This window comes from Eublepharis macularius, chromosome 12, assembly GCF_028583425.1.
Source record: "Eublepharis macularius isolate TG4126 chromosome 12, MPM_Emac_v1.0, whole genome shotgun sequence".
In the NCBI taxonomy this organism is placed as follows: Eukaryota; Metazoa; Chordata; class Lepidosauria; order Squamata; family Eublepharidae; genus Eublepharis; species Eublepharis macularius.
The window spans coordinates 72,501,088-72,572,081 of NC_072801.1; the positions used below are offsets into that span (position 1 = coordinate 72,501,088).

The 70,994-nt window shown below is 46.4% G+C and overlaps 3 protein-coding genes across 3 annotated transcripts in view; all 3 read right to left on the bottom strand.

The window, feature by feature from the left end:
• Positions 1-55,794: 55,794 nt before the first annotated feature.
• LOC129338971 (olfactory receptor 49-like) lies at positions 55,795-56,742 on the bottom strand. Its single transcript, XM_054993545.1, has one exon. The coding sequence runs from the start codon at positions 56,737-56,739 to the stop codon at positions 55,795-55,797; it is 945 nt and encodes a 314-aa protein (XP_054849520.1). The 5' UTR covers positions 56,740-56,742.
• Positions 56,743-59,543: 2,801 nt separating this feature from the next.
• On the bottom strand, positions 59,544-60,389 carry LOC129339811 (olfactory receptor 6C4-like). The gene has a single exon (XM_054994390.1). It carries the CDS (start codon positions 60,387-60,389, stop codon positions 59,544-59,546), a length of 846 nt encoding a protein of 281 aa, XP_054850365.1.
• A 10,337-nt stretch (positions 60,390-70,726) lies between these two features.
• The window catches only part of LOC129339812 (olfactory receptor 6C4-like), a 975-nt gene continuing 707 nt past the window's right edge, over positions 70,727-70,994 (bottom strand). The window contains exon 1 of the mRNA XM_054994391.1: positions 70,727-70,994. This exon is cut by the window's right edge and continues 707 nt beyond it. Within this exon, the coding sequence (XP_054850366.1) occupies positions 70,727-70,994 (268 nt within the window).

Consider the following 70,994-nt stretch of genomic DNA (forward strand, 5'->3'; position numbering starts at 1 on the left):
AGGGATCAGTCCCTCACAAATGATCTTTGGATCACCACTAATTACACAGACCTGAACTCCAGAGACTATCCCCTACAAGAGGACATGTGCTGATGCTGATCCAGTCTCTGGTTCCGGAGGTGAGGCCTCCTATTTCATCTTTCTTCCAGAACCTTCTATTAGTGCATTAAATAACGGGCTGGGAAACAGAAGAGCCCTCTGCACGACCAAATAATCTTTGGATCACCACAAATCACACAGACCCAAAGTCCAGAGACTGTCCCCTACAAGAGGACGTGTTCTGGTTCTGATCCAGTCTCTACTTCTGGAGCTGAGGCCTCCTATTTCACCTTTCTCCCAGAATGTGGGTCTAGCACACTTCATAGGACACATACAGGGCAGAACGAGGAGAGAATACATTTCGGAAGGCTGTGGAGGGCAGGCTTTGTGGTAGGCCCTCAGGCCTAGGCAGCAGTAGCTGCAAGGGAGAAGCTGCGACTCCCTGGTTGCTGCCTTCAAACCCCAGGATTGGAGCCAGCCTCAGTGGTTTGGCAGAGATTTTTCTCATGTATTTACATTTGGGGCTGGTAGTAAATTAGTTGGGAGGGCTGCAGCAGGGTTAGATTCAGCCCCTAGCTGGACACTGCCCCCAAAGTCCTCAGGCCCATCCAGGCTTCCCCTCCACCCACCCACCCCACTCCCGCACAATTTCACTTTAGTGGGGAGAGTACTTCCAGCGGAAACGCAAAAGCCGACCTAGAGGCCACTTGCAACCATTCTGAAGAGTGGATTGCTTCACGTTAGTGATACTGGTATAGCAAAGGTTAGGGTTGCCATCTCCAAATTGGAAAATTCCTGGAGATTGGCGGGGGGGGGGGTGAAACCTGGGGAGGCGAAGGACCTCATCATGGAGTAATTCCATAGAGTCCACTCCCCCAAGGTAGCCATTTTCTACAGGTGAACTTACTGTGACCTGGAGATCAGTTGTAATTCCAGGAGATCTCCAGTTACCACGTGGAGGCTGGCAACCCTAGAGAGGTCTACATTCTGCTGAATCTGAGCTGGTTGTGGGGTTTTTTTAGGGATCTTTTTTAACAGAATCCCCGAAATCCCACATCAAATCACATATCACAGCTTGCTTCCGGATCTGGTCCCCAGAGAAAGCTCAGGGCAATCCCGAGTACTAGAGAAAGGCGGGTGCATCTTAACAGAAGGAGGGGGAAGAGCACGGCCAGAAAGAAAAACTCCATTCCCATGGCTATCCAGGGATGGCCGCCGCTGTGCAAACGGAAATGCTGTAAGGGTAGTAGGCATTTAGCCAGTCGTGGGGCCCCTGGCAAAGATCCTTTAGTATTAATGCCAGTATTAGCTTATCCTCGAAGATAGAAGAGGGGGCAAGTATCATATAATTTCCAATGCAAATAAGTCACTCTCTCTCTTTCCTGCACTTCCAAAATGACTCCAATGCTAATTAAAATAAAAATGAGATGGCACACCCCTGTGCTTTCTCCTGCACTTATGGAGGGAAGCTTCACCGCCTGGATTTCTGCCTCCTCTGACTGCACAGGCCCAGGCAAGGAAGGAGGGAAAGGACAGAGCAGCAGAAGGGAACTTCCAAAGACCAGACGGGTTATGGCTAATCAGCAGGGAACAGCCTGCCTCCTTCACGTGCTCAGAGGAAACGGCTGCCTAGGTTTCTGAAAATGTATGAGGAGGATCCTTGTTGCAATTTAAGGTTGCCATCTCCAGGTTGAGAAATTCCTAGAGATTTGGTGGTGTGGTGGGGGGCGGAGTGAAGCCTGCAGAGGGCAGTTTTGAGGATGGGGGAGGACTTCACCAGGGTCCCATTCCACAAGGTCTATCCTCCAAAGCAGCTGTTTTCTCCAGAGGGCTGTATTTCTGTGGCCTGGAGATCTTTTGTAATACTGGAAGAGCTCCATCCACCCCCTGGAGGTTGGCAACCCTTTTGCAACAGGAGCCGAGTCTTTTGCCCCATGGTGACTCCCCTCCCGTGCAGGTCCCAAACAAGAGCAGGTGGGGGGGAAGAAGATAGCAACGTGGAGGGGGCAACTAGAATCCTGCTGAACTTGAGCTGGTCTTGGTTTTCTGGGTTTTTTAAACGGAACCCCCCAAATCGAACATCAAATCACAGATTGTAGCCTGGTCCTCAGTGTCCGGCCTGCTATCCACAGTGACTCCATGTTGTTTTCAAATGCTTCCAAATGTTTTTCTCATGTTGTGGGTTTCCAGTGTTTTCTGTCCACAGGTTCCCAGCGAGTGTTCCCAGCAGTGTTCCCAGGACGGCAGGAGGGCCTTGTCAGGTTGTGATCATATTAGAACCAAGAGACTCCATTTTAAACCTTGTCAGTATATTAAGTGTGCTTTTTGCAGGTGCGAAGCCTGGAGGAGGGAGCGAGAGATTGTTTACATCTGCATGTCGTCTATGCCTTCCTGACGTCCTTGGGAACTTTCCCTTTCTCAGCAACGGGCCGTTGGTTTTGAGAACCGGGGGGGACCTGGGGCCTGAGGGAATCTGCTTACTGTGTACCTATTCTTTTGCTTGTCGTTTGTAACAATACTTTGGGTCAGCTAAGATCCTTGTATCTTGGAATGTGTACTCCTTGGTTGAAAATCTTCAGTAAAGCCTTTTGAAATCAATGGACTTTTGTCTTATTGCAAGAGGTGGTTGAAGTTGCCACTTTTGGCAAGCCACAGTCTGACAGGCCTTATCTACTCGGTCTGGACATTGACCTTGGAGGATCGGCCCTCTCCTTCCCGGGCCTCAACCGTAGCTGGGCAGTGGGGGGGGAATAGAGGGAGGTTTTGATATGTTGCTGTTTGTAACTAACACGTCATTCTCAACAAACCTTCATGGTCAGCCAGAAGCTTTCATGCCTTTGGATTAATTATGGACACCTGTACTTTGAATATAATCTTTCCATAAAGAACCTTTTGACCCAAGAAGACCTTGGACTTCTTGCAGCAAGGGGTGGGAGATGAAATCAGAGTAACTTGAATACCATAAACTGACACGCAGACTGAACCATGAAAATCAGGCATCCACCTCTTCGTGGCACTTCCATGGCACAAAAACGGGGTTCCAAAGCACAGGTCCTCCAGGACCCTCAGGGATTTTACATGAGTTCTACATGTGGCATTTGGGGGTGTTCTGCTCTAAACAACCGAGTATCCTTGAGCATCTTTGTAGACCTGCCTTTTACTGCCCCCCTTTTGATTGATTATTCTAGAGTATTACTGGGGGTGGGCAGATACAGCACCACCTCCTGGCCTGGACCTGGGGGGAACTTGAGCTCCAGTGGAATCCCTGCACGGAATGCTTGAGGCGAGTCAGAATGGCCTGTTGTGAGATCATCGCGGAGATGTCCCTTGACGGAATCCCTGTGTCCTCTGATGGTCTCTAGCCATGGCGAAGGTAGGAACCCCTGACTGAAGCTCCCGCAAGGACAAGAACATGCTGGGGGGTAGACTGAGTCCCCACAGCCCCAGAAATGGTCTGGAGAGTAAATGGAGGCAGGAAACATGGGGTGGAGTGGAGAGTCGAAAGGAAGGGTCACAAAGCAGGCATCCCGCCTGGGGGACCCCAGCAGCCTCCTTTTCATTAGGGACAGCCACTGCCCAGATCGCTCATCCTGACCCCCCCCCCCTTCCTGGGGTTTTGCCTCAGCCAGAGCATTGCAGCAGGTGGCTCTGCCTCTTTTCATGCTGTGCTGATCCCAGGAAACACTTTCACTGGGGAGGGTAAGCAATTGGGCCCCTCTTCTCAGCTGGTGGACCCTGCTCACTTTGGGGCTGCTGTGGAGACAACATGGGGCTAAACCTGGCCCCATCTTGGCTCCGGATAAACCTGGCCACATCATTTCTCAGGGTGGCTCAGAGAACAAAATGTTGGGATGGGGTGCCCCAGAGTTGCAGGGGAAAGGGGAAAGATTCCGAGATCTGCCTCCACCCCCCCACCCCGAGAAATCTCAGGGCAATCCAGAGTACAAGGAAGAGGCAGGTGCATCTTAACAAAAGGGGGGGGGGTGCATGGTTGGAAAGAAAGACACCTATTCAGGGACGGATTCTGCTGTGCAAAGGAAAATGCTGGAGGTATGGTGGCCATTTGCCAGTAGGGGAGGCTCTGGTAAAGAGTCTTTAAATTGCCCCATCTTTTCCCCAATGGCCGATGGCAATGCTGTAATGCTCTCAAAGCAATGCTGAGACCCTGCTCTGAACTTCCACAGGGAAAGAGACCATCGCTTTGGAGGAGGTTCCTCAAATTGTTATTTTGCTGTACCACGATGAATCGTGTGGAGGAAGGTATGTCTGTTGGCACACACTGGGCTTGCCTCCTGCCACTTGTCATCAGCAGTGAAAATGAGCAGCGATACCATATGTATTTCTTTCTGTTTGTGGCCCAACTTGCTGCTCCAAATGGGCAAAAAGCTTCCGGGCTTCCTCACTGGCTGAAATAATTCATTTTTTAGACTTCTAGCATTGGCATGCTTGGCTTGGAGTCCTGTAACCCTGGAATACAGAAACCTGAAACATGTTTCCTGCTACAAAAAACCACAGCCCCTTTGGATCCACACATGGACCTCCACTGTTATTCTCCTCTCCCTCCCAAGTTCTGTTTTACTCCAACCAATATTGCCTCATGAGTGTTTATGCACTCGTCCCTTTGAATTGCCTTGTCCCAACCGGAAACTACCCAACTCAGGTCAGCTTTCTCTTTGGAATTAGTTGAAAAGTTGCCACACCTCTCTTTTGATCTTCAGTGGTAGCACTGAGGTTCCTTTTTGGTTCCAATGAAGCCGGTCTCTTTTGCACCTTTTTTGCAGCTTCAGTTGGGAGGTGGGGGGGGGGGGAATGCCGCGCTCCTGTTCTGTGGAGGCAAAATGTTCTTAGTCCAGACCGAGTGTTACAAACGTGGCTCAGAGCATCCCCCTCTACCATCCCAAGCTGTCTGCCACTGCAAGGCTGCTGCGGAGACTGAAGGCTGGACTCTTGCCTCCTGTCACACATCGACTGGGGTCTCTCCCACCCCTCTAATTTTTCCCAGTGTGTCATGAGCCTCCTCCCTTTGCACCAGTTTGGTGTAATGGTTAAGAATGACAGTACTCTTCTCTAGTTAGGAAGAGGACTCCTCCCCTTGAAGCCAACTGGTTGGCCTTGGGTCAGTCACAGCTCTTCCAGAGCTCTCTCACCTCCACCCCCCTCACAGATTGTTTGTTGTGGAAATAATAATGACATGCTCTGCAAACTGTTCTGAGAGGGTGTTCAGTTGTCCTGAAGGGCACTGTATGAATTGAATGTTGTTGTTTCATTATTAAAAACGTAGGACATAGCCCATAGACTTTCATTCCATTAGCTTTCGGCACAACTGGTGTGCTTGTGATGACTCCGTAGTGAGGGGAAGACCCTTGTGTTTGTGATCTGAAGAGCCTTACTCTTGAGTAGTGGCACATGTCCTTCAGCACTAGGGTTGTTTATTTTAGATTAGTTCATTAGATTCCAGTCCGCTTCCCCACAGGTGGTCTCAGAGTGGAGCACAAAACAATAATATGCTTTAAAAATAAAAACCAATGATAGCAATTACATTATGTTAAAAATATCAGTAACAGAGTGCACACAATGCTTCCCTATTCTCTAAATATCAGGGCCTGTGGGGGCAGGGTGGCCATCCATCTAATGAAAACCTAAATCAAGAAGGCACATGCCCCCCCCCACTGGTATTTGGGCCGGGTGCCAGGTTTGCTGAATGCATGAAGGGAGGCAACCGCTTCTTTCCCAAGAATACGAGGATTTGCCTTTGGGGGTGGGGGGAGCCAATGGGCATATATGCCTGTTCTGCCCCCTAGCCACACAGCCTTCTCCGTTGCTTGGCGAAGAGCAAGTGCTGCTCCGGGAATTAGAGCGATGAGAGAAAAGACAATTAGGAAGTTGAAGGGGCTCCCCCTTCAGGCATGGAAGTTTGGTTGCGGCAGGAGTGGTGGTGGCGGAGACTAGGCTCACTAGGTGGTATGGGTTTGTTACAACTCTCAGCCCCAGCTCCCTGCCACTGTATCTTGGAGGCCATTTTGGAGGAGAGAGGCAGTGATTTTCCGACAGTGGGCGGGGTGGAATTTCCATTTGGGAAATTTTGGTTTGTACTGATCATGCATAAGGGCAGGCCCAGCGGTCACACTGAAAAAATGAATGAATGAATGAATGAATGAATGAATGAATGAATGAATGAATGAATGAATGAATGAATGAATGAATGAATGAATGCAAACAGCCCAAGAAAAGGCCAGCCCGTAAGGAGGTTATTTTCTGGCAGTGCGCGGGGGGTAATTTCTGATTGGGGAATTTTGGTTTGTGCTTATCATGGCAAGGCCAGCAGGCCCTCTAAGGAAAACAGCCCACAAAAATGCCAGCCCCTAAGTGGACTGCACCCACTGTATCTTCCTCTGATGAAGAGTAGGATGTCCTGGGCGGGCAGGACATATTGAAGTGACTTGCAGCCTTGGAGAAACAAAGGAGGGTTGCACCTGTTGCTCAGGGCAGGGCAAAGAGAGCGAGGGCAGACAGGAGCACTTCCAAGGCAGCCTTTTAAAGAGAAATACTAAAGCATCTCTCTGCTCTCGAAGGGGGACCTTGTAGTCAAGTGGCTGCTTCTGATGGGGAAAGAAAGGAAGTGGGAGAAGAACAAGCCCAACCCATGACCCAGGAACTGGCTGACGATGGACCTGTGGCTGTCAAAGAACCTGATGGACCTGTGGAAGTCAAAGAACCTGATGGACCTGTGGAAGTCAAAGAAACTGATGGACCTGTGGCTGTCAAAGAACCTGATGGACCTGTGGAAGTCAAAGAACCTGATGGACCTGTGGCTGTCAAAGAACCTGATGGACCTGTGGAAGTCAAAGAACCTGATGGACCTGTGGAAGTCAAAGAACCTGATGGACCTGTGGCTGTCAAAGAACCTGATGGACCTGTGGAAGTCAAAGAACCTGATGGACCTGTGGAAGTCAAAGAACCTGATGGACCTGTGGCTGTCAAAGAACCTGATGGACCTGTGGAAATCAAAGAACCTGATGGACCTGTGGCTGTCAAAGAAGCTGAAGGACCTGTGGAAGTCAAAGAAGCTGAAGGAGATGGTAAGCCTACTCAGCCAGAATACACGAGTTTTTGGCTTTGGGGGTGTTGCTGCTTCACTCTTCTCAGTCCCAGCTCCTTGCTGCTGTATCTTGGCAGCCATTTTTGTGGAGTGGGGTGGTTATTTCCTGGCAGTGGGTGGGTTATAATTTCTGTTTGGGGAATTTTGGTTTGTGCCTATCATGGCAAGGCCAGCAGGCCCTCTAAGGGAAAACAGCCCACAAAAACGCCAGCCCCTAAGCGGATTGCACCCACTGGATCTTCCTCTGATGAAGAGGAGGATGTCCTAGACAAGCGGGACATATTGAAGCACCTTGCAGCCTTTTTGCAAGGGGATGTACGTGCTGCTCAGGGCAGGGGAAAGAGAGCGACGACAGTCAGGAGTGCTTCCAAGGCAACCTTTTAAAGCAAAGTACTAAACCGTCTCTCTGCTCTTGGAGGGGGAATTTTGGTTTGTGCCTCTCATATCTAAGGGAAAGGCCAGCGGGCCCTCTAAGAGCCCTCTTCTACATCTTTTTCTGTTTGTGTGGAACTAAATTTTGGGTTAATTTAAGATCTCTATCACGTAGTACTACAGGAGATGGTGCAGTGAAGAGGCAGAAAGAGTGTTAGATGTGGTGTTGATTGACAGGGGAGACTGGACTGCTGGCCCAGATAAAGTGGGAAGGTACACAGGTCCAAGTCTCCGCCAATGGCAGATGAAACCAGACCAAAATTTAGAACCGCCCTCTCTCTGCTCCACTCTATTGCCAGCTCTGCCCTCAAGGAGCATACGTTCCGACATATCTGGCTCTTATCCAAGAAGATCCTTGGCTTGTACTCCTCCATAATCTTGTGATTACCCCAGTATCTAGAGCAGTAATTTGGGGTAATGCCCGTACCCTATGTTGAACTTCCCTAGCGAAAACTAGCTCATGTTATTCACATTGACTCTTCAGCAGCAATAGAGTCCTTTAAGTTTTTAAAGAACTTCACTGAGAAGCTCCTGAAATCTTTACAATGACACTGATAGTCGATGTCTCCTTATACTTATTGTACTTTTGTCACTCAAAACAGCTGAAGAAGATTCTGACGATGACGACATGGATATCGTGGCCTGGTACAGACAGTTTAGGCCTTTAGAAGGTAATCTCTCCTTCTTCCCCCAGGCATGGACTTCATTAGTTGTACACCACCCACTCTCAACCAGCTTCCCCCACCTCTCCAACCTCTGACACAGGAAAGAAACCCCTTCGCTTTCTCCATGGTTTTGGTTTAAAAGTTGCTGTACCTCCCTTCTGATATTCACTTGCAACTTGGAGGGTCCCTTTTTGTTTCAGTAAAGCCATTGGAGATATGATTAGCTGTACAAGTTTCTTAAAACATTGATTCAGCAGAAGCTGCTTCCACATAACAAGGATCTTAATTGTATGACTGAAAGAAAACTTGAGTAATAATTTTGTGGCTGGCTCTTCCTTCTGAAGCAGCCAGTTTGCTCTGAGTTAGAGATCCAAAGGCGCTCACTGGTTTAAAAAGGTTAATTTAAAATCTGTACTGCATAGTACTATGGGAGACGGTACAGTGACGAGGCAGACAGAGTGTTAGATGTAGTGGGGATTTACAGGGAAGATTGGACTTCTGGTCCAAATTGCGTGGGAGGGTTCAGGTTCTGGATCTCCACCAATGGTAGATAACACCGGACCAAAATCAGGAACCGCTATCTCTCGGATCCAGTATACTTCCAACTCGGCACACAAGGAGCACATGCTCTGAAATATCTGGATTTTGTCCAATAAGATCTTTGGCTTATACTCTTCCATATTCATGTGATTGCCCCAGTATCTAGGACAGCAATTTGTGGTAATGCCCGTACCTGAAATTGAACTCCCATAGAGAAAAATAGCTCAAGTGATTCACATTGACTCATCATCAGCAGTAGAGTCCTTTAAGTTTTAAAAGAACTTCACTGAAATGTTCCTGAAATCTTTACATTGACACAGATAGTCGATATCTGCTTAGATTTACTGTACTTTTTCATTCAAAGTAATCTTTGAAGAGAACGAAGATGAAGAGACTGTCGACCAAAGGCATATGGATTCTCTTGAAGGTAATCAGCCTTTCTTCAAAGCATGTGTCTCATTCTCCCAGGCATGGAAGTCATTTGTTGTCTTCCACAATCCAATCTCAACTAGCTTGCCCCATGTTTCCAACCTCTGAATCAGGAAACCCCTAAGCCTTCTCCTTGGGATTAGTTTAAAACTTGTCATACCTCCATTCTGATATTCAGTTGTCAGTTTGAGGGTCCCTTTCAGTTCCAATAAAGCCATTGGAGGTTTGATTTGCTGTACAAGTTTCCAAAAACATGGATTTGGCAGAATCTGTTTCCACCTTAAATTGAACTCTCCTAGTGGTATTAGAAATCACAACACTCAAAACCAATGGGAGAACATTTCAATCTTCTCAGATATTCCAGGACAGAGAGTGATACAAACTCCCTGTCTGTGCTGCCTTTCTCCCCAATGAGGATTCAAAATCCTCTCGCCTCCACTTTATCCCTAGAATGACAACTCTGTGAGGTGTACACTCAGCTGAGAGGGGGTGGCTGCCCCAAGGTCTCCCAGCAAGTTTCCATGACCATGGACCTGGGTCTCATGTATCTGGCCAGATCCACCAGATGGGTGATCTTGGGCCAGTCACCCACCCTTGGCAGCTCTTCATCCAGCACTCTCATTGTTACGCCCTGCTGGTTTATGATTGGAAAATGGGGTAAAATAACCGAATCTCACTCCAATCTTCCTCTTCAGAAAAGAGGAATGGATTTGAAACCAACTCCGATTTCTTAAAGGAGGGATAGAAATGGGTTCCTGGCTTTTGGACAGGAGGAATTAAGAGAATTCCATTTAAGGATCCTCCTGTGGGTTCATTCCAATGCGGAGTGCTTGAGGCCTGGCTTATAGCCCCCCCCCATTCCTATCTCTGCTCCCCTCCCAAGCCGCTGTGCTGATTGAAGGAAAGAATCTTGCTTCCCGTCACCCATGAAGTGACATCTCTCCCACCCTTCTGAATTTCCCCCAGTGCATAATGATCCTCCTTCCTTGGCAACATGGAAGGTGGCCCATGATCCTTCCCCCATTCCCCGCTTAGCCTTCAGTCCAAATGGGGCACTCCCACTCATTCTGTAGTGAGTGGAAGACCTTCTGTACGTGTTTTGAAGATCCCTCCTCTTGAGTAGTGCCACATGTCCTCCTGCATGAGGGTTGCCAAGTCTCAAATGGAAAATCCCTGGAGATTTGGGGCTGGGAATCGAGCAGGGCAGGGTTTGAGAAGGGGAAGGCTCTCTGTGGAGAATAATGCCATAGAGTCCACTCTCCAAATCAGTCCTTGCCTCTAGGGGAACTGCTCTCCATCGCCTAGAGATCAGCTGTAATTCCAGGAGTCTCCAGGTCCCACTGGACGTTGGCAGCCCTCTCTTGCAACTCCCAGGAGGAATGATCTCTACGTAATCTTTTTTTCTTCTCAATTCATCTTCTTCCTCCTTTGTTTCCATTTCAGATTAAGATCATCTTCATACCAACAAAAACATCTCTGAATCCCTGATGATTTGCAAGAAACTATACATCTCTAAACATGATAAGAAAACAGTCCCATATCACAAAGTATACCTACTTTTATACTAACATACTTATGTACTAATATTTAGATACTTATATACTTACATACTAACTTACTGACATTCCATACTTTGTGATATGGGACTGTTTATTATCATGTTTAGATGAGGAATCTTTTCCGTATAGTTTCTTGCAAATCATCAGGGATTCAGTGACCATCGATACCAACGAACCTCCCTTCACCGGACCACCCTCCACCATTGGACTACCACGTGGCACATGACCTAGATGCATCATAAGAAACAGTCCCACATCACAAAGTATATATAGTTATAGACTTATACTAATCTACTGATCTACTGACATATGTATTTATATACTAACATAATAACATACTTATATTCCGTATTTTGTGATGTGGGACTGCTTTTTATGATCGCATCCAGGTCATGTGTCTTACTGCAAACAGTTAAAGAGAAGGAAGGGGAGCAAAACAAAATGGCGGGCGGAATTTCTTCTGCCCCAATTATGCCTGAATCAACATTGGCCCCTCAGCTTAAGGAGCTGGAACGCAGCATGATCAGTCACCTTGCCTTTATGCTTCAACCTATTAATAACCAACTCATGGAAAGACGAGCAGAATTAAATGAAACGAAGAAAAAAGCAAACGCTGCCCTTGACTCAAGTGATGCAGCTCATGCTGGCATTGAGGACTTTCGAGCTAAAAATGCAATTCTCTAAGAGAGAGTTTTACAACTGGAAATAACTTGCCATCAGAGGAACCTAAAATTTAGAGGGGTAGATGAAGATCTGACAAACGCCCCCCTGAGATCTGACAAACTGACTCTGGAATACTTTATTACAAAACATCAACCTGGAAACTCCAATGGATCTGGACAAGCTTCCTCGGAAGTGGAAAATGCTTCGAGAGCTGTCTCCATGCAAGGGAAGCAAAATCCCAGTGCTCTTTTCCTAAAGAAGTTGTAATGGACCCTGTCCTTTAAGGGAAGAGTGATAAACTCTTCCTACGTTCTTTAATCCCTCAGGGGTTTTGATTGGGGAAGAGAGAGTGATCTCCAAGATTTGCCCACTGTTTTAGTTGTTAAGGTTATTATTGTTACTTTTTGTTAGTTAAATTGTTTACTATTCATTGTTTCTTAATTAGTTATTTAAAAAAGAAAGACAAATATCTAGTCAGGTAAAGGTATAACATTTAGTGTAAATTCATCTTTTAATATGTTAAAATAATAATTAAAAATGAAATTAATAGTTAAATAAAACAAATAAAAACAAAATATTCATTTATATTTTTCTCTTGATAGAAGTTATTTGAAAATTGTTCTGGTAGTTTAATGTTATATATCACTAGAAACATTGCCAGTTGTGTGAACCAATACAACAGGCTCTAGAAAATACCCCACTGAGCCCCTCCCTCCCAAACTCCACTCCCTCCAGGCTCCATTTCCAAAATCTCCAGGAATATACCTACCTGGAGCTGATAACCCTGGATTTAGGAGAAACCCTATTTCCAGGATCAGTCATTCTACATTGAAACCCAGCATTCCAGTCCAAGAACACTTCTGCTGCTGCTACCAGTCCCAGAGTAGTCTATCTGGGCTCAGAGACCTTTTATTGCATTCTGGGCTCCAATTTTCTCCAAAGGGTCTCTGTGTGCCTCTTTTGGAAGCTGTGCCAGTTCTGCCCCAGCCCCCAGCTTTAGCGAGGCTGTCCTGGGAACCACCGAGATGCCTGCAGGGAAGGAGGAGGGCTGGGAGGGGCTCTATGAAATTGAGTACTGCTATCCAAGGGGGCGTCTGTCTGGACTCTGAGACCGTTATGGAAAATCCATTCCACATTTTCTTTGCCACCAGTTTTGTGCTGCAATACATTTCAATGGAGCCTATGCATTTAAACTGGCATTGTGGCCGAGCATCTCCTTTTTCGAACCACTGGGATGCCTGGAGTGACAGAGGAGAGCTGGGAGGGGCAGGGCTTCACCGGACTCTCCGCAGGTGAGTGCAGCTGTCCAGAAGTAGGAAGAGGGTTTATTAGGAGTAAGAGACCTTTAAGGAAAATGCAAGTTTTGATACTAAGAACTTTCATTAAGCACAAAGATACACCCATTGTCAAAGCCAACAACCAAAGTGTCACCTATGCTCTCCTCTCTCCTGTTTTTTATTGCCTTTACCTGGTGCCTCTTTTTCTCGGACATCTGCTTTCCCATAATTAGTGCATTTCTTTTCGTTGTGATGATTTTAAAAGGGGAATTGGAGGGGGGGGGGGACGGAGCTCTTGCACTAAGCGTCTTTCCTCCTCTCCGTCGACACCACGCCCTCCTCTTTCCTGGTTTGTGTCCTGTGTTCTTTCCTGTTCCTTGGAAAGCCAAGCAAGTGGACCTGTTTTTTCCGACAATCTGCTTTTGGCATAATTTTCTTTGTCTGTTTTTTGTGTCTTGGCCAAAACTCTCACTGTGGTTGTAGCTTTTATGGCCACCAAGCCAGGGTCCACCATGAGGAAGTGGGTGGGGAAAAGACTGACCACCTCCATTGTCTTTTCTTGCTCCATTATCCAAATATGCATTTGTATGGTGTGGCTAGGCACCACTTCTCCATTCCCAGATTTGGACACAAAGTAACTGAAGAGGTCGCAGCAGAATGTCATGAAGGCTCTGTGGTTATGTTCTATATTGTTCTAAGCTATATGGGATTTCTGTCCTCCATAAGCTTCATTGTGGCTTTCTTTGCCCAGAAGTTGCCAGACCGTTTTAATGAAGCCAAGTTTGTCACCTTCAGCATGCTGGTCTTTTGCAGTGTTTAGCTGTGTTTTGTTCCAACGTACCTGAGCACTAAAGGGAAATCTGTGGTAGTTGTAGAGATTTTCTCTATCTTGGCCTCCAATGCTGGGTTACTGGTTTGTATCTTCATCCCCAAATGCTATATTATACTTCTGAGGCCTGAGCTGAACAGAAGAGAACAAGTAATAACAAGAAAGCATTAAAGTTATTCCCCATGAAACAAATATATTTTTCCTTGCTTCATCTACCTTTGGAAGAATCCAACTTTCTACACATGTATTCCAGTATGTGACCACTCGTTTGATTTTGTAATTAAGAGTTTTATTATGTTGTGAAATACGTGATGCTTTCTTTCATGAACAGACTGTACAGAGATGTTTTTAAACAATAAAGAAGTAAGAAGTAGTTTTAATCAGGGCTCATTTCGAGGGGAACACACAGGAATGCAGTTCCAGCAGTTCCCCAAAGAGGTCACATGTCATGTAGTCCCGCCCACCTGACTTAGCCATTTTGGGCCTGTTTGGGCCTAAATTGGGGCCGAAACGGCCCAGATTGGGCCTCTGACGGGTGGTGAATCACTCTCCCGCTCATCAGCGGCCTGATCCTGACCATTTTGTGCCCCTTTTCAGCCCTTTTGCCATTTTGGGCCCAATTTCGGCCCTGAATGGCCAGGATTAGGTCCAAAACAGCCAGGATAGGTGATGTCAGGGGGTATGGCATATGCAAATCAGTTATACTAATAACACACTTCCGGTGATGGCAAGAGGCATGGCATATGCTAATGAGTTATGCTAATGAGTTATTGTTAATGCGTTCCTCCAGCTCTTTTTCTATGAAATGACCCCTGGTTTTAATCAAGCACAAAATGGAAAACAGGACCCCATGACTAATGCAACTTTAAATATGATTCCTAGGTCTTGAAGACCTTCTGGTTCTGTTTGCTTTTTTCACCAGTGAGATACAGAGAAATGATTTTTTTCAGACTGCCAGTTCAAGAGTCCATTGGTCATTAGGGTTGCTTCACTCCTTTCCAAAACTTGCATTTGGTGTTTTGTGGATGCATGTTCTCACACAGCCATCTGAGTTTCCTACCATCCATCCTTTCTGCATTGTTCCTCGGGGCAGCAGGCAGGCGTTTCAGTAGACTACTAGATCTCTCCTAAATCAGATTACTCCATTATAAACAGATGCTGTGTTTCAATAAAATCCTGCCACTTGGTGTTTGCCTCCGTTGTCCTTAGTCATGCTCAAGATGCTGACCAGCTTGAATAAGCAGCAGAGACTTTGCACATGTGCTTGTTTGGAAAAGAGCCATGCTCACATGCTCAGGAAGTATTTGCAGGTCCTTGGCATGAGCTAAAGAGATGGAGTGACTGGATCACTATTGCCCTGGCCTCCGTGGGACTTCTCTTCCTCATCAAGGGGAACCCAGGGGCAGGGCGAACAGCCGGTCACCATTTCTGTTGCCAGAATTGTTCAGGAGGGAAGCCTGAAGCCCCTCCCAAGCTGAATAGAGCAATGGAACCCTTGAATGCGAGTTCCCCCATCCAAGTCAGGCTGGGCACCCGATTTATCATACATTTTGTGCATTTTGCCCTCGAAGAATTCAATTCTACATGATGCAATGATAGCTGTTAGCTTATATGCACACACACACACACACACAATCATACATACATAGATACAGAGAGAGAGAGAGAGAGAGAGAGAGATGCTAGAAGCTGGAAGGTGCCTTCATTTTTGGTAGCACTGCCGACTTGCAAAAAGTCTTTAGTCTAAAATATTCGTATTACTTCATTAAACATTGCAAATAAAATCACTTCAAGACCCTTAAGTAGCATGGTTAAATATTATTTCAGAAGGAAGTCAAGCTGAATTTAAGAAGGGATTGTGCAACATGTGCGCTGCATAAAGGATGTTTTAACAAACTGGGATTTATTTTTAATGCTACCGGTGTTTTATCTTTCATGTATTGTAATTGTTGTGATCTGTTCAGAGCCTCCTTGCAGGGAGAGCAGCCTATAAATTTAATAAATAAATACATTACTTAATCATAAATGTATTTAAAGGAAGCTGAAACGTGGGAGGCAGGGCAAAGATCCAGAGACTTATATATGGCCTTGGAAAGTATGGCAAATAACAGTGGGAAATATATCCGCATAGAAGAAAGCTTGGGAAAGCAGTAGGTCTTCACAAGATCAACATGGCACCCTTTCAGAACAAAATTAAACCACGAGAATCTGCGGGAGAAGAAGAGATCTGCTGGATCGCATTTAAATTGTGGGTTCCTGGCTATCAGACAGGGGCAGACTTGCCAACCTCCAGGTTGCGAACCTCCAGTTCGGATCAGGCATCTGATGAAGAGAACTTGATTCTCGAAAGCTTATGCTACAATAAAATAAAATTGGTTAGTCTTAAAGGTGCTACTGGACTCTTTTTGATTTTGCTACTACAGACTAACACGGCTAACTCCTCTGGATCTATAACCTCCAGGTGGTAGCTGGAGACCTCCTGGAATTACAATTAATCTCCAGGCCAAACAGATCAGTTCCCCTGGAGAGAATGGCTAATTTGATGGGCAAACTCTATGGCATTACACCCCACAGAGGCCCCCCTCCTCAAACCCCACCCTCTTCAGGTTTCACTCTCCCCAAATCTCCAGGAATTTCCCAACCTGGACCTGGCAACCCCAGACAGGGGACCAGGTTGCCTCTGCCTACATGAGTCAAATGTGGCATGAGGCTTGATGAGTGGGCTCAGGAGGCTCAGCCAGTCCAAGTAGGGGAGCAGACAGGGTTGCCAGGTCCAGGTTGGGAAATTCCTGGAGATTTGGGGGGTGGAGCCTGGAAAGGGTGGGGTTTGGGGAGAGAATGGGCCTCAGTGGGGTATACTGCCATATAATCCACACTCCAAAGCAGCCATTTTCTTCAAAGGAACTGACCTTTGTCACCTGGAGACCACCAGCAATTCCAGGAGATCTCCAGCCACCACCGGAGAGCTGGAAAGACTAGCAGCAGAGGAAGTATCTGGCTGTCCTCTTTTCCCAACTGGCATTGACTGCAGAGATCTATAGAAATTGAAAGCCTTCCTGACAGCCTTAAGGAGCTACTTGTGGGTCTAGCACAGTTGAAAGGACTCATACAGGGCAGGACGAGGAGAGAATACATTTCGGAAGGCTGTGGAGGGCAGGCTTTGTGGTAGGCCCTCAGGCATAGGCAGCAGTAGCTGCAAGGGGGAAGCTGCAACTCCCTGGTTACTGCCTTCAAACCCCTGGATTGGAGCCAGCCTCAGTGGTTTGGCAGAGATTTTTCTCATGTATTTACATTTGGGGCTGGTAGTAAATTAATCGGGAGGGCTGCAGCAAGGTTAGATTCAGCCCTTGCTGGCTTCTAGCCTATCTACCCCCACCCCCCATGCAAACTTTTCACTTTATTTAAAGGGAGTTTTTTTGCAACAGTAAAAGCCTAGCTAGAGGCAGCCACAGCAGTCCTCAGGCCTATCCAGGCTTCCCCTCCCCTTTGCTTGCCAGCCTCCAGTTGATATCCGGAGATCTCCTGGAATGATGACTGATTTCCAGGCAAAAGAGATGAGTTTCCCTGGAGAAAATGGCTACTTTGAAGGGTGGACTCTATAGAACTATACCCCACTGAGGCCCCTCCCCTCCCCAAACCCCACCCTCTTCAGGCTCCACCCCTCAGATCTCCAGGAATTTCCCAATCTGGACCTGGCAACCCTACGCTCGACCCCCCCCCCCACACACACAATTTCACTTTATTGGGGAGAGCACTTCCAGCAAAACTGCAAAAGCCTAGCTAGAGGCCACTTGCAACCATTCTGAAGAGTAGATTGCTTCATGTTAGTGATACTGGTATAGCAGGGGTTAGGGTTGCCATCTCCTAGTTGGGAAATTCCTAGAGATTGGCGGGGGGGGGGTGAAACCTGGAGATGGTCGAGTTTGGGGAGGCGAAGGACCTCAGCATGGTGTAATTCCATAGAGTCCACCGCCCCAAAGTAGCCATTTTCTACAGGTGAACTTACTGTGACCTGGAGATCAGTTGTAATTCCAGGAGATCTCCAGTTACCACCTGGAGGCTGGCAACCCTAGAGAGGTCTACATTCTGCTGAATTTGAGCTGGTCGTGGGTTTTTTTTAGGGGTCTTTTTTAACAGAATCCCCGAAATCCCACATCAAATCACATATCACAGCTTGCCTCTGGATCTGGTCCCCAGAGAAAGCTCAGGGCAATCCCGAGTACTAGAGAAAGGCGGGTGCATCTTAACAGAAGGAGGGGGAAGAGCACGGCCAGAAAGAAAAACTCCATTCCCATGGCTATCCAGGGATGGCCGCCGCTGTGCAAACGGAAATGCTGTAAGGGTAGTAGGCATTTGCCAGTCGTGGGGCCCCTGGCAAAGATCCTTTAGTATTAATGTCAGTATTAGCTTATCGTCGAAGATAGAAGAGGGGGCAAGTATCATATAATTTCCAATGCAAATAAGTCACTCTCTCTCTTTCCTGCACTTCCAAAATGACTCCAGTGCTAATTAAAATAAAAATGAGATGGCACACCCCTGTGCTTTCTCCTGCACTTATGGAGGGAAGCTTCACCGCCTGGATTTCTGCCTCCTCTGACTGCACAGGCCCAGGCAAGGAAGGAGGGAAAGGACAGAGCAGCAGAAGGGAACTTCCAAAGACCAGACGGGTTATGGCTAATCAGCAGGGAACAGCCTGCCTCCTTCACGTGCTCAGAGGAAACGGCTGCCTAGGTTTCTGAAAATGTATGAGGAGGATCCTTGTTGCAATTTAAGGTTGCCATCTCCAGGTTGAGAAATTCCTAGAGATTTGGTGGTGTGGTGGGGGGCGGAGTGAAGCCTGCAGAGGGCAGTTTTGAGGATGGGGGAGGACTTCACCAGGGTCCCATTCCACAAGGTCTATCCTCCAAAGCAGCTGTTTTCTCCAGAGGGCTGTATTTCTGTGGCCTGGAGATCATTCGTAATACTGGAACAGCTCCATCCACCCCCTGGAGGTTGGCAACCCTACTGCAACAGGAGCCGAGTCTTTTGCCCCATGGTGACTCCCCTCCCGTGCAGGTCCCAAACAAGAGCAGGTGGGGGGGAAGAAGATAGCAACGTGGAGGGGGCAACTAGAATCCTGCTGAACTTGAGCTGGTCTTGGTTTTCTGGGTTTTTTAAACGGAACCCCCCAAATCGAACATCAAATCACAGATTGCAGCCTGGTCCTCAGTGTCCGGCCTGCTATCCACAGTGACTCCATGTTGTTTTCAAATGCTTCCAAATGTTTTTCTCATGTTGTGGGTTTCCAGTGTTTTCTGTCCACAGGTTCCCAGCGAGTGTTCCCAGCAGTGTTCCCAGGACGGCAGGAGGGCCTTGTCAGGTTGTGATCATATTAGAACCAAGAGACTCCATTTTAAACCTTGTCAGTATATTAAGTGTGCTTTTTGCAGGTGCGAAGCCTGGAGGAGGGAGCGAGAGATTGTTTACATCTGCATGTCGTCTCTTCCTTCCTGACGCCCTTGGGAACTTTCCCTTTCTCAGCAACGGGCCGTTGGTTTTGAGAACCGGGGGGGACCTGGGGCCTGAGGGAATCTGCTTACTGTGTACCTATTCTTTTGCTTGTCGTTTGTAACAATACTTTGGGTCAGCTAAGATCCTTGTATCTTGGAATGTGTACTCCTTGGTTGAAAATCTTCAGTAAAGCCTTTTGAAATCAATGGACTTTTGTCTTATTGCAAGAGGTTGTTGAAGTTGCCACTTTTGGCAAGCCACAGTCTGACAGGCCTTATCTACTCGGCCTGGACATTGACCTTGGAGGATCGGCCCTCTCCTTCCCGGGCCTCAACTGTAGCTGGGCAGTGGGGGGGGGGGAATAGAGGGAGGTTTTGATATGTTGCTGTTTGTAACTAACACGTCATTCTCAACAAAGCTTCATGGTCAGCCAGAAGCTTTCATGCCTTTGGATTAATTATGGACACCTGTACTTTGAATATAATCTTTCCATAAAGAACCTTTTGACCCAAGAAGACCTTGGACTTCTTGCAGCAAGAGGTGGGAGATGAAATCAGAGTAACTTGAATACCATAAACTGACACGCAGACTGAACCGTGAAAATCAGGCATCCACCTCTTCGTGGCACTTCCATGGCACAAAAACGGGGTTCCAAAGCACAGGTCCTCCAGGACCCTCAGGGATTTTACATGAGTTCTACATGTGGCATTTGGGGGTGTTCTGCTCTAAACAACCGAGTATCCGTGAGCATCTTTGTAGACCTGCCTTTTACTGCCCCCCTTTTGATAGCTTATTCTAGAGTATTACCGGGGGTGGGCAGATACAGCCCCACCTCCTGGCCTGGACCTGGGGGGAACTTGAGCTCCAGTGGAATCCCTGCACGGAATGCTTGAGGCGAGTCAGAATGGCCTGTTGTGAGATCATCGCGGAGATGTCCCTTGACGGAATCCCTGTGTCCTCTGATGGTCTCTAGCCATGGCGAAGGTAGGAACCCCTGACTGAAGCTCCCGCAAGGACAAGAACATGCTGGGGGGTAGACTGAGTCCCCACAGCCCCAGAAATGGTCTGGAGAGTAAATGGAGGCAGGAAACATGGGGTGGAGTGGAGAGTCGAAAGGAAGGGTCACAAAGCAGGCATCCCGCCTGGGGGACCCCAGCAGCCTCCTTTTCATTAGGGACAGCCACTGCCCAGATCGCTCATCCTGACCCCCCCCCTTCCTGGGGTTTTGCCTCAGCCAGAGCATTGCAGCAGGTGGCTCTGCCTCTTTTCATGCTGTGCTGATCCCAGGAAACCCTTTCTTTGGGGAGGGTAAGCAAATGGGCCCCTCTTCCCACCTGGCGGACCCTGCTCACTTTGGGGCTGCTGTGGAGACAACATGGGGCTAAACCTGGCCCTATCCTGGCTCCGGATAAACCTGGCCACATCATTTCCCAGGGTGACTCTCAGAACAAAATGTCGGAATGGGGTGCCCCAGAGTTGCAGGGGAAAGGAGAAAGATTCCTAGATCTGCCTCCACCCCCCCCCCGAGAAATCTCAGGGCAATCCAGAGTACAAGGAAGAGGCAGGTGCATCTTAACAAAGGGGGGGGCACATGGTTAGAAAGAAAAAGACCTATTCAGGGATGGATTCTGCTGTGCAAAGGAAAATGCTGGAGGTATGGTGGCCATTTGCCAGTAGGGGAGGGTTTGGTAAAGAGTCTTTAAATTGCCTCACCTTTTCCCCAATGGCCGATGGCAATGCTGTAATGCTCTCAAAGCAATGCTGAGACCCTGCTCTGAAATTCCACAGGGAAGGAGACCATCGCTTTGGAGGAGGTTCCTCAAATTGTTATTTTGCTGTACCACGATGAATCGTGTGGAGGAAGGTATGTCTGTTGGCACACACTGGGCTTGCCTCCTGCCACTTGTCATCAGCAGTGAAAATGAGCAGCGATACCATATGTATTTCTTTCTGTTTGTGGCCCAACTTGCTGCTCCAAATGGGCAAACAGCTTCCGGGCTTCCTCACTGGCTGAAATAATTCATTTTTTAGACTTCTAGCATTGGCATGCTTGGCTTGAAGTCCTGTAACCCTGGAATACAGACACCTGAAACATGTTTCCTGCTACAAAAAACCTCAGCCCCTTTGGATCCACACATGGCCCTCCACTGTTATTCTCCTCTCCCTCCCAAGTTCTGTTTTACTCCAACCAATATTGCCTCATGAGCGTTTATGCACTCGTCCCTTTGAATTGCCTTGTCCCAACCGGAAACTACCCAACTCAGGTCAGCTTTCTCTTTGGGATTAGTTGAAAAGTTGCCACACCTCTCTTTTGATCTTCAGTGGTAGCACTGAGGTTCCTTTTTGGTTCCAATGAAGCCGGTCTCTTTTGCACCTTTTTTGCAGCTTCAGTTGGGAGGTGGGGGGGGGGGAATGCCGCGCTCCTGTTCTCTGGAGGCAAAATGTTCTTTGTCCAGACCGAGTGTTACAAACGTGGCTCAGAGCATCCCCCTCTACCATCCCAAGCTGTCTGCCACTGCAAGGCTGCTGCGGAGACTGAAGGCTGGACTCTTGCCTCCTGTCACACATCGACTGGGGTCTCTCCCACCCCTCTAATTTTTCCCAGTGTGTCATGAGCCTCCTCCCTTTGCACCAGTTTGGTGTAATGGTTAAGAATGACAGTACTCTTCTCTAGTTAGGAAGAGGACTCCTCCCCTTGAAGCCAACTGGTTGGCCTTGGGTCAGTCACAGCTCTTCCAGAGCTCTCTCACCTCCACCCCCCTCACAGATTGTTTGTTGTGGAAATAATAATGACATGCTCTGCAAACTGTTCTGAGAGGGTGTTCAGTTGTCCTGAAGGGCACTGTATGAATTGAATGTTGTTGTTTCATTATTAAAAACGTAGGACATAGCCCATAGACTTTCATTCCATTAGCTTTCGGCACAACTGGTGTGCTTGTGATGACTCCGTAGTGAGGGGAAGACCCTTGTGTTTGTGATCTGAAGAGCCTTCCTCTTGAGTAGTGGCACATGTCCTTCAGCACTAGGGTTGTTTATTTTAGATTAGTTCATTAGATTCCAGTCCGCTTCCCCACAGGTGGTCTCAGAGTGGAGCACAAAACAATAATATGCTTTAAAGATAAAAACCAATGATAGCAATTACATTATGTTAAAAATATCAGTAACAGAGTGCACACAATGCTTCCCTATTCTCTAAATATCAGGGCCTGTGGGGGCAGGGTGGCCATCCATCTAATGAAAACCTAAATCAAGAAGGCACATGCCCCCCCCCACTGGTATTTGGGCCGGGTGCCAGGTTTGCTGAATGCATGAAGGGAGGCAACCGCTTCTTTCCCAAGAATACGAGGATTTGCCTTTGGGGGTGGGGGGAGCCAATGGGCATATATGCCTGTTCTGCCCCCTAGCCACACAGCCTTCTCCGTTGCTTGGCGAAGAGCAAGTGCTGCTCCGGGAATTAGAGCGATGAGAGAAAAGACAATTAGGAAGTTGAATGGGCTCCCCCTTCAGGCATGGAAGTTTGGTTGCGGCAGGAGTGGTGGTGGCGGAGACTAGGCTCACTAGGTGGTATGGGTTTGTTACAACTCTCAGCCCCAGCTCCCTGCCACTGTATCTTGGAGGCCATTTTGGAGGAGAGAGGCAGTGATTTTCCGACAGTGGGCGGGGTGGAATTTCCATTTGGGAAATTTTGGTTTGTACTGATCATGCATAAGGGCAGGCCCAGCGGTCACACTGAAAAAATGAATGAATGAATGAATGAATGAATGAATGAATGAATGAATGAATGAATGAATGAATGAATGAATGAATGAATGAATGAATGAATGAATGAATGAATGAATGAATGCAAACAGCCCAAGAAAAGGCCAGCCCGTAAGGAGGTTATTTTCTGGCAGTGCGCGGGGGGTAATTTCTGATTGGGGAATTTTGGTTTGTGCTTATCATGGCAAGGCCAGCAGGCCCTCTAAGGAAAACAGCCCACAAAAATGCCAGCCCCTAAGTGGACTGCACCCACTGTATCTTCCTCTGATGAAGAGTAGGATGTCCTGGGCGGGCAGGACATATTGAAGTGACTTGCAGCCTTGGAGAAACAAAGGAGGGTTGCACCTGTTGCTCAGGGCAGGGCAAAGAGAGCGAGGGCAGACAGGAGCACTTCCAAGGCAGCCTTTTAAAGAGAAATACTAAAGCATCTCTCTGCTCTCGAAGGGGGACCTTGTAGTCAAGTGGCTGCTTCTGATGGGGAAAGAAAGGAAGTGGGAGAAGAACAAGCCCAACCCATGACCCAGGAACTGGCTGACGATGGACCTGTGGCTGTCAAAGAACCTGATGGACCTGTGGAAGTCAAAGAACCTGATGGACCTGTGGAAGTCAAAGAAACTGATGGACCTGTGGCTGTCAAAGAACCTGATGGACCTGTGGAAGTCAAAGAACCTGATGGACCTGTGGCTGTCAAAGAACCTGATGGACCTGTGGAAGTCAAAGAACCTGATGGACCTGTGGCTGTCAAAGAACCTGATGGACCTGTGGAAGTCAAAGAAGCTGAAGGACCTGTGGAAGTCAAAGAAGCTGAAGGACCTGTGGAAGTCAAAGAAGCTGAAGGAGACGGTAAGCCTACTCAGCCAGAATACACGAGTTCTTGGCTTTGCGGATGTTGCTGCTTCACTCTTCTCAGCCCCAGCTCCTTGCTGCTGTATCTTGGCAGCCATTTTTGTGGAGTGGGGTGGTTATTTCCTGGCAGTGGGTGGGTTGTAATTTCTGTTTGGGGAATTTTGGTTTGTGCCTATCATGGCAAGGCCAGCAGGCCCTCTAAGGGAAAACAGCCCACAAAAACGCCAGCCCCTAAGCGGATTGCACCCACTGGATCTTCCTCTGATGAAGAGGAGGATGTCCTAGACAAGCGGGACATATTGAAGCACCTTGCGGCCTTTTTGCAAGGGGATGTACGTGCTGCTCAGGGCAGGGGAAAGAGAGCGACGACAGTCAGGAGTGCTTCCAAGGCAACCTTTTAAAGCAAAGTACTAAACCGTCTCTCTGCTCTTGGAGGGGGAATTTTGGTTTGTGCCTCTCATATCTAAGGGAAAGGCCAGCGGGCCCTCTAAGAGCCCTCTTCTATATCTTTTTCTGTTTGTGTGGAACTAAATTTTGGGTTAATTTAAGATCTCTATCACGTAGTACTACAGGAGATGGTGCAGTGAAGAGGCAGAAAGAGTGTTAGATGTGGTGTTGATTGACAGGGGAGACTGGACTGCTGGCCCAGATAAAGTGGGAAGGTACACAAGTCCGAGTCTCCGCCAATGGCAGATGAAACCTGACCAAAATTTAGAACTGCCCTCTCTCTGCTCCACTCTATTTGCAGCTCTGCCCTCAAGGAGCATACGTTCCGACATATCTGGCTCTTATCCAAGACGATCCTTGGCTTGTACTCCTCCATAATCTTGTGATTACCCCAGTATCTAGAGCAGTAATTTGGGGTAATGCCCGTACCCTATGTTGAACTTCCCTAGCGAAAACTAGCTCATGTTATTCACATTGACTCTTCAGCAGCAATAGAGTCCTTTAAGTTTTTAAAGAACTTCACTGAGAAGCTCCTGAAATCTTTACAATGACACTGATAGTCGATGTCTCCTTATACTTATTGTACTTTTGTCACTCAAAGCAGCTGAAGACGATGATTCTGACGACGATGACGACGTCGATATCGTGGCCTGGTACAGGCAGTTTAGGCCATTGGAAGGTAATCTCTCCTTCTTCCCCCAGGCATGGACTTCAGTAGTTGTACTCCACCCACTCTCAACCAGCTTCCCCCACCTCTCCAACCTCTGACACAGGAAACCCCTTCGCTTTCTCCATGGTTTTGGTTTAAACGTTGCCGTACCTCCCTTCTGATATTCACTTGCAACTTGGAGGGTCCCTTTTTGTTCCAGTAAAGCCATTGGAGATGTGATTGGCTGTACAAGTTTCTTAAAACATTGATTCAGCAGAAGCTGCTTCCACATAACAAGGATCTTAATTGTATGACTGAAAGAAAACTTGAGTAATAATTTTGTGGCTGGCTCTTCCTTCTGAAGCAGCCAGTTTTCTCTGAGTTAGAGATCCAAAGGCGCTCACTGGTTTAAAAAGGTTAATTTAAAATCTGTACTGCATAGTACTATGGGAGACGGTACAGTGACGAGGCAGACAGAGTGTTAGATGTAGTGGGGATTTACAGGGAAGATTGGACTTCTGGTCCAAATTGCGTGGGAGGGTTCAGGTTCTGGATCTCCACCAATGGTAGATAACACCGGACCAAAATCAGGAACCGCTATCTCTCGGCTCCAGTATACTTCCAACTCGGCCCTCAAGGAGCACATGGTCTGAAATATCTGGATTTTGTCCAATAAGATCTTTGGCTTATACTCTTCCATATTCATGTGATTGCCCCAGTATCTAGGACAGCAATTTGTGGTAATGCCCGTACCTGAAATTGAACTCCCATAGAGAAAAATAGCTCAAGTGATTCACATTGACTCATCATCAGCAGTAGAGTCCTTTAAGTTTTAAAAGAACTTCACTGAAATGTTCCTGAAATCTTTACATTGACACGGATAGTCGATATCTGCTTAGATTTACTGTACTTTTTCACTCAAAGTAATCTTTGAAGAGAACGAAGATGAAGAGCCTGTCGACCAAAGGCATATGGATTCTCTTGAAGGTAATCAGCCTTTCTTCAAAGCATGTGTCTCATTCTCCCAGGCATGGAAGTCATTTGTTGTCCTCCACAACCCAATCTCAACTAGCTTGCCCCATGTTTCCAACCTCTGAATCAAGAAACCCCTAAGCCTTCTCCTTGGGATTAGTTTAAAACTTGTCATACCTCCATTCTGATATTCAGTGGTCAGTTTGAGGGTCCCTTTCAGTTCCAATAAAGCCATTGGAGGTTTGATTTGCTGTACAAGTTTCTAAAAACATGGATTTGGCAGAAGCTGTTTCCACCTTAAATTGAACTCTCCTAGTAAAAACTAGCTCAAGATACTAGAAAAGAAGTCTCCTTCTTGAGTTAATTATAAGAATCCCAAGTCCTGTTCACCCCGGGGGCGGGGGAAACCATTGTTATAAATTTGTGAATAAACTCCATTCAGTGACCTCACATTGTAATCTCCCCATGAATTTTCTCTGTTTGAAGGCAGCCGCATTCAGGTCACCATTGGAAACTCCCTACACCAAACAAGAAATGGACTTAAATTTGGTATTAGAAATCACAACACTCAAAACCAATGGGAGAACATTTCAATCTTCTCAGATATTCCAGGACAGAGAGTGATACAAACTCCCTGTCTGTGCTGCCTTTCTCCCCAATGAGGATTCAAAATCCTCTCGCCTCCACTTTATCCCTAGAATGACAACTCTGTGAGGTGTACACTCAGCTGAGAGGGGGTGGCTGCCCCAAGGTCTCCCAGCAAGTTTCCATGACCATGGACCTGGGTCTCATGTATCTGGCCAAATCCTCCAGATGGGTGATCTTGGGCCAGTCACCCACCCTTGGCAGCTCTTCATCCAGCACTCTCATTGTTACGCCCTGCTGGTTTATGATTGGAAAATGGGGTAAAATAACCGAATCTCACTCCAATCTTCCTCTTCAGAAAAGAGGAATGGATTTGAAACCAACTCCGATTTCTTAAAGGAGGGATAGAAATGGGTTCCTGGCTTTTGGACAGGAGGAATTAAGAGAATTCCATTTAAGGATCCTCCTGTGGGTTCATTCCAATGCGGAGTGCTTGAGGCCTGGCTTATAGCCCCCCCCCATTCCTATCTCTGCTCCCCTCCCAAGCCGCTGTGCTGATTGAAGGAAAGAATCTTGCTTCCCGTCACCCATGAAGTGACATCTCTCCCACCCTTCTGAATTTCCCCCAGTGCATAATGATCCTCCTTCCTTGGCAACATGGAAGGTGGCCCATGCTCCTTCCCCCATTCCCCGCTTAGCCTTCAGTCCAAATGGGGCACTCCCACTCATTCTGTAGTGAGTGGAAGACCTTCTGTACGTGTTTTGAAGATCCCTCCTCTTGAGTAGTGCCACATGTCCTCCTGCATGAGGGTTGCCAAGTCTCAATTGGAAAATCCCTGGAGATTTGGGGCTGGGAATCGAGCAGGGCAGGGTTTGAGAAGGGGAAGGCTCTCTGTGGAGAATAATGCCATAGAGTCCACTCTCCAAATCAGTCCTTGCCTCTAGGGGAACTGCTCTCCATCGCCTAGAGATCAGCTGTAATTCCAGGAGTCTCCAGGTCCCACTGGACGTTGGCAACCCTCTCTTGCAACTCCCAGGAGGAATGATCTCTACGTAATCTTTTTTTCTTCTCAATTCATCTTCTTCCTCCTTTGTTTCCATTTCAGATTAAGATCATCTTCGTACCAACAAAAACATCTCTGAATCCCTGATGATTTGCAAGAAACTATACATCTCTAAACATGATAAGAAAACAGTCCCATATCACAAAGTATACCTACTTTTATACTAACATACTTATGTACTAATATTTAGATACTTATGTACTTACATACTAACTTACTGACATTCCATACTTTGTGATATGGGACTGTTTATTATCATGTTTAGATGAGGAATTTTTTCCGTATAGTTTCTTGCAAATCATCAGGGATTCAGTGACCATCGATACCAACGAACCTCCCTTCACCGGACCACCCTCCACCATTGGACCACCAGGTGGCACATGGCCTAGATGCATTATAAGAAACAGTCCCACATCACAAAGTATATATAGTTATAGACTTATACTAATCTACTGATCTACTGACATATGTATTTATATACTAACATAATAACATACTTATATTCCGTATTTTGTGATGTGGGACTGCTTTTTATGATCGCATCCAGGTCATGTGTCTTATTGCAAACAGTTAAAGAGAAGGGGAGCAAAACAAAATGGCGGGCGGAATTTCTTCTGCCCCAATTATGCCTGAATCCACATTGGCCCCTCAGCTTAAGGAGCTGGAACACAGCATGATCAGTCACATTGCCTTTATGCTTCAACCTATTAATAACCAACTCATGGAAAGACGAGCAGAATTAAATGAAACGAAGAAAAAAGCAAACGCTGCCCTTGACTCAAGTGATGCAGCTCATGCTGGCATTGAGGACTTTCGAGCTAAAAATGCAATTCTCTAAGAGAGAGTTTTACAACTGGAAATAACTTGCCATCAGAGGAACCTAAAATTTAGAGGGGTAGATGAAGATCTGACAAACGCCCCCCTGAGATCTGACCAACTGACTCTGGAATAATTTATTACAAAACATCAACCTGGAAACTCCAATGGATCTGGACAAGCTTCCTCAGAAGTGGAAAATGCTTCGAGAGCTGTCTCCATGCAAGGGAAGCAAAATCCCAGTGCTCTTTTCCTAAAGAAGTTGTAATGGACCCTGTCCTTTAAGGGAAGAGTGATAAACTCTTCCTACGTTCTTTAATCCCTCAGGGGTTTTGATTGGGGAAGAGAGAGTGATCTCCAAGATTTGCCCACTGTTTTAGTTGTTAAGGTTATTATTGTTACTTTTTGTTAGTTAAATTGTTTACTATTCATTGTTTCTTAATTAGTTATTTAAAAAAGAAAGACAAATATCTAGTCAGGTTAAGGTATAACATTTAGTGTAAATTCATCTTTTAATATGTTAAAATAATAATTAAAAATGAAATTAATAGTTAAATAAAACAAATCAAAACAAAATATTCATTTATATTTTTCTCTTGATAGAAGTTATTTGAAAATTGTTCTGGTAGTTTAATGTTATATATCACTAGAAACAATGCCAGTTGTGTGAACCAATACAACAGGCTCTAGAAAATACCCCACTGAGCCCCTCCCTCCCAAACTCCACTCCCTCCAGGCTCCATTTCCAAAATCTCCAGGAATATACCTACCTGGAGCTGATAACCCTGGATTTAGGAGAAACCCTATTTCCAGGATCAGTCATTCTACATTGAAACCCAGCATTCCAGTCCAAGAACACTTCTGCTGCTGCTACCAGTCCCAGAGTAGTCTATCTGGGCTCAGAGACCTTTTATTGCATTCTGGGCTCCAATTTTCTCCAAAGGGTCTCTGTGTGCCTCTTTTGGAAGCTGTGCCAGTTCTGCCCCACCCCCCAGCTTTAGCGAGGCTGTCCTGGGAACCACCGAGATGCCTGCAGGGAAGGAGGAGGGCTGGGAGGGGCTCTATGAAATTGAGTACTGCTATCCAAGGGGGCGTCTGTCTGGACTCTGAGACCGTTATGGAAAATCCATTCCACATTTTCTTTGCCACCAGTTTTGTGCTGCAATACATTTCAATGGAGCCTATGCATTTAAACTGGCATTGTGGCCGAGCATCTCCTTTTTCGAACCACTGGGATGCCTGGAGTGACAGAGGAGAGCTGGGAGGGGCAGGGCTTCACCGGACTCTCCGCAGGTGAGTGCAGCTGTCCAGAAGTAGGAAGAGGGTTTATTAGGAGTAAGAGACCTTTAAGGAAAATGCAAGTTTTGATACTAAGAACTTTCATTAAGCACAAAGATACACCCATTGTCAAAGCCAACAACCAAAGTGTCACCTATGCTCTCCTCTCTCCTGTTTTTTATTGCCTTTACCTGGTGCCTCTTTTTCTCGGACATCTGCTTTCCCATAATTAGTGCATTTCTTTTCGTTGTGATGATTTTAAAAGGGGAATTGGAGGGGGGGGGACGGAGCTCTTGCACTAAGCGTCTTTCCTCCTCTCTGTCGACACCACGCCCTCCTCTTTCCTGGTTTGTGTCCTGTGTTCTTTCCTGTTCCTTGGAAAGCCAAGCAAGTGGACCTGTTTTTTCCGACAATCTGCTTTTGGCATAATTTTCTTTGTCTGTTTTTTGTGTCTTGGCCAAAACTCTCACTGTGGTTGTAGCTTTTATGGCCACCAAGCCAGGGTCCACCATGAGGAAGTGGGTGGGGAAAAGACTGACCACCTCCATTGTCTTCTTGCTCCACTATCCAAATATGCATTTGTATGGTGTGGCTAGGCACCACTTCTCCATTCCCAGATTTGGACACAAAGTAACTGAAGAGGTCGCAGCAGAATGTCATGAAGGCTCTGTGGTTATGTTCTATATTGTTCTAAGCTATATGGGATTTCTGTCCTCCATAAGCTTCTTTGTGGCTTTCTTTGCCCAGAAGTTGCCAGACCGTTTTAATGAAGCCAAGTTTGTCACCTTCAGCATGCTGGTCTTTTGCAGTGTTTAGCTGTGTTTTGTTCCAACGTACCTGAGCACTAAAGGGAAATCTGTGGTAGTTGTAGAGATTTTCTCTATCTTGGCCTCCAATGCTGGGTTACTGGTTTGTATCTTCATCCCCAAATGCTATATTATACTTCTGAGGCCTGAGCTGAACAGAAGAGAACAAGTAATAACAAGAAAGCATTAAAGTTATTCCCCATGAAACAAATATATTTTTCCTTGCTTCATCTACCTTTGGAAGAATCCAACTTTCTACACATGTATTCCAGTATGTGACCACTCGTTTGATTTTGTAATTAAGAGTTTTATTATGTTGTGAAATACGTGATGCTTTCTTTCATGAACAGACTGTACAGAGATGTTTTTAAACAATAAAGAAGTAAGAAGTAGTTTTAATCAGGGCTCATTTCGAGGGGAACACACAGGAATGCAGTTCCAGCAGTTCCCCAAAGAGGTCACATGTCATGTAGTCCCGCCCACCTGACTTAGCCATTTTGGGCCTGTTTGGGCCTAAATTGGGGCCGAAACGGCCCAGATTGGGCCTCTGACGGGTGGTGAATCACTCTCCCGCTCATCAGCGGCCTGATCCTGACCATTTTGTGCCCCTTTTCAGCCCTTTTGCCATTTTGGGCCCAATTTCGGCCCTGAATGGCCAGGATTAGGTCCAAAACAGCCAGGATAGGTGATGTCAGGGGGTATGGCATATGCAAATCAGTTATACTAATAACACACTTCCGGTGATGGCAAGAGGCATGGCATATGCTAATGAGTTATGCTAATGAGTTATTGTTAATGCGTCCCTCCAGCTCTTTTTCTATGAAATGACCCCTGGTTTTAATCAAGCACAAAATGGAAAACAGGACCCCATGACTAATGCAACTTTAAATATGATTCCTAGGTCTTGAAGACCTTCTGGTTCTGTTTGCTTTTTTCACCAGTGAGATACAGGGAAATGATTTTTTTCAGACTGCCAGTTCAAGAGTCCATTGGTCATTAGGGTTGCTTCACTCCTTTCCAAAACTTGCATTTGGTGTTTTGTGGATGCATGTTCTCACACAGCCATCTGAGTTTCCTACCATCCATCCTTTCTGCATTGTTCCTCGGGGCAGCAGGCAGGCGTTTCAGTAGACTACTAGATCTCTCCTAAATCAGATTACTCCATTATAAACAGATGCTGTGTTTCAATAAAATCCTGCCACTTGGTGTTTGCCTCCGTTGTCCTTAGTCATGCTCAAGATGCTGACCAGCTTGAATAAGCAGCAGAGACTTTGCACATGTGCTTGTTTGGAAAAGAGCCATGCTCACATGCTCAGGAAGTATTTGCAGGTCCTTGGCATGAGCTAAAGAGATGGAGTGACTGGATCACTATTGCCCTGGCCTCCGTGGGACTTCTCTTCCTCATCAAGGGGAACCCAGGGGCAGGGCGAACAGCCGGTCACCATTTCTGTTGCCAGAATTGTTCAGGAGGGAAGCCTGAAGCCCCTCCCAAGCTGAATAGAGCAATGGAACCCTTGAATGCGAGTTCCCCCATCCAAGTCAGGCTGGGCACCCGATTTATCATACATTTTGTGCATTTTGCCCTCGAAGAATTCAATTCTACATGATGCAATGATAGCTGTTAGCTTATATGCACACACACACACACACAATCATACATACATAGATACAGAGAGAGAGAGAGAGAGAGAGAGAGATGCTAGAAGCTGGAAGGTGCCTTCATTTTTGGTAGCACTGCCGACTTGCAAAAAGTCTTTAGTCTAAAATATTCGTATTACTTCATTAAACATTGCAAATAAAATCACTTCAAGACCCTTAAGTAGCATGGTTAAATATTATTTCAGAAGGAAGTCAAGCTGAATTTAAGAAGGGATTGTGCAACATGTGCGCTGCATAAAGGATGTTTTAACAAACTGTGATTTATTTTTAATGCTACCGGTGTTTTATCTTTCATGTATTGTAATTGTTGTGATCTGTTCAGAGCCTCCTTGCAGGGAGAGCAGCCTATAAATTTAGTAAATAAGTACATTACTTAATCATAAATGTATTTAAAGGAAGCTGAAACGTGGGAGGCAGGGCAAAGATCCAGAGACTTATATATGGCCTTGGAAAGTATGGCAAATAACAGTGGGAAATATATCCGCATAGAAGAAAGCTTGGGAAAGCAGTAGGTCTTCACAAGATCAACATGGCACCCTTTCAGAACAAAATTAAACCACGAGAATCTGCGGGAGAAGAAGAGATCTGCTGGATCGCATTTAAATTGTGGGTTCCTGGCTATCAGACAGGGGCAGACTTGCCAACCTCCAGGTGGTAGCTGGAGACCTCCTGGAATTACAATTAATCTCCAGGCCAAAGAGATCAGTTCCCCTGGAGAGAATGGCTAATTTGATGGGCAAACTCTATGGCATTACACCCCACAGAGGCCCCCCTCATCAAACCCCACCCTCTTCAGGTTTCACTCTCCCCAAATCTCCAGGAATTTCCCAACCTGGACCTGGCAACCCCAGACAGGGGACCAGTTTGCCTCTGCCTACATGAGTCAAATGTGGCATGAGGCTTGATTAGTGGGCTCAGGAGGCTCAGCCAGTCCAAGTAGGGGAGCAGACAGGGTTGCCAGGTCCAGGTTGGGAAATTCCTGGAGATTTTGGGGGTGGAGCCTGGAAAGGGTGGGGTTTGGGGAAAGAATGGGCCTCAGTGGGGTATACTGCCATATAATCCACAGCCCAAAGCAGCCATTTTCTTCAAAGGAACTGACCTTTGTCACCTGGAGATCACTAGCAATTCCAGGAGATCTCCAGCCACCACCGGAGAGCTGGAAAGACTAGCAGCAGAGGAAGTATCTGGCTGTCCTCTTTTCCCAACTGGCATTGACTGCAGAGATCTATAGAAATTGAAAGCCTCCTGGAGCCTTCCTGACAGCCTTAAGGAGCTACTTGAGGGTCTAGCACAGTTGAAAGGACTCATACAGGGCAGGACGAGGAGAGAATACATTTCGGAAGGCTGTGGAGGGCGGGCTTTGTGGTAGGCCCTCAGGCCTAGGCAGCAGTAGCTGCAAGGGGGAAGCTGCGACTCCCTGGTTACTGCCTTCAAACCCCAGGATTGGAGCCAGCCTCAGTGGTTTGGCAGAGATTTTTCTCATGTATTTACATTTGGGCTGGTAGTAAATTAATCGGGAGGGCTGCAGCAAGGTTAGATTCAGCCCTTGCTGGCTTCTAGCCTATCTACCCCCACCCCCCATGCAAACTTTTCACTTTATTTAAATGGAGTTTTTTTGCAACAGTAAAAGCCTAGCTAGAGGTGGCCACAGCAGTCCTCAGGCCTATCCAGGCTTCCCCTCCCCTTTGCTTGCCAGCCTCCAGTTGATATCCGGAGATCTCCTGGAATGATGACTGATTTCCAGGCAAAAGAGATGAGTTTCGCTGGAGAAAATGGCTACTTTGAAGGGTGGACTCTATAGAACTATACCCCGCTGAGGCCCCTCCCCTCCCCAAACCCCACCCTCTTCAGGCTCCACCCCTCAGATCTCCAGGAATTTCCCAATCTGGACCTGGCAACCCTACGCTTGACCCCCCCCCCCACACACACAATTTCACTTTAGTGGGGAGAGCACTTCCAGCGGAAACGCAAAAGCCGACCTAGAGGCCACTTACAACCATTCTGAAGAGTGGATTGCTTCATGTTAGTGATACTGGTATAGCAGGGGTTAGGGTTGCCATCTCCTAGTTGGGAAATTCCTAGAGATTTTGGGGGGGGGGGTGAAACCTGGAGATGGTCGAGTTTGGGGAGGCAAAGGACCTCAGCATGGTGTAATTCCATAGAGTCCACTCCCCCAAGGTAGCCATTTTCTCCAGGTGAACTTACTGTGACCTGGAGATCAGTTGTAATTCCAGGAGATCTCCAGTTACCACCTGGAGGCTGGCAACCCTAGAGAGGTCTACATTCTGCTGAATTTGAGCTGGTCGTGGGGTTTTTTTAGGGGTCTTTTTTAACAGAATCCCCGAAATCCCACATCAAATCACATATCACAGCTTGCCTCTGGATCTGGTCCCCAGAGAAAGCTCAGGGCAATCCCGAGTACTAGAGAAAGGCGGGTGCATCTTAACAGAAGGAGGGGGAAGAGCACGGCCAGAAAGAAAAACTCCATTCCCATGGCTATCCAGGGATGGCTGCTGCTGTGCAAACGAAAATGCTGTAAGGGTAGTAGGCATTTAGCCAGTCGTGGGGCCCCTGGCAAAGATCCTTTAGTATTAATGCCAGTATTAGCTTATCCACGAAGATAGAAGAGGGGGCAAGTATTATATAATTCCCAATGCAAAAAAGTCACTCTCTCTATTTCCTGCACTTCCAAAATGACTCCAATGCAAATTAAAATAAAAATGAGATGGCACACCCCTGTGCTTTCTCCTGCACTTATGGAGGGAAGCTTCACCGCCTGGATTTCTGCCTCCTCTGACTGCACAGGCCCAGGCAAGGAAGGAGGGAAAGGACAGAGCAGCAGAAGGGAACTTCCAAAGACCAGACGGGTTATGGCTAATCAGCAGGGAACAGCCTGCCTCCTTCACGTGCTCAGAGGAAAGGGCTGCCTAGGTTTCTGAAAATGTATGAGGAGGATCCTTGTTGCAATTTAAGGTTGCCATCTCCAGGTTGAGAAATTCCTAGAGATTTGGTGGTGTGGTGGGGGGAGGAGTGAAGCCTGCAGAGGGCAGTTTTGAGGATGGGGGAGGACTTCACCAGGGTCCCATTCCACAAGGTCTATCCTCCAAAGCAGCTGTTTTCTCCAGAGGGCCGTATTTCTGTGGCCTGAAGATCATTGGTAATACTGGAACAGCTCCATCCACCCCCTGGAGGTTGGCAACCCTTTTGCAACAGGAGCCGAGTCTTTTGCCCCATGGTAACTCCCCTCCCGTGCAGGTCCCAAACCAAAGCAGGTGGGGGGGAAGAAGATAGCAACGTGGAGGGGGCAACTAGAATCCTGCTGAACTTGAGCTGGTCTTGGTTTTCTGGTTTATTTAAACAGAACCCCCCAAATCGAACATCAAATCACAGATTGCAGCCTGGTCCTCAGTGTCTGGCCTGCTATCCACAGTGACTCCATGTTGTTTTCAAATGCTTCCAAATGTTTTTCTCATGTTGTGGGTTTCCAGTGTTTTCTGTCCACAGGTTCCCAGCGAGTGTTCCCAGCAGTGTTCCCAGGACGGCAGGAAGGTCTTGTCAGGTTGTGATCATATTAGAACCAAGAGACTCCATTTTAAACCTTGTCAGTATATTAAGTGTGCTTTTTGCAGGTGCGAAGCCTGGAGGAGGGAGCGAGAGATTGTTTACATCTGCATGTCGTCTATGCCTTCCTGACGTCCTTGGGAACTTTCCCTTTCTCAGCAACGGGCCGTTGGTTTTGAGAACCGGGGGGGGGGGGGACCTGGGGCCTGAGGGAATCTGCTTACTGTGTACCGATTCTTTTGCTTGTCGTTTGTAACAATACTTTGGGTCAGCTAAGATCCTTGTATCTTGGAATGTGTACTCCTTGGTTGAAAATCTTCAGTAAAGCCTTTTGAAATCAATGGACTTTTGTCTTATTGCAAGAGGTTGTTGAAGTTGCCACTTTTGGCAAGCCACAGTCTGACAGGCCTTATCTACTCGGCCTGGACATTGACCTTGGAGGATCGGCCCTCTCCTTCCCGGGCTTCAACTGTAGCTGGGCAGTGGGGGGGAAATAGAGGGAGGTTTTGATATGTTGCTGTTTGTAACTAACACGCCATTCTCAACAAAGCTTCATGGTCAGCCAGAAGCTTTCATGCCTTTGGATTAATTATGGACACCTGTACTTTGAATATAATCTTTCAATAAAGAACCTTTTGACTCAAGAAGACCTTGGATTTCTTGCAGCAAGGGGTGGGAGATGAAATCAGAGTAACTTGAATACCATAAACTGACACTCAGACTGAACCATGAAAATCAGGCATCCACCTCTTCGTGGCACTTCCATGGCACAAAAACGGGGTTCCAAAGCACAGGTCCTCCAGGACCCACAGGGATTTTACATGAGTTCTACATGTGGCATTTGGGGGTGTTCTGCTCTAAACAACCGAGTATCCGTGAGCATCTTTGTAGACCTGCCTTTTACTGCCCCCCTTTTGATAGCTTATTCTAGAGTATTACTGGGGGTGGGCAGATACAGCACCACCTCCTGGCCTGGACTTGGGGGGAACTTGAGCTCCAGTGGAATCCCTGCACGGAATGCTTGAGGCGAGTCAGAATGGCCTGTTGTGAGATCATCGCGGAGATGTCCCTTGACGGAATCCCTGTGTCCTCTGATGGTCTCTAGCCATGGCGAAGGTAGGAACCCCTGACTGAAGCTCCCGCAAGGACAAGAACATGCTGGGGGGTAGACTGAGTCCTCACAGCCCCAGAAATGGTCTGGAGAGTAAATGGAGGCAGGAAACATGGGGTGGAGTGGAGAGTCGAAAGGAAGGGTCACAAAGCAGGCATCCCGCCTGGGGGACCCCAGCAGCCTCCTTTTCATTAGGGACAGCCACTGCCCAGATCGCTCATCCTGACCCCCCCCCCCTTCCTGGGGTTTTGCCTCAGCCAGAGCATTGCAGCAGGTGTCTCTGCCTCTTTTCATGCTGTGCTGATCCCAGGAAACCCTTTCTTTGGGGAGGGTAAGCAAATGGGCCCCTCTTCCCACCTGGCGGACCCTCCTCACTTTGGGGCTGCTGTGGAGACAACATGGGGCTAAACCTGGCCCTATCCTGGCTCCGGATAAACCTGGCCACATCATTTCCCAGGGTGACTCTCAGAACAAAATGTCGGAATGGGGTGCCCCAGAGTTGCAGGGGAAAGGGGAAAGATTACTAGATCTGCCTCCACCCCCCCCCCCGAGAAATCTCAGGGCAATCCAGAGTACAAGGAAGAGGCAGGTGCATCTTAACAAAGGGGGGGGGCACATGGTTAGAAAGAAAAAGACCTATTCAGGGATGGATTCTGCTGTGCAAAGGAAAATGCTGGAGGTATGGTGGCCATTTGCCAGTAGGGGAGGCTCTGGTAAAGAGTCTTTAAATTGCCCCACCTTTTCCCCAATGGCCGATGGCAATGCTGTAATGCTCTCAAAGCAATGCTGAGACCCTGCTCTGAAATTCCACAGGGAAGGAGACCATCGCTTTGGAGGAGGTTCCTCAAATTGTTATTTTGCTGTACCACGATGAATCGTGTGGAGGAAGGTATGTATGTTGGCACACACTGGGCTTGCCTCCTGCCACTTGTCATCAGCAGTGAAAATGAGCAGCGATACCATATGTATTTCTTTCTGTTTGTGGCCCAACTTGCTGCTCCAAATGGGCAAACAGCTTCCGGGCTTCCTCACTGGCGGAAATAATTCATTTTTTAGACTTCTAGCATTGGCATGCTTGGCTTGGAGTCCTGTAACCCTGGAATACAGAAACCTGAAACATGTTTCCTGCTACAAAAAACCTCAGCCCCTTTGGATCCACACATGGCCCTCCACTGTTATTCTCCTCTCCCTCCCAAGTTCTGTTTTACTCCAACCAATATTGCCTCATGAGTGTTTATGCACTCGTCCCTTTGAATTGCCTTGTCCCAACCGGAAACTACCCAACTCAGGTCAGCTTTCTCTTTGGAATTAGTTGAAAAGTTGCCACACCTCTCTTTTGATCTTCAGTGGTAGCACTGAGGTTCCTTTTTGGTTCCAATGAAGCCGGTCTCTTTTGCACCTTTTTTGCAGCTTCAGTTGGGAGGTGGGGGGGGGGCATGCCGCGCTCCTGTTCTATGGAGGCAAAATGTTCTTCGTCCAGACCGAGGGTTACAAACGTGGCTCAGAGCGTCCCCCTCTACCATCCCAAGCTGTCTGCCACTGCAAGGCTGCTGCGGAGACTGAAGGCTGGAATCTTGCCTCCTGTCACACATCTACTGGGGTCTCTCCCACCCCTCTAATTTTTCCCAGTGTGTCATGAGCCTCCTCCCTTTGCACCAGTTTGGTGTAATGGTTAAGAATGACAGTACTCTTCTCTAGTTAGGAAGAGGACTCCTCCCCTTGAAGCCAACTGGTTGGCCTTGGGTCAGTCACAGCTCTTCCAGAGCTCTCTCACCTCCACCCCCCTCACAGATTGTTTGTTGTGGCAATAATAATGACATGCTCTGCAAACTGTTCTGAGAGGGTGTTCAGTTGTCCTGAAGGGCACTGTATGAATTGAATGTTCTTGTTTCATTATTAAAAACGTAGGACATAGCCCATAGACTTTCATTCCATTAGCTTTCAGCACAACTGGTGTGCTTGTGATGACTCCTTAGTGAGGGGAAGACCCTTGTGTTTGTGATCTGAAGAGCCTTACTCTTGAGTAGTGGCACATGTCCTTCAGCACTAGGGTTGTTTATTTTAGATTAGTTCATTAGATTCCAGTCCGCTTCCCCACAGGTGGTCTCAGAGTGGAGCACAAAACAATAATATGCTTTAAAAATAAAAACCAATGATAGCAATTACATTATGTTAAAAATATCAGTAACAGAGTGCACACAATGCTTCCCTATTCTCTAAATATCAGGGCCTGTGGGGGCAGGGTGGCCATCCATCTAATGAAAACCTAAATCAAGAAGGCACATGCCCCCCCCCACTGGTATTTGGGCCGGGTGCCAGGTTTGCTGAATGCATGAAGGGAGGCAACCGCTTCTTTCCCAAGAATACGAGGATTTGCCTTTGGGGGTGGGGGGAGCCAATGGGCATATATGCCTGCTCTGCCCCCTAGCCACACAGCCTTCTCCGTTCCTTGGCGAAGAGCAAGTGCTGCTCCGGGAATTAGAGCGATGAGAGAAAAGACAATTAGGAAGTTGAAGGGGCTCCCCCTTCAGGCATGGATGTTTGGTGGCGGCAGGAGTGGTGGTGGCGGAGACTAGGCTCAGTAGGTGGTATGGGTTTGCTACCACTCTCAGCCCCAGCTCCCTGCCACTGTATCTTGGAGGCCATTTTGGAGGAGAGAGGCAGTGATTTTCCGACAGTGGGCGGGGTGGAATTTCCATTTGGGAAATTTTGGTTTGTACCTATCATGCATAAAGGCAGGCCCAGCGGTCACACTGAAAACAATGAATGAATGAATGAATGAATGAATGAATGAATGAATGAATGAATGAATGAATGAATGAATGAATGAATGAATGAATGCAAACAGCCCAAGAAAAGGCCAGCCCGTAAGGAGGTTATTTTCTGGCAGTGCGCGGGGGGTAATTTCTGATTGGGGAAAATGCCAGCCCCTAAGTGGACTGCACCCACTGTATCTTCCTCTGATGAAGAGTAGGATGTCCTGGGCGGGCAGGACATATTGAAGTGACTTGCAGCCTTGGAGAAACAAAGGAGGGTTGCACCTGTTGCTCAGGGCAGGGCAAAGAGAGCGAGGGCAGACAGGAGCACTTCCAAGGCAGCCTTTTAAAGAGAAATACTAAAGCATCTCTCTGCTCTTGAAGGGGGACCTTGTAGTCAAGTGGCTGCTTCTGATGGGGAAAGAAAGGAAGTGGGAGAAGAACAAGCCCAACCCATGACCCAGGAACTGGCTGACGATGGACCTGTGGCTGTCAAAGAACCTGATGGACCTGTGGCTGTCAAAGAACCTGATGGACCTGTGGAAGTCAAAGAACCTGATGGACCTGTGGAAGTCAAAGAACCTGATGGACCTGTGGCTGTCAAAGAACCTGATGGACCTGTGGAAGTCAAAGAACCTGATGGACCTGTGGCTGTCAAAGAACCTGATGGACCTGTGGAAATCAAAGAACCTGACGGACCTGTGGAAGTCAAAGAAGCTGAAGGACCTGTGGAAGTCAAAGAAGCTGAAGGAGACGGTAAGCCTACTCAGCCAGAATACACGAGTTTTTGGCTTTGGGGGTGTTGCTGCTTCACTCTTCTCAGTCCCAGCTCCTTGCTGCTGTATCTTGGCAGCCATTTTTGTGGAGTGGGGTGGTTATTTCCTGGCAGTGGGTGGGTTGTAATTTCTGTTTGGGGAATTTTGGTTTGTGCCTATCATGGCAAGGCCAGCAGGCCCTCTAAGGGAAAACAGCCCACAAAAACGCCAGCCCCTAAGCGGATTGCACCCACTGGATCTTCCTCTGATGAAGAGGAGGATGTCCTAGACAAGCGATTACCCCAGTATCTAGAGCAGTAATTTGGGGTAATGCCCGTACCCTATGTTGAACTTCCCTAGCGAAAACTAGCTCATGTTATTCACATTGACTCTTCAGCAGCAATAGAGTCCTTTAAGTTTTTAAAGAACTTCACTGAGAAGTTCCTGAAATCTTTACAATGACACTGATAGTCGATGTCTCCTTATACTTATTGTACTTTTGTCACTCAAACCAGCTGAAGAAGATTCCGATGACGACGACGTCGATATCGTGGCCTGGTACAGGCAGTTTAGGCCATTGGAAGGTAATCTCTCCTTCTTCCCCCAGGCATGGACTTCATTAGCTGTACACCACCCACTCTCAACCAGCTTCCCCCACCTCTCCAACCTCTGACACAGGAAACCCCTTCGCTTTCTCCATGGTTTTGGTTTAAAAGTTGCCGTACCTCCCTTCTGATATTCACTTGCAACTTGGAGGGTCCCTTTTTGTTCCAGTAAAGCCATTGGAGATTTGATTGGCTGTACAAGTTTCTTAAAACATTGATTCAGCAGAAGCTGCTTCCACATAACAAGGATCTTAATTGTATGACTGAAAGAAAACTTGAGTAATAATTTTGTGGCTGGCTCTTCCTTTGGAAGCAGCCGTTTTGCTCTGAGTTAGAGATCCAAAGGCGCTCACTGGTTTAAAAAGGTTAATTTAAAATCTGTACTGCATAGTACTATGGGAGACGGTACAGTGACGAGGCAGACAGAGTGTTAGATGTAGTGGGGATTTACAGGGAAGATTGGACTTCTGGTCCAAATTGCGTTGGGAGGGTTCAGGTTCTGGATCTCCACCAATGGTAGATAATACCGGACCAAAATTAGGAACCGCTATCTCTCGGCTCCAGTATACTTCCGAATCTCCCATGAAGGAGCACATGGTCTGAAATATCTGGATTTTGTCCAATAAGATCTTTGGCTTATACCCTTCCATATTCATGTGATTGCCCCAGTATCTAGGACAGCAATTTGTGGTAATGCCCGTACCTGAAATTGAACTCCCCTAGAGAAAAATAGCTCAAGTGATTCACATTGACTCTTCAACAGCAATAGAGTCCTTTAAGTTTTTAAAGAACTTCACTGAGAAGCTCCTGAAATCTTTACAATGACACTGATAGTCGATGTCTCCTTATACTTATTGTACTTTTTTCACTCAAAGTAATCTTCGAAGAGAACGAAGATGAAGAGACCGTCGACCAAAGGCATATGGATCCTCTTGAAGGTAATCAGCCTGTCTTCAAAGCATGTGTCTCATTCTCCCAGGCATGGAAGTCGTTTGTTGTCCTCCTCAACCCACTATCAACTAGCTTGCCCCATGTTTCCAACCTCTGAATCAAGAAACCCCTAAGCCTTCTCCTTGGGATTAGTTTAAAACTTGTCATACCTCCATTCTGATATTCAGTGGTCAGTTTGAGGGTCCCTTTCAGTTCCAATAAAGCCATTGTAGGTTTGATTTGCTGTACAAGTTTCTAAAAACATGGATTTGGCAGAAGCTGTTTCCACAATACAAGGATCTTTACTCTGTGACTGAAAGTAAATTTATGGTTGGCTCTTCCTGTGTCAGCCATTTTACTGCTTCCATCACACTCTGTCAGAGATCCATAAGAGCCCTCCGGCAGAAAGAAGCTGGAGTCCCCAGATCTAAAGAGTCCTGACTTCTCTGAAATTCTAACTTTTTGCCCCCCGCCCCCGAAGAAGGTACGGCATTACTCTTCCTCTTCTAATACAATGATCAGAACACAAGCAATTTTTCTTCTCACTTAATTTTCTTCCTCCACTGCTACCATGTCTTAGTAATATTGTTACTCTTGTTCACCTTTCTGTGTTTGTGTAGAACAAACATTTGGGTTAAATTAAGATATGTACTGCATAGTAGAATGGGAGATGGTACAGTGACGAGGCAAGCTGAGTGTTAGATGTAGTGTGGATTTACATGGGAGATTGGACTGCTGACCCAGATAGGGTGAGAGGGTACAGGTTTCCAGGTCTCTGCCAATGACAGGTAACACCTGACCAAAATTAGGAACTGCCATCTCTCCGTTCCATTATACTTCCGAATCTCCCACGTTCTGAAATACCTGGATTTTGCCCAATAACATCTTTGGCTTATACCCTTCCATATTCTTGTGATTGCCCCAGTATCTAGGACAGCAATTTGTGGTAATGCCCGTACGTTAAATTGAACTCTCCTAGTGAAAACTAGCTCAAGTTACTAGAAAAGAAGTCTCCTTCTTGAGTTAATGATAAGAATCCCAAGTCCCTGTTCACCCCGGGGGCGGGGAAAACCATTGTTATAAATTTGTGAATAAACTCCATTCAGTGACCTCACATTGTAATCTCCCCATGAATTTTCTCTGTTTGAAGGCAGCCGCATTCAGGTCACCATTGGAAACTCCCTACACCAAACAAGAAATGGACTTAAATTTGGTATTAGAAATCACAACACTCAAAACCAATGGGAGAACATTTCAATCTTCTCAGATATTCCAGGACAGAGAGTGATACAAACTCCCTGTCTGTGCTGCCTTTCTCCCCAATGAGGATTCAAAATCCTCTCGCCTCCACTTTATCCCTAGAATGACAACTCTGTGAGGTGTACACTCAGCTGAGAGGGGGTGGCTGCCCCAAGGTCTCCCAGCAAGTTTCCATGACCATGGACCTGGGTCTCATGTATCTGGCCAGATCCTCCAGATGGGTGATCTTGGGCCAGTCACCCGCCCTTGGCAGCTCTTCATCCAGCACTCTCATTGTTACGCCCTGCTGGTTTATGATTGGAAAATGGGGTAAAATAACCGAATCTCACTCCAATCTTCCTCTTCAGAAAAGAGGAATGGATTTGAAACCAACTCCGATTTCTTAAAGGAGGGATAGAAATGGGTTCCTGGCATTTGGACAGGAGGAATTAAGAGAATTCCATTTAAGAATCCTCCTGTGGGTTCATTCCAATGTGGAGTGCTTGAGGCCTGGCTTATAGCCCCCCCCCCCCATTCCTATCTCTGCTCCCCTCCCAAGCCGCTGTGCTGATTGAAGGAAAGAATCTTGCTTCCCGTCACCCATGAAGTGACATCTCTCCCACCCTTCTGAATTTCCCCCAGTGCATAATGATCCTCCTTCCTTGGCAACATGGAAGGTGGCCCATGCTCCTTCCCCCATTCCCCGCTTAGCCTTCAGTCCAAATGGGGCACTCCCACTCATTCTGTAGTGAGTGGAAGACCTTCTGTACGTGTTTTGAAGATCCCTCCTCTTGAGTAGTGCCACATGTCCTCCTGCATGAGGGTTGCCAAGTCTCAATTGGAAAATCCCTGGAGATTTGGGGCTGGGAATCGAGCAGGGCAGGGTTTGAGAAGGGGAAGGCTCTCTGTGGAGAATAATGCCATAGAGTCCACTCTCCAAATCAGCCCTTGCCTCTAGGGGAACTGCTCTCCATCGCCTAGAGATCAGCTGTAATTCCAGGAGTCTCCAGGTCCCACTGGACATTGGCAACCCTCTCTTGCAACTCCCAGGAGGAATGATCTCTACGTAATCTTTTTTTCTTCTCAATTCATCTTCTTCCTCCTTTGTTTCCATTTCAGATTAAGATCATCTTCGTACCAACAAAAACATCTCTGAATCCCTGATGATTTGCAAGAAACTATACATCTTTAAACATGATAAGAAAACAGTCCCATATCACAAAGTATACCTACTTTTATATTAACATACTTATGTACTAATATTTAGATACTTATATACTTACATACTAACTTACTGACATTCCATACTTTGTGATATGGGACTGTTTATTATCATGTTTAGATGAGGAATCTTTTCCGTATAGTTTCTTGCAAATCATCAGGGATTCAGTGACCATCGATACCAACGAACCTCCCTTCACCGGACCACCCTCCACCATTGGACCACCAGGTGGCACATGACCTAGATGCATCATAAGAAACAGTCCCACATCACAAAGTATATATAGTTATAGACTTATACTAATCTACTGATCTACTGACATATGTATTTATATACTAACATAATAACATACTTATATTCCGTATTTTGTGATGTGGGACTGCTTTTTATGATCGCATCCAGGTCATGTGTCTTATTGCAAACAGTTAAAGAGAAGGAAGGGGAGCAACACAAAATGGTGGGCGGAATTTCTTCTGCCCCAATTATGCCTGAATCAACATTGGCCCCTCAGCTTAAGGAGCTGGAACGCAGCATGATCAGTCACATTGCTTTATGCTTCAACCTATTAATAACCAACTCATGGAAAGACGAGCAGAATTAAATGAAACGAATAAAAAAGCAAACGCTGCCCTTTACTCAAGTGATGCAGCTCATGCTGGCACTGAGGACTTTCGAGCTAAAAATGCAATTCTCTAAGAGAGAGTTTTACAACTGTAAATAACTTGCCATCAGAGGAACCTAAAATTTAGAGGGGTAGATGAAGATCTGACAAACGCCCCCCTGAGATCTGACAAACTGACTCCGGACATACTTTATTACAAAACATCAACCTGGAAACTCCAATGGAGCTAGACAAGCTTCCTCAGAAGTGGAAAATGCTTCGAGAACTGTCTCCATGCAAGGGAAGCAAAATCCCAGTGCTCTTTTCCTAAAGAAGTTGTAATGGACCCTGTCCTTTAAGGGAAGAGTGATAAAATCTTCATACGTTATTTAATCGCTCAGGGGTTTTGATTGGGGAAGAGAGAGTGATCTCCAATGTTTGCTCACTGTTTTAGTTGTTAAGGTTATTATTGTTACTTCTTGTTAGTTAAATTGTTTACTATTCATTGTTTCTTAATTAGTTATTTAAAAAAGAAAGAAAGACAAATATCTAGTCAGGTTAAGGTATAACATTTAGTGTAAATTCATCTTTTAATATGTTAAAATAATAATTAAAAATGAAATTAATAGTTAAATAAAACAAATCAAAACAAAGTATTCATTCATATTTTTCTCTTGATAGAAGTTATTTGAAAATTGTTCTGGTAGTTTAATGTTATATATCACTAGAAACAATGCCAGTTGTGTGAACAAATACAACGGGCTCTAGAAAATGGATTTGGTGGCTCCCTCCCGGCAGGCCAATCGAAAAGCAACACAAAATGCTTCAGTGCTGTACTCAGGATTGCCAGCCTCCTGGTGGTGGCAGGAGATGTCCTGGAATGATAACTGATCCCCAGACCATAGAGATCAGTTCCCCTGGAGAAAATGGCTGCTTTGGAGGGTGAACTCTATGACATTATACCTCACTGAGCCCCCTGCCCCAACTCCACTCCCTCCAGGCTCCATTTCCAAAATCTCCAGGAATTTACCAACCTGGAGCTGATAACCCTGGATTTAGGGGAAACCCTATTTCCAGGAGCAGTCATTCAGCATTCCAGTCCAAGAACACTTCTGCTGCTACTACCGGTCCCAGAGTAGTCTATCTGGGCTCAGAGACCTTTATTGCATTCTGGGCTCCAATTTTCTCCAAATGGTCTCTCTGTGTGCCTCTTTTGGAAGCCGTGCCAGGTATGCCCCTACCCCCAGCTTTAGCGAGGCTGTCCTGGGAACCACCGGGATGCCTGCAGGGAGGGCCTCTACGAAATTGAGTGCTGCTGTCCAAGGGGGCGTCTCTTTGGACTCAGAGACCATTATGGAAAATCCATTCCACAATTTCTTTCCCACTGATTGTGTGCTGTAATGCATTTCAATGGAGCCTATGCAAGTAAATTGGCATTCTGGAAACCATGGGGATGGCTGCATGGACAGGGAGAGCTGGGAGGGGCTGGGCTTCACTGGACTGTCCACAGACAGTCAGGCGGCTTCAATCAATTCCCTTAGCAACTGAGGCAGGGACTGCCTGAACTGTGTCTGCACTCTTTCTGTTGCCCTGGACACTCCAATCAAAGCCCAACTTAGCTTGATAGGCAGGTCTTCCTTCCAAGTGTGGAGCTGCAAATTGGTTACATAGGAGCAGACATCAGGGGGGAGGGAGGAGGGGGCTGTTCTGTGGCCATGGGAACTCCAATCTCATCCCTGCAAACCCTGTTAGGCAGTTCTGACTGCCAACCACAGACCTCCTGCTGTTCTCTATGGGACCTCTGGTTATAAAAGGAAGTGTGCTCCAAGCTCTAGCTTTCAGTTTCACAAGGCAGTGGAGTGAGAGAGTGCTGTTGCTAGTCTTTTGGGAAAGAGACAGAGAGAGTGCATTGGAGCTGGGATTTGTTGTGTATGTGGAGGGATAGGGCTCTATCTCCTCTGGTTCCAGGGCTGCTGCCAGGCTCTGGGGCTAAACTCAGTGGGTACCTCGGATGAGGGATCACACACTGATTATTATTATTACTGGTAACAAAGCCCATTGGGAAAAAAATACAATGGGCTCTAGAAAGGGCAGGGAAGGCGGGCCAGGCATTGGCGCCTCCGCCACACTCCAATCTGGTTGAGGGAATGGCACGGTGGCTGGGCCTGACATTGCCACTTCCCCTGCATCCTGATCTGGTCAGGGGGAGGGCAGGGCAGCTGGACCTGGCATTGCCCCCTCCCCAGCACCCCAATCTGGGCTGGGGAATGGCAGCAGTGCCAGCAGATTGCAGTGAGGAAGGGCTGGAAGTTGGGCCCATTTGTCCTGCTGCATCATCGGGCCAAATTGAGCAGCTATGGAGCTCAGGAGTGGTGCCAAGGAGGCAGAAAAAGCCCTGGAGCACTCCTGCGTCCCACAGCTGCCGGATTTGGCCCCCATTTGGGACGAATCAGGTGGCTGTGGAGCCCAGAAGCACTGCCTGAGAGGGCAAAAAGCACCCCTGAGCTCTCCTGCACTGTACTCCAGGCTGAATCTGGGCCAATTTGGGCAGTTGCGGAGCCTGGTAGCGCTGCTGGGGGGCAGTGGAAAGGGCCCGGGAGCACTCCTGCGGTCCACAGTGGGTGGAATTGGGCTCACTTTGGGCTGAAATTGTCGTAGGAGTGTGCTGGGTGATCAGGGAGTGTGCCCTGGGAGGTGGGTTCCCCCTTCCCCCCCTCCATCTGCCTAGCCTCTGAGAAGCTGGAGGACAGGAGTACCTGCCCGGCAACTGTATGGCAGATAGATCTGGGCTCTGCAGGTCTAGAGGCCAAGTCTCTTCACTTTGCAAACTCATGGTGAGTAGAGCTGGCCTCCACAGAGACAAAGGCCTGGTCTACTCATCTTGTAAAACCATGGCAAATAGACCTGTTGGTTGTGAGGCCAGGTCTATCAGGCTTAGAATGCTACTAGGAGTAAACCTGGCCGCCAAGATAAAGGGGCCAGGTCTACTGGAGCCAGCCCTGGCTAAAAGCAGACTTCTTATAAACTTTGTACTGCAATGTTTGGGTTGAATTGAAAGGGAGTGTGTGTGGGGGGGAGGCAAGGGACTACTCTGTAATGCATATACAAAGAAATCCCCAGAAGGTTGGATCAGGTCTTCTGGTCCCCAGAAGGTCAGACCAGACTCAAAGGGTTGAAATTAAATGAAAAGAGTTTTTGGCTAAAAATTAGGAAGAACTCCTCCCAGTTTGATGTCATCTTCTAATTTAATAAGAAATCGTTTCACACCCTCATCCAGATCTCTTATAAAAATATTAAAAATGACTGGGCCCAGAACTGAGCCCTGATCACCTCCTTCCACAACTACTCTTTGGATAAAATTCTCCCGGGATGGAGTGGGAAGTCCATTGCAGGAGATTATTAATCTACATTTCTCACAGTGTTGATTCCCTGATACACTCAATGAGATGATAGTAAGAGTGTATTTGAAGAAGGCCTCCTTGAATAAGAATGATCTAGGAAATTACGGCCCAGTTCCTGGTCAAGGTAATTTATTGGCCAGTAGAGGAGCAGCTCAGAGCTTCTTGATGGAAACGCCTGTATTGGATCCATTGCAGTCTAGCCTCAGACCTGGATTGGGAAGTGAGAAAGCATTGGTGGTGCTGGTTGATGGTCCCCGACTCCCCTTTGAAAAAGACAGGCATGCACTGCTGCTATTATCAGATCTCTCAGTGGCATTTGACACTTTCACCTGCTTAGCTTTGGTCAACCTCCTGGCCTCATTAAGGGTGAGGGGCAGTGCTTTGGATTGGTTCTCCTCATTCTTCCAAGAACCCTTTTTTAGAGTTTCCATTGTAGAGGACAAAAAGCAGCCTGGTGGGAAGGGATCAGTCCTTCCTCCGATGTAATTCAATATTTATCAGTGCCCTTTAGTAGAGATTGTCATTGGGTTCTACAAGTATGCCGATGACCCACAGCTCTATGTCCTGCAGGATAAGTAACCAGAGGCTGAGATCTTGATCCTTGACCGGTACCTGGCGGCCATGTTTGGATGGTTTAGTTGGCTGTCATTTAATCCATCAAAAATGGAAGTCATGTGGCTGGCTCACTCTGGTAGCTGTATTCCATATTATCCATGAACAAGCATCTACGGTGGAGAGCTTGGCATTTTTCCATCTCCATTGAGCCTGCCAGTTCTCTCCATATCTGTCCCGGTCTGACCTGGCCAGAGTGATCCATGCTATGGTCACCTCTCATTTAGACTACTGTAACTCACTCTACATAAGGCTACCCTTGAAAGCACTTTGGAAATTTTAGCTGGTATAGAATGCAGCTGCGACTGCTGCCTGTTATACCATGGTCAGCTCATATCACTTTGATTTTGATGAAGCTGCACTGGTTTCCAAATTAAATTCAAGGTGTTGGTTTTAACCTTTAAGAGTCTTAATTGTCTGGGACATTCATAGCTACAGGACTGCCTCTCCTGGTTTAACCCACAGCAGACCCTGTAGTCTGCAAATGGGGGTCCTAGAGCCATTCAATTTTCTTCAACCAGAGGTAGTGTTTTGATGGTTGTGGCTCCCTCTTTCTGAGATGCATGAACAGAAGAGACGTGCTCTCTCCAGAACTTGGTGAAAGTGAAGAGGGCTTGCAATCCTACTAAATATTTCTCTTAACGTCTCACCCAACGACTCACATGGATGCTGGTGCGCATGCCCGGGCGCACCAGCATAAAAGCGCGCCGAGGAGGCCGCTTTCGGAGGCGCCGCTTGATGTCGCGGGCTTCGCAGCCCGGTTGGAGGCGGCAGCGGAAAGGGCGGCGCGCTTGCGCGGCCCGGGCGCGGGCCCCCGCGCCAGGGCAAGGGCAAGTCCCGGGGGAGCCGCGGCAGGAGAGAAGCCGGCCGCGGCGCTTTCAGCAGCGACGGGGCGAGGGCGAAGTGCTTGCTGCCGCGTCAGCCCCGCCGCAGCAGGGCGCGCCGCTTTGAAAAGACCCGGGGCTTTGCACAGCGGCGGCGCGGGAAGGGCGGCAAGGGCGCGCGCGGCAAGCATCGGGGGAGCCGCGGCGGGAAAGAAGCCCGCCGCCCTCGGACCCCCGCCGCAGCCGGGCGCACCGCTCTGCAGAGACCCGGGGCTTTGTACGGCGGCGGCGCTGCTCCTCTCGCAGCGTCTTGCCCCGGGTCCGAGGAGAGCGGAGTGCAGGGCGGGCGTGCAAAACTCCCCTCGGGCCCGGGGAAAAGCGGCGCGGGCCCGAGGGGAGTTTAGCACGCCCGCCCTGCGATCCCCGCCCTCCATGGCCCCTGGAGCCGCGGCACCGCATTCCGATGTAAACCCCCATTTCCTCCCTCCCTGCCTTTCCCCTCCGCACCCCACCTGTCTCTCAGCCCTCTCCAAAACCCCATTGCCTCCCTCCTTGCCTTTCCCCTCCGCACCCCACCTGTCTCTCAGCCCTCTCCAAAACCCCATTGCCTCCCTCCTTGCCTTTCCCCTCTGCACCCCACCTGTCTCTCAGCCTTCTCCAAAACCCCATTGCCTCCCTCCTTGCCTTTCCCCTCCGCACCCCACCTGTCTCTAAGCCGTCTCCAAAACCCCATTGCCTCCCTCCTTGCCTTTCCCTTCCGCACCCCACCTGTCTCTCAGCCCTCTCCAAAACCCCATTGCCTCCCTCCTTGCCTTTCCCCTCTGCACCCCACCTGTCTCTCAGCCTTTTCCAAAACCCCATTGCCTCCCTCCTTGCCTTTCCCCTCTGCACCCCACCTGTCTCTCAGCCCTCTCCAAAACCCCATTGCCTCCCTCCTTGCCTTTCCCCTCTGCACCCCACTAGTGTCTCAGCCTTCTCCAAAACCCCATTGCCTCCCTCCTTGCCTTTCCCCTCCGCACCCCACCTGTCTCTCAGCCCTCTCCAAAACCCCATTGCCTCCCTCCTTGCCTTTCCCCTCTGCACCCCACCTGTCTCTCAGCCTTTTCCAAAACCCCATTGCCTCCCTCCTTGCCTTTCCCCTCTGCACCCCACCTGTCTCTCAGCCCTCTCCAAAACCCCATTGCCTCCCTCTTTGCCTTTCCCCTCTGCACCCCACCTGTCTCTCAGCCTTCTCCAAAACCCCATTGCCTCCCTCCTCGCCTTTCCCCTCTGCACCCCACCTGTCTCTCAGCCTTCTCCAAAACCCCATTGCCTCCCTCCTCGCCTTTCCCCTCTGCACCCCACCTGACTCTCAGCCTTCTCCAAAACCCCATTGCCTCCCTCCTCGCCTTTCCCTTCTGCACCCCACCAGTCTCTCAGCCTTCTCCAAAACCCCATTGCCTCCCTCCTTGCCTTTCCCCTCTGCACCCCACTAGTCTCTCAGCCCTCTCAAAAACCCCATTGCCTCCCTCCTTGCCTTTCCCCTCTGCACCCCACCTGTCCTTCAGCCCCCTCCAAAACCCCATTTCCTCCCTCCTTGCCTTTCCCCTCCGCACCCCTCCTGTCTCTCAGCCCTCCCCAAAACCCCATTTCCTCCCTCCTTGCCTTTCCCCTCCGCACCCCTCCTGTCTCTCAGCCCTCCCCAAAACCCCATTTCCTCCCTCCTTGCCTTTCCCCTCCGCACCTCACCTGTCTCTCAGCCCTCCCCCTCTCAGCCCTCTGCCTTTTGCAAGACTCCTGAGATTCTGAATCTCGATGTCAAGGAGTCTTTGTCTGATCAGTACAGAAGATGATTTTTCTGTGAGGGAAAATAAATCTTCAATATTAATCCCTACTGAGTTAATTTTTTCTTCTATGTGGTTGAGCCACATGGATGACTGAGACTCCATCAGCATGTGAAAGATGAGGCTATCCTCATTATTCTTAAAATGTAGATGTAACCTAAATTTGATAGTATTAATCTATGCTTTAGTCTCAAGGAGTCTTTGATTGGTTTCAAGGCAGATGGCCGCATAAGACACACGCACGGGAAGGCCCAATATTTTCCATTGGAAGTGGGATTGAACTCTTTCCGCTTTCTTTTTGAAAGCCATAATCCATATAGGTACACCATAAAACAGCCCGGCACTAATTTTGTGGTTGAATACTCTAATAGGTGAGGATACAAATTGATTACCCTTGGATGTTCACCAGTCAAATATAGAGAAATGCTTTTGGGGGGATGACTGGTACAAGAGTTTATCAGTCTCCTTGGGGTCACTTCACTCTCTTTATAGCCATGCAGTTGGTGTTTTGAGGATGTAAGTTCTCACATAGCCAAGGTGAGTTCTCCTACCACTCATTCTTGCTGCAAAGCTCCTCAGTTCAGCAGACCATTGTTTCAGTAGACTATTAAATCATTCACAAATTGGATTATCCTGTTATAAATAAATGCCATGTTTCAATAAAAACTTGCAACTAGATGTTTGCCTTCACTGGCTGGTCGCTTCTGCAATGGCTGGAGCGGGTAGACTCTTCACTTCCTGCGCGTGGAGGAGGCTGGCTGGGCTCTTCTCTGATACTCAGGGCGTGGGTTTGCTGCTTCCTATATGCAGTGGAGGTTGGCCCAGCCAAGTTCTTTCCCCATGGACAAAAATACCAGGTATTTATATGTCTGGTATTTTTACCATGTTTCCCCTGGACAGCCGGATAGAAAACTGGACTGTCTAGAGGAAAATTGGACACTTGACAACCCTATTCATTGGTTGTCTTTTAGGGTTCTAGCAGGAATTTAGGGAGGTGTTCCTATATATCTGGCTGCTTCTTGTTCAAGGAGATGGTTGCTTCTAAGGTTGCCAACTCCTAGTTTGGAAATTCTTGGAAATATGGGGGGTGATGCCTGGGCAATGGTAGGGGAGCGAGCTGAATATGGCATAATGCCACAGAGTCCACCCTCCAAAGCAGCCACTTTCTGTTGTTTGGAGATCAGTTCAATTCTGTTAGTTCTCTAGGAGCCAAACAGAAGTGGGCAATCCTAAAAAGTGTGTTAGGGGTCAGGTGCCCCTTTTTTCCGACAGACCCCTCTTCTCAGGTCCAGATTAAGACCTGTTGAAGCCCTATACTTAGTCAAGTTTAAAAGCCTCCTGGAATTATCACAAAATGGTAATTTAGTAATTTTGAGTTGGGGAGGAATTGGCGTTGAGGACTCCCATACTACGAGGCTTCTAAATTGTAGCTTGCCTAGCTTGTAAATAAATCTGACTCTGCCTGTGTTTGGGATTGCTAACTCCAGATTTGGAAAGTTCTGGAGATTTGGGGGTTGGAGCGTGGGGAAAGCAGGGTTGGGGGACGGGAGGGAGCTTGGTGTGGTATAATGCCATACAGTCCACCCTCCAAAGCAGCTATTTCCTCCAAAGGAACCAGGGTTGTCTCCTAGGCAACTGAAGAGAAGGGAGGTACTGATCGGAGCTCTTCGCTACTCTTTGCATGAATCTGCTTCTGGCCTCTCTGCGATGACTTCACTTCTGGCCACGGGAGAGCTCCCATGCTTTGAGTCGGGCTGATACTTTGAGAATTGGCCTAGTTGGGGCCAAAATTAGCCCCACATGAAGTGAGGGAGCACTCCCATGGCCAGTATGACAATAAAATCTCTGGAAGTGACATTGCCACTAGGAGCACTTGCAGTGCATGTTGGCCTGGGTGGCCTGCCTGCCTATGGCAGTTTGTCATTTGTCATGGCATGGGGGTAAACTACCAGGAGTTTGCCTGCCACTGGTGTCATCTGGGAAAAATAGGCCATAACTAGGTCTGACAGGAAAAGTGCTCATTGCTTGCAATTGGGCTGAGCATGCTGAAATATCTGAGGCTGACATACGGTTGCTGTTCCTTCGGTTGGGGTGGGGGATCCTCTGCTCCCAGCCTCTGTCCCCTGCCACCACTCACCTGGCTTGTAAAGAAACAAGGCAAATCCTGGTCTAAACCAACAGCAAGAAAAGTGGAAACCCACCCAGGAAATGAGAAAATATATCTATATATTATGTCATGAGATCAATCAGAAATAACATCAATGTGCTCAATAACTATACAATTATACAGAAAGTGCATTCATATATTCATAATACATCCAAAAATCCAGAATTTCTTATCTCAGTCCAATCCAAACAAGGGACTCAGTGTCCTATTCCAGTCCTTTTATGAACAAGGCAGACACTCCAGGTATAGACAAAATGGTAAGTATATGTCAATTTATAACCATAACTGTTTCTTTCTTTTCTTTCAGGTGTCACTCAGGATGTTGCATAAAGGATCCAACAGGAGGCAGCACTAGCCGTGGCCGGCTAAACGGCAGATTTCATCATCAAGACTTCCTCAGGGGCTGTAGGATCACTATATCGTGTACAAGATAATAAAGTACATAAAACAGTACATCCATGTATCCTCAAGTCAATACATTACACCATCAAATAATTTCCCCAAACATAACTTACCCTGAATAAGTATGAATATTTCTTAAGACCCAGAGAGTGACGCGGATGCTGGAGCTCAAGTGTCATACCAGGGGTCAAACCCAATTATATATGGATGCTCACCTAATTACAGTTCGTAGGTCAATTTCATATTAAAGGTGCAGCAACATCTTCTAAACTCAAAGAGCGAGGAATCTAACCCAAGAAACATTGGTATGAACGTTCATTGTTTAATCTGTGGGGTTTAAGGCTATTTAATGTAAATATCCATTCGGCTTCTCTTCTCAGCAGCTCTTTATTGGTACATTGAGAAGGAGCGGGCCGTGCTAACACACCTGGCTGGCAGGGGGGGAAGGCAGGGGAATGGGCCTCCTAGAGCACACTCCCAGTGCGGTGTGACAAAATCGCTTCCAAGAATGACGTCATCACACAGGCTGAGGGAGTCCTGTTCTTCACCTCAAGCTGATTTGGACTCCAAATTCTTAAAGAATCAGCCCAGCGGGAAGTGTGGGAGTACTCCTGCAGCCTGTGCAATGATGTTGCTCCTGGAAGTGCACATGAAAACTTTCTAAAGGTGAGTGCCAGTTTCGTCCTGTCCTGCTGGGAGGGTAAGAGACTAAACATGGAAAGGAGAGTATAAAGGTAAAAGCAGCTACCCAACAGGAAAAAGAAGTGATGAACTAACTGAAGGATTTTTAAATAGTCACTTAAGAAATATATTCCAAATATCATTTAGTGGTGTAACAATCTCTCAGGACTGTCATAAACTATACATACATTATAGCTTGGATACATACAAAAGGCAAAGCATCTCACAAGAAGTATAATGGCAAATGCAAAGTGCCAAGTGCAAGAATATTCATATGCCAATGGCATTTGCCGTTATACTTCTTGTGAGATGCTTTGCCTTTTGTATGTATCCAAGCTATAATGTATGTATAGTTTATGACACCCCTGAGAGATTGTTACACCACTAAATGATGGCCGTTTCCACACGGCTTACCTCTCTTCGTAATGTCCCGGTAGATCGCGCAAAAAATGCGGAAGATCGCGTTTCCTCATGCGAGATTTGTGCGATGTCACGTGACGTCACACAAATCTCGCACGAGGAAACGCAATCTTCCACGTTTTTTGCGCGATCTACTGGGACATTACGAAGAGAGGTAAGCCGTGTGGAAACGGCCGATATTTGGAATATATTTCTTAAGTGACTATTTAAAAATTCTTCAGTTAGTTCATCACGTTTTTTTTTCCTGTTGGGGAGGGTAAGAGAACCTGACAACCCTAGACTGAAAATCTATTTCCAAGCCAATGATTGGGTTGAGTGGCTAGATCCACAACTGATGGGACAACCGGGTGACTAAGGAGCATGGGTGAGAGATGAGGCTTAAGACCTCTGCACTGTTTTATGTAGAGGAATGATGTTCAACTTTGTGGCTTGGGTAGGTTGTCCCCAAAGCCACGGCAGACTGCTTGTTAAACAGCCACTTCCATGAATTTTCTTTCTTTTGCCATATACTGATGTAAGCATGATCCCACTACATAGTTTCTGCATCTTTTTTTACACACAAACTATCAATCTCAAACATATACCGTGTAAATAAAAAAAAGTAATTTCAGTGTTACAAAGAGGTGAGAAAAATTTAGTTCCAGAGGGGAACCAATTTGTTGGTAAATATTGCAAGAGGGTAATTGGTAAGCCTACACATTGATCATATATGTTACCCCCAAAGCAGAGTTTAATTTTCATGTGGATATCCTATTCAGATTAATTTTCACATCGATGTCTCCTATCTTAACTTCTTACACAGCACAACTCCTTGTCTAAAAACACCACTTAAAGCGTCCTTCACTTGTTTGTTCCTCAGGCAATATATGAATGGTATTAGAAGAGGAGCCACAACGGTGTTAAGTACAGCCACCGACTTACTGAAGTCTAATCTGCTGATGCCTTTTGGCTTCACATACATGAAAATGCAACTACCATAAGTGATGGAGACCACAGTGATGTGGGAGGAGCAAGTAGAGAAGGCCTTCTGCCTCCCTGCAGTTGATGGGATGTGCATGATGCTATAAATAATATGGATGTAGGACACAAGATTTACTGCTAAAGTCCCAATGAGGGACAACATAGCAATCAGGAAATCCATGAGTTCCAGTAGACTCGTGTCGACACAAGCAAGCTTGATTAAAGGGCCGCTATCACAGAAAAAATGGTTGATGACATTTGGGCCACAAAATGACATCTGAAATAATGTAGCTGCTGGACCCAGAATGAGCAGAAATCCTGCAACCCAACTGCAACGCACCAGCAATGAGCAGATTCGAGTATTCATTATGGTTGAGTAGCGGAGAGGGTTGCAGACAGCCACATACCTGTCAACAGACATTACAGCCAGCAAAAAGAACTCTGTAGTCCCCAGGCCAAAGTACAGAAATGTCTGTGTGAAACAACCAGACAGAGAGATAGTTTTATGGCCTGTAACCATATTGGCCAGTGCTTTGGGAATGATGGTGGTGGTGTATGCAATCTCTACAAATGCAACATGTCGGAGGAAGAAATACATTGGGGTGCAGAGATGATGATCAAACAGTGTGATTGCAATAATCACTAAGTTCCCCATAATGGTCAGCAGATATATACTGAACAGTAGGAGAAAAATCAAGATTTCAAGTTTGTGTTGGTCAGTCAGACCTAAGAGTATGAATTCCCCCATCATGGTCTGGTTTGTCATTTCCAGCAACTTCCTAAAAATAATAAAGAGAAATTGATATTTTTGCAGTCAAATTTGATAAGCCAATGAACCAACATGTAATTGGTAACCTAATTAAGAATATACAACAATAGAAGACAAATGTAATACTTTAGTCCTCATTCAGACAATGCATTTACTGCTAAAATCCCAATGAGGGACATTCCACTGAATAGACCCTCCCAATTATTTAAAGTATCTAAAGAGAGCCAGTTTGGTGTAGTGATTAAGAGCAGCAGGACTCTAATCTGGAGAACCAGGTTTGATTCCCCACTCCTCCACTTGATGCCAGCTGGGTGACCTTGGATCAGTCCCAGCTTCTCAGAGCTATCTCAGCCCCACCCACCTCACAAGGTGATTGTTGTGGGGATAATAATAACACACATTATAAACCGTTCTGAGTGAGTGTTAGGTTGTCCTGAAGAGTGGTATATAAATCCAATCTTATTATTATTATTAAATATCTGCTGAATCCTGTATCTGAATTATTATGAACAGATTATTAGCTGTGACACCCTTGCAATGGTTTTTGCTCATAAAATAACCAAACCAAACCAAATCCAATTTATTACAGCAAAAGCCAGCAATATAAAACAATACGATTACAAGCAATAAATCAATATTATCAATACAGGAAAACCACAGGCATAAAGGGATAAGGGTGAAAATGGAATAACAATAATGAAAATAGAAAAAAAAATTATGTTTTTTTCACTAAGAGAAGTTTACGTTTCTGATAGCTAAAGAGCAGAATTTGGCCACAGCGTAGGTTACTGAGCTCTGAGAATCTTCTAAAAGAAATTTGCGCACAACTTCTGGTCTAAATTCCAAATAAAATAACACAAATGTGCTGTGATCTAAATACCGGCTGTAATATAAGCCAGGCAAATGAAATTCTTCATACATCATTGGGTCCAATTATGGACCATTTTGATCTAGTAACCATGATGAATACTGGCGGGATCCTGGGATCTGTGAATGCCACCACTTGTAAATTGGATCTTTGCCCATCTTTGTTGCTAAAATCATGTAAGGAACACTTTAATTAGCTCTTAATGACTATCATAAATCAGTCACTAACTCAGGACATTTTCCCTCAAGCTCCCAAGGAAACAGTTATCCATCCACTTGCAAAGAACCCACAACTTACCATGGTGCCATAAATTATGCTGAATGTTATGCATTAAATCAATGCACCTTAATTCACTATCTAAATACCAGTCTAAGCAAAACACTTACCATGCAAAATCTGCATGGAATGCAGGACATTAAAGTTTTTCCTGGTTTACTAGATATTGCCTTGACGTAGGATGAGCTCCTAGAACCAATGATGGCTTTGAGGAAGTTGACATTTTTTTCTGTTGTCTTTGCAAAGCAGTCTGAAAGTCTCCAACAGTTTTATTCCTCAAGTCTATTTCTGAGCCTCTAAACGCTCTTCAACAATTTTGAGGTGCACAAGCTATTTAACTCCAAAATGTTTTATCATTAAATTATCTTCCTTCAAATTCTCCAGATGTGTTTCTCCGCCTTTTTGGACTGGGGTGAACATGGAGGCAACCTATGAGAGGTTGCACACTCATCTCCTGAAGTATATATCTTTTGCTAAGCTCTCTGCTTATTATGGCACCCAGGGGATATTCAATGCACTTCCCAAAGGAGCACAGAAATAATTATGCACCTGCTAGAGTAGCTCCATGCTACAACAGTTAAGATTCCCAGGCACCAAAAGATTTCTTTGCGTGTAGTATCCAAATGGTAATCCAAACTATTTCATTACTCTGATTCTCCTCTGTGAATTTTGATGGGATATTTTCTGATTCTTTGATGTTTTTCAAGAGTTGGTGATCCATCTAGGAATCCAGCTCAATCTAAAGGTCTCCTTTTCTGTAGTGAAATTCACACCTCCCCATTGTAGAACATGAAGAGTCATCCCGGGAGTGGGAATATTCACTCTGTGCAAGTGATGTGCAAATTCAGACAGTATTAACTTAATTGAAACACAAGTTGAATTTCAGCTCCTTTCTAATTGGTCTCTCAGAGGACTGAATTTAAGAGATGTCTACAACTGACAAAAGTCTATATTGTGTAACCATTGGTTACATGATATAGGCCATATATTCCCTCCCCTCAGAAAACTTCAGCTTCTTCTATATTTGATGGCAGACAGCTGTCCATGAAAACTTGAGAGTGAATGTATCCAATATGTTTTTTCTTACACTATTACGGATATGAATGTTCATAAACCTGCCAATCACAAGACAAAAATTTTGAATCATGATGATGATGATGATGATGATATCATCATCATCATCATCATCATCATCATCATCATCATCATGTGTCTTTAAGTTCCAACCCCTCATTGGGTTATCAAGGCAAGAGATGAGTAAACGTGGTTTGCCATTTCTTCTCCATAACACCCAAGATCTTCCATGGTGTTCTCCCATCTAAGAACTAACCATTTCTGATGCTTCTGAGGTCTAACAAGCTCAGGGTAAACTGGGCTATTCAGGCTGCTATAAACATTGCATATTCTTAGTCAGTTCTGTGCCTCCAGAAGTGTCTTGTTGATGACACAAACAGAGTCCCAGCTAAGTTACAAGTTCAATTTCCAGACTCAGTCCTGAAGACTCCAGGTCTGGGATCCAGAGCCATTTACATTCTCTCAGGGCCAAGCTACAAGTGACAAATGACACTTGAATGGCAAGTGGATTGAGTGGAGGGCAAGTGAACAGGGAGAAATACACTTGCCGTTCAAGTGTCATTTGTCACTTGTAGCTTGGCTCTCAGTGTTCGTAGTGGCAGGACCAGCTTGAGATCCGCCATTTGCTTAACCATCTGCCACCAGTGACTCTCAAGGCCTCCTGCATTCTCTTGTTCCTGAAGCTGTATATGAAGGGGTTCAACAAAGGGCATACCAGCATGTTGAGAATTGACACCTCTTTGTTGAACTCCAGGCGTCTTTGTTGCTCAGGCTGGATATAGACAAAGATGCAACTGCCATAGAGCAAAGTGACAACAAGAAAATGTGAGGAGCAAGTGGAGAAAGTCCGATTCCGCTCCTTAGCAGATGGAAGATGCAGCACCGCAGAGATAATTTTGATGTAAGAAGCGACAACAATAACCAAAGCCCCCAACAATACAATAATTGCTATGACAAGATATAACAAATCAACCAACTGTGTATCAGAGCAAGCCAAATGGATGAGTGGGGCACTGTCACACATAAAATGATCAATGGTGTTGGGGCCACAAAAAGGAAGACGAGTCAAGAAAAGAATGGGTGTTAAGGAACACAGGAAGCTAACCAGCCAGCAGCTGACCACCAGCTGGACACAAAGTTTATGACGCATGATGATGGAGTATCGGAAAGGGTGGCAAATGGCAACATAGCGATCGACGGCCATCACAGCCAACAGGCAAAACTCTATGATGCCAAGAAAGTAGGTGAAGAACACCTGAGTGAAACAAACTACTGATGAGATTGTCTTCTGTCTGGACAAGAGCTGGACAAGCATGTTGGGGATAGTGATGGAGATGAAGCCAATTTCCACAATGGAGAAGTTCCTCAGGAAGAAATACATTGGTGTGTGCAGATGGCCATTTAGCACCGTCACAAGAATGATGGTCATGTTTCCTAATAGAGTCAGAAGATAGACAATGAGGAGCAAGAGGAAGAGGAGAATCTTTATCCAAAAGATTTCAGTAAATCCCAGAAGAAAGAAATGGTTTATGGCGGTTTGGTTTTCCATAGCAGTCAATCTCCTATCTTCTGGAGGTAGTTTGTCGTGCAAGAGCCATGCACGATGCTGCTGAGAAAAGACAAGGGGGAAAGCCATTATTTGCAAATAATGATTTATACATTGTGATTAGAGAATGAAACCAATTGTTGGACCACCAAGAACTAGGGGTCAGAGGATTTCCCTTATTGCAACCCTTGATAGATCCATGGGATTGCTCTAATCTGTAAAGTTCTTTTTGGTCTAGAACCTTCAAGTTCACCTATCTCGATGTGTTGCTTCACTGATCCAACCCAAGCCTTGTGAGAGTGAAATCTTGCGAAGAGATGTGATCGTCTGTTGCCAATACTTAAGCGTTCTTTTTTCTGGCTCCCACCTGGTGGAATGGCCTGCCTGATGAGGTCAGGAAGCCTCCCAAACCTCTGTCGTTCCACAGAATGATCTTTTTATGAAGGGTGTGGTAGAACTGTGAAGAAAGTTGATGTTTAAATGGAACAGTTTCCTAATTATTTGCCTGTGAAGAATTTGGACATTCCACCCTCCCCATCTTCTTCATTCTTCATTGTTTTTTGAATATATTAGACTAGCAACAAAGCCTGTTGTGGGAAAAAATACAACAGGCTCTAGAAAGGGGAGGGTGGGCAAACAGACATGCACTCCTCCAGTGTCACTGATTCCAGCTGGTGAAGGAGGGGGGTGGGCATTGTCATCTCCTCCATGCCTGATATGCCTGATCTCAGCCATATGAAGGGGTGGTGGGCTTTGCTACCTGCTCCATGCCTGATACATGCAGGGTAAAGGGGTTGGTGGGCATTGCCTCCTGTTTTGTGCCTGACTACGGCTGGGTGAAGGGGGGCAGACATTGTTGCCTGTTGTGAGCCTGATCTCAGCTGGGTTAAGAGGGGTGGGCATTGCCACCTGCTCCCCACTGGGTGAAGGGAGAAACAGGCATTGCTTCCTTCTCCGTGCCTGATCCTGACTGGTGAAGGTGGGTGGTGGGCTTTACTACATGCTCTGCTCCTTATCCCAGTTGGGTGAAGGTGGTGCAGGCATTGCAACCTCCTCTGCTCCTGATTCTGGCAGGTTGAAGGGGAGGCAGGCATTGCTGCATGCTTGGCTCCTGACTCCAGCAGGGTGAAGACAGGGTGGGCACTGCCACCTGCTCAGTGACTTATTCTGGTAGGTTGAAGAGGGAGGGCATTGCCACCTGCTCTGCTCCTTATCCCAGCTGGGTGAAGGGAAGAAGGGCATTGCCTCCTGCTCTGTGCCTGATCCCAACCAGGTGAAGGCATGAGGTGGGCGTTGCCACCTGCTCCACTCCTGATCCCAAATGGGTGATGGTGTGTGTGTGTGGGGGCATTGCCACCTGCTCTGCCACTAATACAAGCTGAGTTAAGGCAGGGGAGGGCATTGCCATCTGCTCCACTCCTATTACCTACAGGGGAAAAAATACACACACTGTGTTCCCGTAACACACTGTGTTCCCATGTATTCCCGTGTGTCCCTGCATGCAACAGGGAACAAGACCACATTGGATTCACCTAGCAACATTATCAACCTCTCCAGCCACAAACTGAGCCCAGCAGAGGAATCTGTCCTCTCACATGGACTATCTTTTTGCCCAGCCAGACCCACCCAAACCATACAACTCTGTGGAGGCCTATTTTAGACGCCTAACACTGAAGGAATTCTTCAACCACTCCGCTGAACAAAATGATGAACAAAGCACTGAACAGACACCATCACAGCAGCAATCACCCTCCCAACCCAGCAATGTACAATCACTGTTACGAAGCTCCAGAAAAAAGAATTCCACATGGACACCCCCTGAGGGCCGCAACTCCTCATTGGACTTTTACAGTGAATGCTTCTGTCGATGTACCCAGACTGAGATAATTGACAAACAACACCACTTAAAGCAGAATCTCAGCCGTGCAGAAAGAGATGCCACAAACAGCCTCCAAAATAATTCTGGCATCGTAATCAAGGAAGCTGACAAAGGCGGCTCAGTTGTCATCATGGACAAACATAACTACATACAAGAAGCAGAGAGACAACTCTCCAACACAACATTCTATAAAACACTACCTTCTGACCCTACGGAGTAATACAAAAGAGAACTCAATAACATATTAAAGACACTCCCCATGGACATACAAGAACGTATCCATATGGACACACCCCAAGAACCACGACCAGGAACATTCTACCTACTACCCAAAATCCACAAACCAGGTAACCCAGGATGCCCCATTGTTTCAGGAATTGGCGCTATCACTGTAGGAGTCTCAGGACATATGGACTCTGTCCTCAGGCCCTATGCCACCAGCACACCCAGCTATTTACGGGACACCACAGACTTCCTCAGGAAAATACAGTCCATTGACAACCTACCAGATGACACCATCCTAGCAACCATGGATGTGGAGGCCCTGTACACCAATATCCCACATGCAGATGGACTGCAAGCCATACGGAATATTATCCCGGACAAAACCACAGCACACCTCGCCACTGAACTTTGTCACTTCGTACTCACTCACAATTACTTCGAATTTGGTGACAGCTTATATCTACAGGTTAATGGCACAGCCATGGGCACACGCATGGCACCACAATATGCTAACATATTCATGGCGGACTTGGAGCAACGCTTCCTCAGCTCCCATCCACTGAAACCACTTCTATACTTAAGATTCTTGGATGACATCTTCATCATTTGGACCCATGGGAAGGAAGCCCTTGAGAGATTTCATCAGGACTTCAACAACTTTCACCCTACTATCAATCTGAGCCTGGACCACTCTACACAACAGGTACACTTCCTGGACACCACTATACAACTACATAATGGACAGATAAATACCACCTTATACCAGAAACCCACTGACTGATACTCATATCTACATGCCTCCAGCTACCACCCTAAGCATACCACTCAGTCGATTGTCTACAGCCAAGCCTTACGTTACAATCTTATCTGCTCCAGTGCTTTTGATTGGGACTCCCACTGAAGAGATTTACAACAAGCATTTTTGGGGCTACAGTACCCACCAAATGAAGTGACTAAACAAATCGACAGGGCCAGACTAGTTCCCAGAAACAGCCTGCTCCAGGACAAACCTAAAGGAACTAACAACAGAACACCACTGGTTGTTACCTATAGTTCCCAGCTCAAACCCATCCAACGTATCATCAGTGATCTACAACACATCCTGGAAAACGATGCCTCTCTCTCTCAAGCCCTGGGTGGAATACCTCTTCTTGCCTACAGACAGCACCCCAACCTTAAACGACTTCTCACTTACAATCATGAATTGGCTAGCAGAGTCACCAGCACAGGTACCAAACCCTGCAACAGACCCAGATGCCAGCTCTGCCCTCATATCTACCCAGGAAATACAATTACAGGACCCAATGGCATCAACCTCACTATCTCTGACTCTTACAGCTGCTCATCCTCATGTGCCCTCATGTGCCAACAATGTCCATCTGCTCTGTACATTGGACAAACCAGCCAACCTCTACGCAAAAGAATAAATGGGCACAAATCTGACATTAAAAATGGCAACATCCAGACACCAGTGGGAGAACACTTCAATCTACCAGGACATTCCATCAAGGACTTAAAGGTCACCGTAGTTCAACAGAAACCTTTAAAAAACAAAATCCAACGGGAAGCTGCTGAATTGGAATTCATGTGTAAATTTGATTCAGTCAGGCTGGGATTGAATAGAAACTATGAATGGTTATCTCATTATCAAAAGTAACTGACTTCATTATCAGAAGCCAACTGATCCCATTATCAGAAGCCACTGATTGCATCTACTCCCCCCTCCTCTCTCCACCTACATATCTGACCAGTTTCTTCTCACCCTCCATGGATCTGACGAAGAGAAGTGTGATTCTCGAAAGCTTATGCTACAGTAAAGTTGGTTAGACTTATAGGTGCTACTGGACTCTTTTCGATTCCCGTAATAAATCCAATAATCTCAAGTACAGATTTCCCGATATGTATTCACTGCTGATAAACCACATAAAGTGCAAGTGCTATGCAATCATAATGTACAATGTTTATGATACATATAATCCCCTTGGGAGTTCAAATAAAAGAATAGTACATGTACAACAATAAATTCAATTCATGGGTAATCCTACTGTAGTTAACACTAAATATTTTCACGATATTCAATAAATTTAGTGATAAGCAGCAATTTTCATAAATAGTCCAATAGTACAAAAATATCACTGTCTATATAGTAACTTCTCAACCCAATGGTACATAGGAAAGTAGAGCGGAACAGTATGGTAAGATTAATAATTGTACTTCTCCTGTGAAACTGTAGCCAATGGATCCCACCCCCCCACCCCTGCTACTTGCTGCTGCTTGCAAGTGGCAGGAAAAATTTATATGGCCACTTCTCTGGGGAAATGGCCATTTAAACTGCCCCTTTTAATACGACCCAAATGAACCAGTGGACCACTGGTTCAGGAACAACAAACCGACCTGGTTCATGTGTTTTTTGGGATAGTAATTCAATTTGTGCCCTTTTCTAGTCTCTTGCCATGAATATCCTGCCAGGGGTGACCATAAGTCAGCTATGACTGGAGGGTACTCTCCAATCTCCATCATCATCAACGTTTCCAAATGAAGGTTGTTGGGAGAGTTTAGGGGGACAGCTGGTAGCATCCTTGATGCTACACACATTGTTTGTTATTCCTACCCAAAACGGGAATAGTAAACTGAGGACTAGGGGTGAGACCATGGCTGAGTCACAGACCTTCTTCTTTGCATTTAGAAGTTTCCATGTTCCACTCCAAGCATCTAAATGCATCACCCAGTGAGTGAAGACTTTAGAAAGCAATTTCACATGTAAGTTACTTCTGGCTTTGCTACACTCATTAGAAGACAAGGGAAGAAATGTTCACAGGTCTTAACAGACCTTCAGGGTCTGAATGAACTTCAGGTAACAAACTTTCTGTGGCAGGCAGGCAGCAAATGGACAAATGAGATCAAACTATGATTTGACAAGCCTGGAATGCATAATACTTAGCAACTGTATACACTCCTACCAAATTAATTCCTTTATGAGTCCTCATATTGTGTACAACACAGTGCTGACAAGCTGTGGGCAATTTGCTCCTTTCTAAAAGAGGAGCAGATTTCTCCTGTTCATATCCTCCTTTGGCTTCTGAATGTTCCTCTCTTCTGCATCCCATTCCTCCATCATTATTGTTCAGGAAAACATTGTGCTGCCTACGTAGCGCAGAGTGAGTCTGATGTTAGCTTCCTCACTCATGAATATAGGGATGCTCACTGAACCCATTAGGATGCTAGAAAACAACATCTGAGTGATAGAAAAGAGTTACTTTTTCAAATATATTAGACACAGAACCTATCTTCTAGAATTGACTGCCCAGTGAAACTGACCCACACTTCTTTAAATTTAGGTCTGAACCCTTTAACACTCTCTATGCGAAGACGACTTTGATGATCTGTACTTCTGACAGGAACTAGCCAATCTGAACACTTAAAACACGTATTCTGAAACATTCATTACTTCCTAATCTGCTTCCAAGTTCATTTTAAGGGGATGGTGCTTATTTTTACGACCCTTCTTGGCCTTCTTGGTCATATTCTTGAAGGAACTCTCATTTGTATACTGGTCTTCTGGACAGATATGTGTCCAACAAAATCAGTGTTCTTCTTATGATCACCACAATACAGCTGGGAAGCTGGGCCTGAGAAGTGTGGCTTACTCAAGGTCACCTTGTAAATTCATAGTGATAGTGAGATTTGAACCAGCAAAGAGTTGCATCACAGCTCAATTACTTAACCACAATGCAACACCAGCTCTTTATCAGTCTGTGCAGCAATCTGACAAAGGGAGCTTTGACAATCGAAAGCTTAATCTCTGGAAATCTGGTTGGTCTTTAAGGTGCTACTGGACTTGATTCTTGCTCTTCTGCTGCAGACCAACACTGAAACTGAAGGAATGAGATGTTCCAGCAGTTTCTCATGGGTGCCTGCTGGTACGTATTACAGAATTCAAAGCAAGAGAAAGGAGGACTCCTGAAGAATTAGTTCTATTTTTGAATGTAGACCAGATAATGCAGAACTCAAAAACGCAGAGGGAAAAAGTCCAATGAGAAGAATTTGAGGAGCATTCCCTGTCCCTCCCCATTGTCAGTCTCTCATCTCCTCTGTTGATTATCTTCTCCACTCAAGCACCACCAGGCATGTGTTTTACAACAGTTGCAAAGTATGTTGTATGTGTGTAGTAGCATCATGCTTTAACAAGTGCAATTCTCCAACTAATTCCTCTTTTCTTTCTCTCTGTCTCTTCTCTTTCTCCAGTTGTATCTTCTCAACTTACTCTCCTCATGCCTGCTCTCTTCTCATAAAATGGAATGGAATCTTACCTGAGAAGGCAGCTCACATCATATTATATGAGAGCCACCTTGATGGCCCTCATTGGTCAGGAAGGAGACACACAAATGTTGCAAATAAATAATATATAAAAAATATCACAACACCCCAGTAGGTCATTAGAGTCTCATCCAGAGCTGTGAACCTACAGAAAGAAAGAAAGAAAGAAAGAAAGAAAGAAAGAAAGAAAGAAAGAAAGAAAGAAAGAAAATGCCAGTGTCTTATGATACCTGTAGTCTGAAGAACAAATTGACTTCCTCCAGATGATGCCTGAAATGGCCTCACATTTTCTAAGAACATGGAGGTGCGGAGAATGTTGCCGCCTCAGTGAAGCAATGGTCCAGCTTTCCCAGCACCTCTTCTGACGACTCTTAAGCAGCTAGATTTCTGTTAGTTCCATTGCATGGCAGAAGAGAGATGAGGGATTTTCTGAAATGGGACTCGGCTGGAATGAGCTTTCAAACCAGCCAGTGCCCCTGCTGGGAGGGCTGGAACAGAAGAACATCTAAATCATAGCACCCTGAACCCTTCAGACCACCTAATTCTACCCCCTGTGTATTTGTCCAGCTGCTTCTTGAAGACTGCCGATGAAGGGGAAGCCACTACATCCTTAGGGAGCCAATTCCACTGCTCAATTACTCTTAACATGAACAAGTTTTTCCTCCTGTATCTTCCCTCCTGTAGTTTAAACCCATTGTTTTGAATCCTATCTTTTGTTACCAACAGAAACAGCTCCTTTCCTTCCCCTAAGTGACAGCCTTTTAAATACTTAAAGAGATCAATCATGTCTCCCCTCTTCTCCAAATGGAACATTCCCAGGTCTCTCAGTCTTTCCTTGTAGGGCTTGGTCTCCAGGCCCCTGATCATCCTGATCGCTCTCCTCTGCACCTGTTCGAATTTGTCCACTTCCTTTTTGAAGTGGGGCCTCCAGAACTGGACAGAATACACCAGGTGGGGGCATGACCAAGGTGGCATATAGTGGGACAATGACATCTTGTGATTTGGATGTTATGTCCTTGTGGATATACGCCAGAATTGCATTCGCCTGTTTTGCTGCTGCATTTCAGTGACTGCTCATATTTGGCTTCCCATCCACCCGTATCCCAAGATCTGCTCCTGATAGGAAATTGGCCACTGAATTATTTACGAAAAGCATTCATAACAAGGTGCGGAATTAGAAGATGGAAGTATTTGCTCAGTTTAAACCAACAAACTTATAAGGGGAATAAACATTAGCTAAATACAGTATTGTGATATGTATACATTTGATTAAATGTTTATATAGCCACTTTCTCACAGCAACTCAAGGCGATGTACATAGGATATGCCACATGGAAAATAAAGCACACAATTATTATTAGTGCTATTATTATTGTTTACCTTTCTGACTGAGTTTCATGTTGGATTACATACTTTAAGTGAATACAACATAAATAGGACATTCATAGAGGAAAAATAGAATTTGATTACCAGTAAGGACACTCAATGAGAAACAAATACAATAGGGTATGGTCACAATAACAAACAATTAAACAATTCTACAGCTGTTCAAGAACCCTCATTCAGGTCCCATTTTGTTGTGGGAGAAAGGAGGGGCTATGTATAGAAAACATATATTTTTAAAAAAAATATGAACACACAAATCAAACAATCAACAAATATATTTTTTTAAATTTAAGTGGAGCCCAACTGGGTTGAGTCAATGACCCAACCTGGTCATTGACCTCAAGGAGGTTAGTATGATGACATTTGTAATCTCATCTCTAGTGCCTCTTCCTTTTCTGAATCCAGCGGACAACTGGCATTTCAGATGGCATGCCAGCTGGGTTGAACTAGGCTTTCTGAATGGCAAATCTGCAACAACATTACACTGACCTAAGGTTCACTGCTCTGACCTGGATAGCACATACCTGCCCAATCTTTCCAGATCTTAGAAGCTTAGTAGGGTCCATCCTAGTTAATGCTTAGATGGGAGATCATCAAAGAAGTCCATGGGATGCCACATAAAGGCAAGCAATGGCAACCCACCTCTGTTTTTCTGTGTTCTTGAAAAACCTAGTTTGGTTGTAAGCGGTCGGCCCGGCCTCTGCCATTTTGATAGCTGTTTTAATATGGCTGCTTGTGATTTTAAAAATCACCAGGCCTCTGGATTTAAAATGGCTGCTGTATTGCCATCAGAGAGCCTCAAAAAGTTGCTGAGTCCCACGTGGGAGAACACAGCATGAATGGAATTCCACACAGGAATACAGAGTGATTATATTTACAGTCCTTCCTGCCCCAAGAGGAGCCCAGTGCAACAAAGGATTCGCAGTGTCATCCCGCTTAACACATTCCTTTTCCTCCGTCCGTGATGAGATCTCCTGTCCTTGATCGAGGAGCTAATCAAATGGCATTCATAAGTATTTCTAGAAAGGTGCATTCCTCTCCTAAATTCATCAACCCACCTCTGGTGGTATGCACTAATAGACTGCCCCTTTTGTGCAGTCCCAGGGCAAGATATACATTTTCATTCACACACCTCGGCAGCAGGAAACTAAAGTAATCAAACCTTTGTAATTCCCAGAGACTGACCTTCACGGTCTTTGTTCTAATGGCTGGGAGGGTGAGGAGGATACGTTTTACCTTATATGAACCAGGAGTTTTCCCTCATTCAAACTGTGCACAGTTACCAGATCCAAAACGCTGTTCCCTTGAGGTTTACCCTAAGCCTCTTGCTTCCTTGGCCAAGAATGCTGGATGTTTGAAGCTCTCCCTCCGAGGACTTCCCTGATCATTGGATAGGTAGATATATTTGCTCCCTCTCTCTATTCCCAATTTCTGGCTAAGATTCCTAGGACTTGGTGTGTATGTCATTATTTTGACATTTTGAGTGTATGTGCATGCATTTTGTTCTTTAATAAAAGTTGTTATTTGATGTTAAGCACCAGCCTCATTTATCCTCTAGGAAGGGACCCCATAGAAATTGGTGACAGCTCCCTGAGGTTACCGGCCTCTTGCACAGCCATTCTCCTTGCTTGCTAATTCCACCACAAATCATTTTATTGCAAGGAGACCAGTTCCGGTAACATAGTGTAGTGGTTAAGAGTGCGGGACTCTAATCTGGAGAACCAAGTTTGATTCCCCACTCCTCTGCTTGAAGCCAGCTGGGCGACCCTGGGTCAGTCACAGCTTTCCAGAGCTCTCTCAGCCCCACCCACCTCACAGGGTGATTGTTGTGGGGAAAATGATAACATAATTTGTAAACTGCTCTGAGTGGGCATTAAGTTGTCCTGAAGGGGGGTATAGAAATTGAAGGTCGTTGTTGTTGTTGTTGTTGTTATGAGGTTGCCATAAGTCAGCTGTGACTTGATGGCAAAAGAAAGAAAATTCATGCAAGTGACTACTTTACAAGCAGTCTGCCATAGCTTTGGGGCCAACCTACCGTGGTTCCTAAATTGACCATCATTCCTATACAGGGACCATCTAAAGCAACGTCGTCGTCATGTGCCATTAAGTTGCAACCCCTCATCGGATTATCAAGGCAAGAGATGAGTCAAGGTGGTTTACCTTTGCTTTCCTCTGCATAAGCAACTCAGGTCTTCCTTGGTGGGTCTCCCATCCAAGTACTAACGATTTCTGATGCTGCTTAGCTTCTGAGCTCTGACCAACTCAGGCCAATCTGGGCTATTCAGGCTACTACAAACATTGCATTCTCTGCTTCCAAAACGGTCTTGTTAGTGAAACAAACAGTCCCAGCTAAGTCACAAGTTCAATCCCCAGATTCAGTCCTGAAGGCTCCAGATCTGGGATCCGGAGCCATTTACATTCTCTCAGTGTTCGCAGTGGCAGGACCGCTTGAGATCCGCCACTTGCTTATCCACCTACCACCAGTGACTCTCAAGGCCTCCTGCATTCTCTTGTTCCTGAAGCTGTATATGAAGGGGTTCAACAAAGGACATACCGCCATGTTGAGAATAGACACCTCTTTATTGAACTCCAGGCGTCTTTGTTGCTCGGGCTGGATATAGACAAAGATGCAACTGCCATAGAGCAAAGTGACAACAAGAAAATGTGAGGAGCAAGTGGAG

Excerpts from the sequence above, each read along its gene's own strand:
- LOC129338971 (XM_054993545.1), bottom strand. The coding sequence starts at position 56,739 with ATGACAAACCAGACCATGATGGGGGAATTCATACTCTTAGGTCTGACT.
- LOC129339811 (XM_054994390.1), bottom strand. The coding sequence starts at position 60,389 with ATGACCATCATTCTTGTGACGGTGCTAAATGGCCATCTGCACACACCA.